This window comes from Teleopsis dalmanni, chromosome 1 (genome assembly GCF_002237135.1).
Source record: "Teleopsis dalmanni isolate 2A chromosome 1, ASM223713v2, whole genome shotgun sequence".
NCBI lineage: Eukaryota > Metazoa > Arthropoda > Insecta > Diptera > Diopsidae > Teleopsis > Teleopsis dalmanni.
The window spans coordinates 174,515,329-174,586,582 of NC_051846.1; the positions used below are offsets into that span (position 1 = coordinate 174,515,329).

General features: G+C 28.3%; 10 protein-coding genes across 12 annotated transcripts in view; 6 read left to right on the plus strand and 4 right to left on the minus strand.

The window, feature by feature from the left end:
• Positions 1–985: 985 nt before the first annotated feature.
• LOC119670277 (histone deacetylase 4) lies at positions 986–29,224 on the minus strand. Of its 2 annotated transcripts, XM_038080475.1 has the most exons (15): positions 28,521–29,224; positions 25,852–25,904; positions 15,099–15,208; positions 10,430–10,537; positions 7,615–7,776; positions 7,484–7,554; positions 7,284–7,414; positions 6,324–6,482; positions 5,032–5,759; positions 4,156–4,467; positions 3,229–4,089; positions 3,049–3,168; positions 2,551–2,985; positions 2,223–2,347; positions 986–1,225 (listed from the first exon to the last, which is right to left on the minus strand). In XM_038080475.1, the coding sequence occupies exons 2-15, from the start codon at positions 25,883–25,885 to the stop codon at positions 1,171–1,173; spliced, it is 3,411 nt and encodes a 1,136-aa protein (XP_037936403.1). In that variant the 5' UTR covers positions 25,886–25,904; positions 28,521–29,224; the 3' UTR covers positions 986–1,170. The 2 variants fall into 2 exon arrangements, with proteins under 2 accessions (XP_037936403.1, XP_037936405.1); XM_038080477.1 differs by lacking the exon at positions 6,324–6,482.
• Positions 29,225–30,509: 1,285 nt separating this feature from the next.
• On the plus strand, positions 30,510–32,050 carry LOC119670712 (protein ILRUN). The gene is made up of 4 exons (XM_038081098.1): positions 30,510–30,658; positions 30,765–31,143; positions 31,209–31,504; positions 31,563–32,050. The coding sequence occupies exons 2-4, from the start codon at positions 30,779–30,781 to the stop codon at positions 31,703–31,705; spliced, it is 804 nt and encodes a 267-aa protein (XP_037937026.1). The 5' UTR covers positions 30,510–30,658; positions 30,765–30,778; the 3' UTR covers positions 31,706–32,050.
• A 1,519-nt stretch (positions 32,051–33,569) lies between these two features.
• LOC119670278 (transmembrane protein 41 homolog) lies at positions 33,570–40,606 on the plus strand. Its single transcript, XM_038080478.1, has 4 exons — positions 33,570–33,958; positions 34,024–34,270; positions 37,196–37,324; positions 40,062–40,606. Exons 1-4 carry the CDS (start codon positions 33,916–33,918, stop codon positions 40,567–40,569), a joined length of 927 nt encoding a protein of 308 aa, XP_037936406.1. The 5' UTR covers positions 33,570–33,915; the 3' UTR covers positions 40,570–40,606.
• Positions 40,607–41,764: 1,158 nt separating this feature from the next.
• Positions 41,765–43,017, minus strand: LOC119670279 (platelet-activating factor acetylhydrolase IB subunit beta homolog). The gene is made up of 3 exons (XM_038080479.1): positions 42,617–43,017; positions 42,436–42,558; positions 41,765–42,309 (listed from the first exon to the last, which is right to left on the minus strand). Exons 1-3 carry the CDS (start codon positions 42,890–42,892, stop codon positions 42,028–42,030), a joined length of 681 nt encoding a protein of 226 aa, XP_037936407.1. The 5' UTR covers positions 42,893–43,017; the 3' UTR covers positions 41,765–42,027.
• Positions 43,018–45,348: 2,331 nt separating this feature from the next.
• LOC119666748 (zinc finger protein 836-like) lies at positions 45,349–47,015 on the minus strand. The gene is made up of 3 exons (XM_038076031.1): positions 46,757–47,015; positions 46,400–46,688; positions 45,349–46,338 (listed from the first exon to the last, which is right to left on the minus strand). The coding sequence occupies exons 2-3, from the start codon at positions 46,592–46,594 to the stop codon at positions 45,349–45,351; spliced, it is 1,185 nt and encodes a 394-aa protein (XP_037931959.1). The 5' UTR covers positions 46,595–46,688; positions 46,757–47,015.
• A 1,795-nt stretch (positions 47,016–48,810) lies between these two features.
• Positions 48,811–51,110, plus strand: LOC119670280 (zinc finger protein 484-like). The gene is made up of 3 exons (XM_038080480.1): positions 48,811–49,276; positions 49,339–49,804; positions 49,869–51,110. Exons 1-3 carry the CDS (start codon positions 48,884–48,886, stop codon positions 50,789–50,791), a joined length of 1,782 nt encoding a protein of 593 aa, XP_037936408.1. The 5' UTR covers positions 48,811–48,883; the 3' UTR covers positions 50,792–51,110.
• An 816-nt stretch (positions 51,111–51,926) lies between these two features.
• LOC119666749 (zinc finger protein 62-like) lies at positions 51,927–57,782 on the plus strand. The gene is made up of 6 exons (XM_038076032.1): positions 51,927–52,407; positions 52,470–53,214; positions 53,279–54,197; positions 55,421–55,817; positions 55,880–56,624; positions 56,689–57,782. Exons 1-6 carry the CDS (start codon positions 52,015–52,017, stop codon positions 57,597–57,599), a joined length of 4,110 nt encoding a protein of 1,369 aa, XP_037931960.1. The 5' UTR covers positions 51,927–52,014; the 3' UTR covers positions 57,600–57,782.
• A 1,430-nt stretch (positions 57,783–59,212) lies between these two features.
• LOC119670281 (zinc finger protein 425-like) lies at positions 59,213–61,095 on the plus strand. Its single transcript, XM_038080482.1, has 2 exons — positions 59,213–59,882; positions 59,941–61,095. The coding sequence occupies exons 1-2, from the start codon at positions 59,256–59,258 to the stop codon at positions 61,063–61,065; spliced, it is 1,752 nt and encodes a 583-aa protein (XP_037936410.1). The 5' UTR covers positions 59,213–59,255; the 3' UTR covers positions 61,066–61,095.
• Positions 61,096–65,309: 4,214 nt separating this feature from the next.
• LOC119670282 (zinc finger protein 572-like) lies at positions 65,310–67,644 on the minus strand. The gene is made up of 2 exons (XM_038080483.1): positions 67,411–67,644; positions 65,310–67,344 (listed from the first exon to the last, which is right to left on the minus strand). Exons 1-2 carry the CDS (start codon positions 67,507–67,509, stop codon positions 65,566–65,568), a joined length of 1,878 nt encoding a protein of 625 aa, XP_037936411.1. The 5' UTR covers positions 67,510–67,644; the 3' UTR covers positions 65,310–65,565.
• Positions 67,645–67,809: 165 nt separating this feature from the next.
• The window catches only part of LOC119670283 (nuclear pore complex protein Nup160 homolog), a 6,174-nt gene continuing 2,729 nt past the window's right edge, over positions 67,810–71,254 (plus strand). The window contains exons 1-12 of one of the 2 annotated variants that reach the window (XM_038080485.1): positions 67,810–68,051; positions 68,116–68,221; positions 68,277–68,278; positions 68,381–68,650; positions 68,712–68,901; positions 68,962–69,146; positions 69,212–69,624; positions 69,685–70,354; positions 70,418–70,523; positions 70,581–70,766; positions 70,832–71,056; positions 71,118–71,236. In XM_038080485.1, coding sequence (XP_037936413.1) covers positions 67,967–68,051; positions 68,116–68,221; positions 68,277–68,278; positions 68,381–68,650; positions 68,712–68,901; positions 68,962–69,146; positions 69,212–69,624; positions 69,685–70,354; positions 70,418–70,523; positions 70,581–70,766; positions 70,832–71,056; positions 71,118–71,236 — 2,557 coding nt within the window. In that variant the 5' untranslated portion in view covers positions 67,810–67,966. Of the gene's footprint in view, positions 68,052–68,115; positions 68,222–68,276; positions 68,651–68,711; positions 68,902–68,961; positions 69,147–69,211; positions 69,625–69,684; positions 70,355–70,417; positions 70,524–70,580; positions 70,767–70,831; positions 71,057–71,117; positions 71,237–71,254 lie in introns of both variants that reach the window. The other variant, XM_038080484.1, reaches the window with a different exon arrangement.

The window sequence follows — 71,254 nt, forward strand, 5'->3', positions numbered from 1 at the left end:
CATAGTATTGAAATGAAAACTATAATAAGAATAAGTAACAATATTTATTGTCTCAATGTGAACAGTGTTTGATTCTTTATTTGTGATATTTTAAGAATTGGTAGTAGTTTGTGCCATTATAATATTAGCAATATTTGCATAATAACAAAAAAAAAATGAAAATTTTTAATTTTCAAAAACAACAACAATGCATTTTCGACATCGATTTTGACTTAACTGTTCGAAGGAATATGTAAAAAATTAATAATCGTTGTGCTGGCAAATTTCGTTTCAAAACAAAATAAGTTACAAATTTAACGTATATATTAAATATTTAATAATCTCTTATATTTTATTTAATTTGCATACATAATATATATGTAATGACTAACAAATATAAACATTATACAATAGCAAACAATATTAGCTAATTTTAATTTTTTTATTTATTCTCTATATTCAATTAAATTGAATAATATAACAAAAACAATTAAAAATATATATTAAAATGCAGGTATAAATTGGTGGCACAGCCACATCATCTTTCATGATTACATTTATTGTTTCATGCTATTTCGATAACATAATGCATCCATCATTGTTAATTGCTGCAATTAATGGTGCATATGAAAATTTACAACATATTTTAAACATATATTTTTAAATTTAAATTTAATAGACATACATATATAGACAAAGTGATCAAATCATTGTTGACAAAAATATTTTATAATTATATTTTATAAATTATTTACATACAAATTTTCTTACAAAGATTTTAATTTTAAAAATGTTCACATTTACAGCTAAATAGTTTCACACAGATAATTGAGTTACTAAACACATAAATGCTATGTAAACAACTAAAACACAATGTATGTAGTTTTATTTAATTTAGTATGTGATATAGTAAAAATATAAAGTGAATCTTTGATTCACTACTAATCTACAAATTAAAATATAATTCAACTATAATTTTTATTTTTTATATATATATTTATGGGGTTATATACCAAATACAAAAAAATTTGCACTTTGCATTGCATTGCACATTGCATTTACAAAAAGTAATTATATATATATATATATTTATATAATATATATTTTTCACATATATATATTTTTTTATAATAAAAACTTATCAAGTTCCGAAGTTTTGAAACTGAGTTGTTTCCATGCTGGCATATCACATTACTTAACTTCATCCTGGTCCATAGGTTCTTCTGAGTTATCACGTGAGAGTGTTCTATAATAAATAAAAATTAGTAGTATTATTTAGTTAGTTCTTGTTACTACTCATAATTCTAAAATTTGTCATACATAACATAATATAAATGGTACATGAAAACTTAGGTTTATATATAGACATTTTTTAGAATACTTTTTGTCCTAATTAAGTTTTAGAATATATATATATGTCTGTTAATTCTAATTTTTTAATTGAATATTTAAATTTGTAAAGCACATATATTTTACAACACACACTAAAAATTAAGGTTGGAAACATAAATATAAAGATTGGACATAATGTCGCTAAAATCTACAATCCATATAAACTTTTTATATGTTTATATGTTTTTACTTTGAATGAGGGAGTCGTGCCTATTAGCGCTCTTCGTATGCTGACCATTGCGGTCCTTTTAAGGATCCTTCCGATCTGCGTATGGACACGGCAGTTCGTGCTATCACAACAGACTATTATTTAAGCTAAATTGGACTATAGTGAAAAGGCAATCACACAAACCTAACCTTGACTGTATTGGAGATTTCGTATTAGGGTTACTCAATTTATGATGTCTTCTTGATTAATAGTGTTTTTAAATTAGTTTTGCAATAATATCTATTGAATTTTTTAGTATTTATTATTGTAAAAAATCTCGATAATCTCACATTTAATGTTCAAAATCACAGTAGAATTAACTTAGAAAGCAGTGATTGTCTTTGCAATATTAGCTGTGATAAATCTGAAATTTTTAATAATGATATGAAAATATTTTAATTATATTCAAAAAAATTCATTGGGTGATCGTATTGTTGTCTCACATATTTTCTTCACATAAATCGATGGTTTATGTATTAATAAAATAAATAATAAATGGTCCTCAATACTTATTTTAGATCACAGAAAAAAATGAATGCAGTATCTAAATTATTATTCGTTTCAATCACAATTTGTTTCTGTTTGTGAAATTGAATTTGTATTTAATAAGTAAAAGGAAAAGTTTATTGAAAGCTTATTCTACCTATGCATTGAAAGTCCTGCCATTGCTGTTACCGTTGCTGACTCATCATGTTCGATCTTAAGCACCTCAATTGCAGACATACCAACAGTATCTGAGAGTCTGCGCACACAGGGCCAATGTTGTAGCTTTAAATAAATAGAAAAAAATTAATAGAATAGTAATTATCTATTACAAAATATTTTAAAGCTAACAAGAAGGTTGTAGAATTTTTCAAAACAAAATCATTTATATAATTCATATTCATATTGTTAAATGATCTAATATTTTTTTTACTCTAAGATAATATTATTTAACCTTCTGTTTGTATTGTTTAAGTTATAAATTTTACCTGTATTGCAATCGTTTTTTGTAGAGTATCGATGGCATTCTGGCATGGTCGTCTATTTAACTCACTTTCAACTATTGGAATGAGTGGATCACCCAGTAATGCACGTACACATTCCTGTGCCGAATCACAAATTGCAGGTAAATCATAACCACCTTCAAGTGCTAATACAACTTTTCCATTAGCCAATTGCATAAGTTCACGTGTCATAAAGCCAAAACATGCTGGTGATACTAAATAACCACCTAATGGTGCTGGATGACCCGCTGCAGCATCAAATCCTGCTGAGACAAGAACAATATCCGGATTGAAATATTTTGCTATTGGCATTACAACTGTGCGGAATGCAGCAATGTATTCGGCATCGCCTAAAGGTGGATTTAGTGCACCGGACCAAGATATGTTGACATTAAATCCCAAACCAGAGCCAGTACCACACTAAAAACAAAATAAAAAATATAATTAATATGTGTTCCATGTAATAAAAAAAAAAAAATATACTTCAGTGGGACCACCAGTTCCAGGAAAGAAATTTCCATCATCATGTCTATGAATAGATAGGTATAAAACGTCAGGGTTATCATAAAATGCTTGTTGTGTGCCATTGCCATGATGTACATCCTAAAAAATTAAATACATTTTAATTAATAATTTTTAAATTTATAAATTTAATTTTTTTACCCAATCAACTATTAAAATTCGTTTCATATCAGGCATTTTTTGTCGTAATAATTTCGCTGCAATCGCTATTGAATTAAAAAAACAAAATCCCATCGCCAAATTGGCTTCAGCATGATGCCCTGGTGGACGTACTACAGCAAAACCATTTTTAATATCACCCTTAGCTGTTTTGAAAACTAAATCAATCACACAACCAGCAGCCATTCGAGCAGCAGACGCTGTATTTTGTTCATTCCAAGTTGTGTCTAAATCAACACCAACACCACCACACGATAAACGTACAAAACTTACGGATGGAATACTTTCAAGTTTTTGTCGACTTAGTTGACATTGATTTGAACCAAAAAGCAGAGAATGTGCTTCGGTATGTACTGTTTGCAATTCTTCTTGCGTTGCTTTTCGTGATCGTAATCGATCACATCGTTTTGCTAAATCAGTTTCATTTAATCGGGCCCAAACGCTTTGTAAACGACCACTGTGCTCTGGATGTAATGAGTTATTGCCACATATGCAAGCATGCTTTAACATGAGATTATCATAGGCTAAACCCGTAGTAATTTTGTGCGAAGGCAGTCCATGTGGACTTTTTAAACTTAATGCGGTATTTGTGGATTGTGCTCCTATAGTAGGAATAGACATACACATACTTGATGTGTTGGAGTACTCAAGCATATGGCGTTTATGTGGTAAAGTGAGATTAACTGGAGGAATATGATCAGCAGAAGATGATGTTGCAATTGGTGTAGGATGCTGTCCGGTATCTGGAATTTGACTTAAACCGTGTGGACCTAAATGTACTAAAGGACTGGATAAGGTACGGGAAAGTGGACGTATGAGTCCTCTTGCCACAGCATCGTCAATCTAGAAATTAATTTCAAAATGATATATATTATTAGACATATATATATGTTAATATAATAATTATACCTGAAGATTTTGCTTATACAATAGTTCTCGTTGCTGTTGTAAATAGTCCTGATCTCTGATTTTACTGGGTTTATGGGGGGTGCATGCAATAATTGGCGCTGCAGTTGCTTCTGGTAAATTTTGTGAGGTACTCGTGACGACAGTACTTGTTAAAACTGTCTTTGGAGGTTTCTTTTTATCCGTCAAGTCAATTACTTCAGCAGAATCATCTTCTTCTTTAAGCAGAGGTTCGCGTACAGCGCCACTTCTAATCAAAACTGTTTGTCGTATCTTTTGATTAAGCAAGAGATGCTCATAAGCTTGGCGCTCAGCCTTAAGGAGACAGAAATATTTATTAAGTAATAATAAATAAATAAATAAAAAGTTACACATATAATTATACAATAAACTATTAAATAATTATATTTAAATAAAAAACAAATATTTTATTAAAAACCAATATAATTTTAAAAAACTGTCACGATTTCATCTGTCAGGTGACGCGATTTGGCAGCGGATTTTAAATATATTTCCTAATTTTTTCTACTACGTTATATGTCGATATAACTAAGTTCTGAAAGTAATGGAAAAATTTTCGCTATATGACATATGTAGTCTTATTGTCACTATATTCAATACATATGGCTTACTATTTTAAAGTCTAATATCTCAAAAACTAAGCTTCTTTAAATTTATCAAAATCCGTTCATAAATTCCATTATCCCCGGGTATCAAAGTTTTCGCAAATAATGCAATAAAAACTGAATCATATACGGGATATTAAAATATTTGACAAATAAATGTAATTGGTTCATTTATTTATTTCTTTACAAAAGCATACAAAATAAACTTAATACTTTTTATATATAAAATTTTTTCAATATTCATTTTACTTACATCACTGTTTTCGTAATGAGTTTGTGATATATTAATTTGGCCGGTACTTGTTAGCATTGGATGGCCTAGTGGAAGAGGTGCTGATTGAGTTCGCCCCAGTGGTCGATGGCCTTGTTTGTTCAAATGGGCTTGGGCAACTTGTGCATCAGTTATTGGTTGCCCGTAAATTTGTTGACTTACTCCTGTTGGAATAACATAACTACCGCCTACATTAGCCATTTGGATAAGTGAAGCATTTGAAGAAGCAGCATGAGCTTGTGGTGGTACGTCGCTTATAATTGAAGCTTGAGATGAAGATGTTGATGTAGCAGAAGCAGAGCGTACAACTGGTGATGATGGTAGTGGTACAACACTATTGCCAGCATTAGGTGGTACCATCGATGTAGGAGGCGGCGGCGGTGGAGGTTGACGTCCATATGTCACTGCTAAAGGATTATAATATGTTTGCATATTAGCATTTCGCAACGCTGCCAGCATAGCAAGATTAGCTGCATTCGCGGGAACATTCGGTAAATGTGGACGGCCAAGCGAAATATTTGGCATAGAAGGTGAACTAAAGAGTGATAAGTCATTGATACTACTTCTTTGACCTGGATGATAATGACTACCCTCTTCATTCTCTTCTTGTATAGGTGCACTTGTCGGCGAGCCTCTGCTTCCAACTACACTCGCTGATAAACTAGATGATGGTGGAGAATTAGGACCTGAATCAGGTGTACTATTGCAGTCTATATAAAAAAAAGTTTAAAAAAAACATTAAGTAAATTTCAACATTAACAAAAATTTATAGCAAGCAAGATATGAAGATGCCTTGGCGATGGACGTCTCCATTTTGAGTCGGGTTTAGTGAATTAATACAAAGAATGGCATTAAGCATTTCACATATCGTACACAATTGTGGAAATTATTTTAGTTAGTGCAACAATAAATAAAAAATGAAATACACATTTTTTTATGCCAAGCTTATACAAAGTTTCATATATAGCTCTAGTTAATATATATTATTTTTTATCTCTCTCAATCGTAGTTAATAGGGTCAATAAGAGGACAAAGGGTCAATTCCATTCTTCGTTGATTACTTTAAAATATTGAAAGGCTATTTTAAATAACAATAAATTTTATTTAATTTGAATAGTGTTTAATGCGTAATCTATTTGTATTAACTTGCTTCCGATCTCAAAGTATATTGTTTGCATACTGTTCATAACAATGGCGCTGATGAATACGCGATCAGTACGATAACGTTTGTATATATGTCAATCATTCAATGTGATAATGATACGTATACGTACTTGATAAAACAGAATTTTGCTTTTGTTGCCTCCGTTGTGCAGCTTGCAATATGCGCTCGTGGCGCTCTTGTCGTCGTACTCCAGCTGGACCACTAATTCTTGCCTTACGCTCGATGACACTCTGTTTTAACCGTATCTTCAGCAAATTTGGTTCGGATGCTGTGTGTGAATATTAGCAATGTTTATTGTCAATATTTATTTTTTTTTTCTTATGTGTAAAGTCGGTTCAAAATATCAAACTTTTTAGATAAAATAGATAAAATAAAATTTTTAATTGGGACTGCAAAGTTAACTTCTAACTTTGTTTTAAATTAAGATATAATTTGAATATATCGTAAAGTGGATTAAAAGAATTTTTTTTAAAATTATAACTTTAATTATTACAAATTACTATAGCTAAATATATATATATATTAAAACTATTTTCATTGAATTTACGCTAGATATCAAACATTTAAAATATTATTTCAATATTATACCGTAGCATGGTAATGCGTTTTTTCTAAATATGGTTTCATCGTTATTATATCGTATGTAGTATTATTAGTTTAAAAAAAAATAACATTTTAGTTAAGATAACAACATTAAACGACGTTCTTTATATCGTTAGCGTACTGCAAAAACACACTAAATCATTTTTACACTAAATTACGGTATCTTTTTTTTCTACGCTATTAACTGGTAAGACTGGTATAACCTAGCAAATTCCAAATGAAACTTAGAGTAAAAAAGCTACTTAGTGACGTGAACATGAGTTCTTGTTTGACTTAGAAGGTTCTTGCAGTAAACCGAACATGATATGTGTGTAAAGGGATTCTCGTGTTTGTTTAAAAAATTTATAAATAAAATATATTATTTTTACTAACATCATGCAAAAGCGCATAAACATTTTTCGATTTGTTACATTATGGTTAAGGAACAAACACGTGTAAAAACTCATAATTGATGGATGAAACTTACCTGTTTTACGCAATGGAAAATCTGATTCATATTTCAAAAGCGATGACGGAGGTTGAGGTATTTTGTATGGATGAGCACTTGCTACAGCACCTGCTGGTAAAGATTCGCCTGAAGAACTTTTAACAACACCCCTAAATATATAATAATATAATTAATTAATTTAATTTATATCGTTTTGTGTTTTTCAACTTATAACTTACCTATTCCTATATGGTGAAGTTGTTGACATGCCATTAGAAGAAACTCCTTGTTTACGATTCAAAATAAAACACTTTTATGGAAAAATAAATTAATGAATTGTATTGTAAAATTTTCTGTAATAATTTCTTACATTAAGTATTTGTTTCACTTCAGGACTGGCATTTGCACTACAGTTCTCCTTACGTTTTATAACTTCACGTTCCCGCCGCTCCCTTTGTTGTTGTTCTTCCACTGCAGTTGCAAGTCTCTGTTCTCGTAATTCATGGAAAGCGCCATGTGTATTCACCGCATACTAGATAAGGTAATTAAAATAATTTTGATCTATTATTTTGTAAGTTCAACCACAAAATTTTAATAGCTTATACTACGTTTCGGCGATTATTGAGTTATCATAATAAATTGAAATCTTACTATTGTTCGAAATATGAGTTCACGCTGATCGAATTATTATAATAAATGAAAACATAATTAAACGTTTGTTCCAAATTTTAATCTAATATATAATCCTATAAGATCTTTCACAAAGCGGTTTGGTCTACTTAGCTCAATAAACTCATTGAACACGTTCAATTTAAAATTTATTACAATAATTAATAACAACAATTAATAATACAATTAATTGTAATAAATTGAGTATTATGAATGGGTTGCAACAACAACAGCATTGTTTTGTCTATAATTTAAATTATAATAAAATGTTCATTTATTATAATAAAAGCTTTTGCTTGTAATGAAGGTGCCATTATTTATTAATATATATACATATATTTCAAACAGAATCAAAATATTAATCTTTATGAAAAATATTTATTTGATTATAATATATGCTGGTATATTGACTCACAAGTTTTAATTCGATAACAGACTTTATTAAGAACTATGTTAGAAATTATTAATTTAAATCTTTTCAAAAATAATACTACTTATTTTAGTATGAGATAAATTTTATATTGATTACAAGTGAGAGATATAACACTACATCTTTATAGGTCAGAACTTTATTTTGGACGTCAAGTAGAGATAGATATATTAAAAAACAGAGTAATTAAATCAATAGCAAATATTGTGCTAAGGAAGTCAATGCTTAGATAAAGTTTCTTGATCAAATCTAACAAATGTGGGGGGTATATATTTTTTAATATTATTTTAGAGTTCAAAAATTTATTTGAATTTTTGATCAGTTGCATTATAAACTATATTTTTATAATATTAGATGTGACGTTATAATGTTTTCTTTTCCAACTACACACACCTTCCTGATGCTAGAGCAAATAAGAAAACAACTAAATTGGCAATTAACTCTAACTATATTCTGTTATATTTTAGATTTCAGCTAACAAAAGCTGATTAAAAAATTTAAATTATGTAGTTTTAAATTTTCAATAACTATTATGAAAAGGATATCAGGGTTTCAATCTGGAACTTAACCGAAAAAAAGAAAACGATACTTTTGTCGGAGCGAAAACCGAAACTGAAATAAAAAAATAATCGATTTACCGATAAAGAAATAGTGCTTTATATCGGTTCAGCATAGTATAGTTGGTAACTACTTATTTAAATGTATTTCTCTTCAGTTGTTAAAACGGTCATGAATGACAGCTACAAACTCAAAAATAATTTTTATGTATAAACTATGTCCGTTTTTTTTGTTGAACAACTTTGTTCACTATGCTTTTTCGATAGAATAACAGAATTACTTCAATTATGACAAATAATTAATTTATAACACAAATACTTAATATTAACTCGGAACTTAACTGAAAATCGAAAACAGCGATACTTTTGTCGGAGCGAAAATCGTAACTGCATTGATATAGTGTTTTTCAATTTGTACTGCAATAATGTGGATTATAGTATACCGCAATCTATGATATAACGCGATATATAAATTATAGATATATATCTTATGACATCTCTGATTAGAGCTTCCTAAGTTAAAGTTTGCTAAAATAAAGTCCATTACTAAATAAAATAATAACCTCTGATTTAAGATTTCAGAGACCTTATTTGGTTTAATGAATCCAAAAAGAAGATAATAAAACTGTTTTCTAAAAACTACAGGATACCAGCGGATGAAAAGGATGAATTATAAAATATTTTATAATAACGTCTGCCAGTTCTGTAAACATTCATTACTCTTTAAACGTATTTAGAAAGTTGGAGTTAACAAAAATGTATGCAGTTAGTGAGCGCTTAACATGAGTTCAAATTAAATTGAATCCAGAAACTTGTTGGCATTTTTTTTATGGATCCGATTGAGTATCGGTGCTTAATTTTTTTTATCTATTTTTTTTCAATGTTTCTAATTACGGATGCAGTTTATTAAGTGAATATTCCATAGAAAAGCTAAGGTTCTAGAAAATGAGTTTAAGCATTCAGTTGTGCAAGCTTATCAATAATTTAATTAACGGGGAATATCTACTGAATAGATAGCCAAATATTATTATGTTCGTAATACTTATGAGATATGAGATTTTTGCAACTTCATAACAGCTTAAAATTAATACAAATTTACATAAAACATGAAACCAAAATTGATAGTCTATAATTATATGCAAAATTAAACTTTATCATTTGTTTATGGCTGTTAATTAAGCTAACGTACTTTTCTATTATGCTGTCACATAACATTTTTAGTAAATTAATAAGAACACATTCTGCTTTGATGGAAAATTAATTTTAAAAGTCTACTATACCTATAGGTCTATCTAATGGTCACCTAATTATGTGAGAAACAAGTCACAACACAAAACAATTCTGTGTACATACGAAACTAATTCTTTAAGTTTAATAAGCACTATATAAGCTTATTCCATCGGTTTATGAAGCAGCCGATATCCCGGGTCTATTGCCCCGGAACTATTCGTCTTTTCAGACGACCATTCGTTACAACTGGGTTACGATTATTCAATAGTTAAATTAAATAACTAGAATGAATCCTTTACCTGAAACTTATGTTCCAACTGGAGTTTATGCTGCAGCTCAAGTTGTTTTGTTTGTTCTTGAAATGTATGTAACAGCATTTGTTTTTGTAACTCTTGCTCCTTTTTTAACTGAAATTAATTTAAAAAAAAATAAGTAAAATTAGTTGGGTTTTTTTGCAGATTATGGTTTCTACAATTTCAAAAGAAATATTAATATAATATTCCGAAAAATTCAGAAAAAATTCAAATTTTTATCAATTCTAAATATAAATTTGCATAATATATATAATATATATGTATTTGTAGGTATGTACATTTCTAAAATACGTTTCCATGACCTTAAGTCTAATACACTGCTTTTTAGTGTTGTTTAAGACTTTTATGTAAACTTTTTTATTTATATATATATTTTTTTAAATATATACATATGTTTATAAAAAGAAACTTTTCTTTGATTTACACATCACACTTTCCTTACTTTTCTATTTCACTCAACCGACTGGCAAAAAATAAACACAATTTATAATATTTCTTTTGGAGAGCACTTTTTTAAGAGCTAAACAAAATAAAAAAGAACAAAAATAATCGAGTCAACACTTTTCACAATCTCACTCTCTGTGTATCTGAGATACAAAGATACAAACAGTTTGCGCGGGTTTTATCAGGCATCCTTTAACTAATAAGCTCAAGCATTGTTTATAGATAGTTGTGTAAGTTGTGTACCGTTAATTTGCATACGAGCATTTCCATAGATACATTTTTGTACAACTTCAAAATTCCAAAATAAAATTCTTCTTGGTGCGATATGTTATTTATACATTTTCATATATACACGTATAATATATATACTCATATGAATATATATATAGAATATAAGTATTTTTATGGCTTATCCAATAATAAACTTAAAAGAGCAACCACAACCAGGCGAAGCTATAACTTCACTTGTAAAGGCACGAATACTTTATAAAAACAAATACGAGAAGAAAAACAAAAACTGAATATGCTTTATAAATAAATTTACTTTATGCACTATGTAAGCCTTATATTATTACTACACATCTGAACTTTATTTTTAGCACAATCACCGTTTTATTTAGAAATGCGCAAAATACATATTTTCGTAGAGACAATAAATAGACTCATTAAGTTGTACACGTTTATATTTAGATATTCGGTGAGAAGAGCATTAGGATGTGTATAGGAGGAGAACTTATTGTGAGCTATAATAAGAATATACCATCAAATCAGCAGAGCAGCCGAACAACGAATAACTGAACAAGACCGCGATGCTTGATTTTCATCAATATTTCGCTATTTTAACTTCAATTTCACAATCATTAAACATAGTTGCTGAATGTCGATACTAAATACTTCTAGTGGGTCTTTCAAAATAGGTGTATAGATAATAATTATTAATTACAATCTAAAACTTTTTTTTTGTTTTCTTAAATAATTTTGTCTTGCGTTTAATCTATGGATGAACACTTCCATGAAAAATCTTGAAAATAATAAATTTAGGTTTCGTCTTTTCTTATCATAATTTAGACTTAAAGTATTGCTCTTCTCACTACAAAAGTGTCTTTTAAGCTATAGTATTTGTTGTCACAAGAGCGGAAATCTCTAATCAATCTCTTTTTAAAGAGAATATTTATGATTAATTGTAAGTTTGATATAGTGAGTGGTGACTGCGGAAATTATTGCAGTCTTAATAAAAAAAATAAGTTAATAATAATAAGTTAAAATACTATTGTAATAATTGTTACTTATCTATAATTAAAAAAAAAACTAATTTTAAGAATATATTTATAAATAGGAGATAATTATATATAGTTAAATAAATGTTCAATATATTGTTATAAATCATTAGGTGAAAAATTGATAGTATATATATATATATTTGTAATATTTTTCAGGTGAAAATGTTGGAAAAAAATTCAAAAAGATATTTGTAAATAGGAGAACCGATTACTCATAATACTGTTAATAAAATAATAAGTAATAATAATAAAACTAAATAAATTTCCAATATATTGTTATAAATCATTAAATGAAACATCGATAATTTTATAAAAAAAAACTAATGTCAAATTTATATTTGTAAATTTTTCGGGTAGAGATGTTGAACAAACTTTCAAAAAGATATTTGTAAATATAGAACCGAATATTCATAATACTGTTAATAAAATTATAGGTAGTAATAATAAAACTAAATAAATTTCCAATATATTAATATAAATCATTAAGTGAAATATCGATAAAAAAAAACTACTTTCAAGGATATATTTGCAATAGGTTTCGGGTAAAGATTTTGAACAAACTTTCAAAAAGATATTTGTAAATTGGAGAACCGAGTATTCATAATACTATTAATAAAATAATAAGTAATAATAATAAAATTAAATAAATTTCCAATATTTTGCTACAAAATATCGATACAAAAAAATCGGTATTAAAATGTTAGAAAAAATTTTAAAAAATTATATTTGTAAATGGGAGAACAATATAATGCTTTATAAATTTTGCTAACTAGGAAGTTTCCAAATATCCTAATATTCTGTGTATATATAATAGAATTTTGAATATGTTGTTCTTAATAATAATATGAAGGGTCGCTGGTAAAAAGGGTCAATTTAAAACATCTCTGACATATGGATTTTATTAGAAAAATCTTTAAATATTATTTTTAAAAAGAGATTATGAATATATTGCTACTAATCACTAGAACACGTAAAAAGAATGACACAAATGTGAATATTTTAAAACTATGTTTTAGAACTACATTATAGAAGTATAAATTAAAATTTATGTGAATTCAAATATATTCAAATAGTGCATATATCAAATAATTCGAATAACAAATAATTATCATCAACACTAAACCGATAACAAATTTTTCTGGGTATGATATTCTGATACGCATTGAACCTCACAGAAATTGTGAAACATACGATTCATAATATATATTTTTTTTAAATTTAAAATTTATCATAAAAAGTGATTTTAAAAAAAACATTAACATAATTCATTAAAGTAATTCTAATAAAACTAAATGATAGCTGTCAATTCATATAATTAAATCTGATATAAATTAAAACTAATTAATTAATGTGGATTTTTTGTACTATAAATTATAGAGTATAATGTGTATAGGTTGATTATTTTCATAACAGGATCAGTTATCAGCGCTGAGGTAGAAGTTTTAAAAACATAAAAACTTCTGCTATATAAATTAAATAATATATATTAAAAAGTTTTATATATTAATTATTTTAATAGTTTCTCCAATTCACATAAACCTTCACAAATTTTTTTTTTTGTACATAGTTTTTGCATTTGCATAATTGTTTCTTGTTTTCTAAAATCTCCATCAAATCGCCTTTAGATCTAAATATTTTTGAAAAAAAAACTTCTAACATCATATATTGTCTTTTAAGTTTGTAATACGAAAAGCTATTTATTTCTTAATATTTTTAGAAAATTTGTAAAATGAAACAATGCAAAGATCTTCACATAAACAACTCAAATCTATAATGTTGGGATATGTAGGAACATTTATTATCCTACATTACTAAAGCACATAATATATTAATTAAATATATGAATATATATATATTTTATAACATCGTCGATTTTGATTACCAGCATACTAAATTTAAAATTAGCAGAAGTTATATTTTAAATATAGTTCTCAAATATAGATCAAAACGAGAACAAGAGGAGATTCTTGATGGATACATTATTATCTGCTAAAATTTAAGGTTGAATAATAATGTTTGAAGTAAGTTGCAGGTGCTGGAATAAGTTAAGATATTTTCAAAACGTCAATAACCGCATTATGTTTTATATCTACAATATAACTCAAGTTATTCCAGAATATTTGAAATTTATATGAAATGTATAATATAAATGTATATTATATAAGATATAAATTTTAAGTCGATTTTTATCTTTGTTACTAAAATATAATATTATTATTGGATAAGATTAATGTGATATTTGTAATAAAAATAATGAAGAATAATATATTTGTAGATATAAATAATAATATTTCCTTTCAGCGTTGTATAAACGCGGTTGGTGGTAAAACAAGCAAAGACTCTAAAAATAATAATATTTTTATTATCTTTTTAATTTCCTTACATAAGAACTAATGCTAAGGTGCATTAAAAATATTTGGAAATACTTGGTTTTAAAATCGCTCTTCAGATAATAAGATATTTATTAGGAAAAATCTAACAAATATTTGTAAGTATAAATTCATTATCAGATACTATCATACATTTCTCAGCTTGAACTCACATCAAGCTTCTACTTTAATAACATTAAGAAGAGAAGAGATAGAAACATTCCTAAGTCATTTCTTCTTGTTATACTGATAAGTAATAAAGGTGTATATGGTATATTTACAATATTGTAAAGGGTGTAAACTATAACAGTTGGATTAATTTAAGAAAAAAATAACAGAAAAACCACATTTTTTGTTTTTCAAATATTTTAATTAATATTGAAAATGAAATAATTTTCTACCATTACTGTTTTTGTATTCTCATTGAACTGGTCATTTTTGAATAGATGGAATTTTAAAAGGAAATAGTTATTAATAATATATCTATTTATATAGCTATATTTAAATTTACTTAATTCATATTTAAATAATTTATATAATAAAAATTTTGAAATAACATACCTCAAGTATTTGTTGATTAATATCACTCGTAGGTACTGGTTTAAAATCTAATGTAAGTGAACCCGGTGTTATATGTAATCTTTCGTCTGGACCAACTTCTCGCACAATATCTAAAATTTATTTATAAATAGTTTACAAATTAATTGCTTGTTTTATAATGACAAATAATTTAAATATATAAAGATTTTTTTTTATTTTTAATAAAATATTATATGATATATATAATCATTGATAACCATAATCATATTATATGACAAATATGGTATAATATACCTTTATAAAATAATGTAAAAATGATATAAAATGATGACTCTTGGTTAACTAAGGACCAAATAAATTAAACTGATAATCGAACACAATACAACATTATTATAATAAACTATAATATAATGTAATACATATATAATATAATATAATATGCTTTTAGGTGCATTACGATAAATTAAATTAGCAACTGAGATGGTAAATTAGTTTTATTGTGTTTGTAGTTTAGACGTTTTAATTTGGTGTGACACTTAAAGACATCTTTAATCTTTAAATTAATTATTTATAAAGATATTGATACCAACATCTAAAAATATTATTAATAAATACGTTTCTTTTGTAGTATTTACATGTTTACATTTGCTGAACTTCACAAAAACCAGTTAAACTTTATGTCGAGTAAAAACAACAGAAAGAAATATTTTAATATATTTTTTTATTAAATTTTTCTTAATTTTCGTTATTTTAATGCAGTTATCAAGCACTTTATGTACTTTTTTATTTTTTCCTACTTTTTTATTTTAGTGCCTTTTCCTGACAATTTTTTACTGAATACTTGTTTCTGTTTGCATTTGTTAAAATGTATACATTTGGGTTGAGTGGAGCATATATTCTACTGCTGTATGCGTTGAGTGGAGTAAAGATGTTTATTTTCTAGTTTGTGTAGTTGTAGTCATTATTTTTAAGTTAATGATACGGATTAGCGAAACAATAGTCGATGCGAACTACAAGGGATAGAGTGCAAATTTTAAGTTTTCTGATTTTCCAAATTAAGAGGAAATCAGATCACTAGAGATGTGCTGTTTATATGAACTTACTTGATGATTAAATACCTGCGTGAATGATCCTAGCTTTGCAGGATGACAGATAGTTCTGTTAGTTTGATAAGAAACAAGGTCTCTACGATTTTAAATCTTTTCCAAGTTAATGATGGACACTGACACATGAGGTGGAGTAAAGTTTTTTTCTCATCTACAGAGCCACAAACCCGACAGAAGTCATTAAAGGATAGACATAGTCTCATTGTACGTCTTTCTAGTACGCAGTGACATTTCAGCACTGATATAGTAATGCTGAGCAGGCTACGCCCTAGTTGATGCAGCTGACTAGTACATTTCTTGTCCAATCTGTACCAGGTCGAACTTGAAATAGCTATGTTTAAACATTTTTGTTTGCTTGCTTGGTCATTGCAAGTGGGATACCAATATCTGAGAAATTTTTTGTCAAGGAGTAGACTGCCTACCTTGCTAAACACTTCATAACTACCTGTCTTGTTAAGAGAAGTCCGGCATTTTCGAATTGTTAAGGGTGTGACTACCAGACATTTGATGTTGTCTAGACCTCATTTTGCTGCGTAGTGAATTACTTTTGTCTGAAAGACATTGCAAATGATAAGACCCAGTATAACATTATCAAAGTATGACTTAATTAGTTTAGAAAATGATGTTAAGAATTTTTGTATTGAATTACATGGAAATATACAAATATCTACAAATATATTATTATTATTATTTCCATACTCCATTAGGAGCTTAAGGAGTCTACAAAAGTTCTCGACTGGTTTCTGTTTTGTGCTTTTGCTTTCAACTCGTTAAACGATTTGACCGTTTTCTTGCTGAACTGTCCTACACTAGGTCATTGCTGGTTTGCCTCTGCGCATAGTTTTCTGGGGGTATGTTCCCTGGCGATATCTTCATAAGGCTTACGCAGTTTGTGTCTAATCCAACCATACTTCTTTCTTCTTATCTCACTGTTTACGTTTGTTTGGTGCGTTATTCTCCATAACTCTTCATTTGAAATCGTTCTAGGTCACTATATGCCTAATATGTTGCGCAGGCATTGATTGATAAATGATTGCAATCTTCTTTGGATTTAGGAGTTAGCATATATATACATAGATTTAACTTGTTTTGGTGATATACTTCAGTACATGCGTATGAAATTTTTAAATGGACGTCTACAGGATGACATACGACAATAAAAGGACTAAGGATAATCAGATATTTAATATATAAACTTAATGATTCCCTTCATAAATGATAAATGATTTTTAGGCTTTTTATACATTTTTATGGAGTTCAAAAGTCTAATTTCTATTCTATTCGGCTATTTAAAATATATACGAGTATAAACTTAATACTTCCATTAATATAAGTTTTTGAAGTAACTATATTATAATGTATCCAATTATCACTTATGGATGGATTGGTATTTCTTTGCATTTCGCAGAATAAATGCCAATCAATGATGTAAACAAAAACGTTTGCAATATATGAAATAATAAATTAAGAAACAAACATTATAGAAAATAAAACACAACAAATACCGTATTTTCTGTCTAAAAACAATACAAAGAAATGTTAGCATAGAACAGAAAATAGAACGAAGGTCGTATAAACGTTAACTTTGCAAGGTATTAAGGCACTTTTGTTATTGTTGCTTTTATTTATACTTCCACATTACATTATTTCTATAAATACACATTTGAAATGCTCCTTCATTTTCTGTTTTGTACTTTACTTTGCCGTTTTTAGCTTTTATATTGAATTCCTTTTACTTCCTTTGCCTGTTATAGAACAGAACAACATTACAATAACAAATTACACTAACTTATACACCACTCAGAGATTTTCAGTATTATACGAAATGCTGAACGTAAATTGAATTAAATTGAATAAATGTGAAATAACCATATTCACTGTGTGCTTGAATAGGCCGTGACCTGCTGTTCTATTTTTAGACACATTTATAAATCGTGCATAGCTATAGTATATTTAGAAACAACAAAACTAATTAAAATGAAATTCGTACATATTCTACTTTACAACAAAATAAAAACTATAAAAAAAAATACAACACAACAACAAAAAACTATAACATCAACATAAATCCTTAGTACACGAGTAAAGTAATTTAATGTCAGTCCGTTTGATTTGTATTAAAATTTTATATTAAGTCATTTCTGCTGTTAATATATTATGTTATGTTAAAACGTAAAATTAGCAGAATAGCCATCAGAAACTGGTAATTGTCAAAGAGGCGAAAGCTCACCCCGAACTGTGATGTTAAAAAGCGAAAAAGAGAAAGAATATTAAAGGTACAGCAGCAAGTAACTTTTATATTTACAAATTTAAGTCTAAAAAAAGAATGAAGGAGATTATACACAACAAATACGTAGGAAGCGTGAACAGAGAGGGAGGATGTTACAAATAATCTCATCTCCACATTCATTACATTCATAAATAAAAGGTTCTTGTAGTTTAATGTAATTATATTAACATAGGCAAAGATAATGATGTAATTTTTTAAAAAAATATAAGCAATGCTTATAAAATACTATAGAGCATGGCTTCAAAACAATTGAACTAATGGATAATGGTTTTGAAAAAAATTAAAGATTTTTAAATTATAAATAATTTTATAGCAATTTTAAAGACGCTCCGGTATGGACGTATGCAATCCAGTTATGAGGATGTACACCAAAATCGTCTATTCACAAATCATCCAAAATTTCCAAAACAAAGTTTTAAGAAATTTAGTCAACGCTCCGTGATTCATTAGAAATACTGACCTACATTGGGACTTGAAGATCGAATCTGTGGATGCAGTAATACAAAAGTTTGCGGTGAAGTACCAAAAACGGCCTAATACTACATCTGGCCTGCTGAGGAGACTTAAACGACTTAAGTCTTCAGATCTACGCTCGAATTATTAGTCTAATAATAATTTAGATTATTACTCTATTAGCACTAAGTCTTTGACAACTTGACAATTGTAAAACGTATTGTAAAATACAACAAAATTGCTTGATAGTTCTCTGTACTTGAATTAGTCAAGTGAATGAAATATGTATGTGTTTATATTATTGTACGTATTGTTTTAAATAAAAACAAATTTTTAAAGATTGGTATTATATATTTAAAAGATAATTTGACAATTTAACCAACATTTAGAAATCAAGCTTAGGTTTGATGCAAATTAGATGATTACCTAGACAAGATGAAATAGGATAGTCAAATAATACTAAATAAATGATTAAATTAAACCCTATTTATTCCAATAACTTGTGAAAAAAGTAATAAATCTGTAGACACAGTTGTTTAAAGTTTCATATCCTTTCTAATTACATTCGCGAACATTTCTTTATGGATAAGTTGAATAAACTATACAAACAGGTTCTATTATAAAACCCAAAATAAATGAAAAAGTTTGTTGTCGATGTGATCTTAAAAAAAAAATCCGACAATTGCCAGACAAGTTTAGAAAAAGTTGCTTTAGTAAATTTTAGATGGCTACTTTTTCTTAAGATAATTTTGTTATAGGTTTTAAAACAAATAACATCATCAACACTATAGTTTCAATTATATATGTAAAAAAGGTAATTTAATATTCATGGACTAATTTGACGAAAGAAAAAGTAACAATGGCGAATGGTAACGGGTTATCCATTTCATGATTCTGATTTGGTAGCTATGGTTCAGTGAAATGAACTATTTAGAACTGTTTGAACAACAAAACTTAAAACTTGTTGCAATAGTGGTGACTATTTTTGCATAGTTTTTTTCAGTGTCTCGCCTCATTTTGGTGGATAAGTTAAGTGAGGTTGGAGTAGACCCTTGTAAATCAAAACCGTTATGATACCAAGACTAAAGACATGGGCGTACCCAGAGGCTGGGGCACTGTTTTGCTGAAACCAGTGTACACCCATGGCTAAAGACGTTCCACGATAGTAAGAGAACCACCAAAACATAGACTTAAGTCGCTATATAGAAAGCGTCGTAGAGAACTATCACAACTCCACCATTGAGTATTATTGAAAATTATTTGCGATATATAATATAATGTATTTATATATCTGGCAATACTAATCCGATTATCGTGTCAATCGTATATATGTGACATTTTTTAGGCCATATTTTTTTGTGAAAATGGTTGTATAATTTATCGCTCGTGTAAAAAGTTAAATTGGTTTGGAAATAAGTATACTGTGCGAAAAAATATGCTAAAGAAACAAAGCTATGTCCTTTGTTACTATGAAAAAGGTGAAACGGTTGCAAACGTATGGATGGACATTGTCTATTACGAGCTCCTTAGCCTGGTGCTGGTCTCTACTGTTAAAAATTCTATTGCTAGAACGAAAAAATCAAGGAAAAACCTGACTAGAATTAATTAACAGAAGAGGGATTGTAATTCATCATGGCAATAACATGCTACACACATCTACACACATCATGGTTTGAAACAAATGATTGATGGAACTTGTTTGGAAGGTTCTGTTTTATATATACCGTATGACTGTCATATGTTTTGGTCTCTACAAAACTCTCTTATTGATAACGCTGATGGAATTATGAAGGTACCCGAAAAATGGGTCATAAATAATATTGTCCAATATATACTTGAATAAAATTCAATTTAAATAAATAAAGCTTTTGTTTAAAAATGTACCAAAACACCGCGATATATACTAAAAATGCACCCAAAACGACTAATATGTACTAAACAATTTCTCAAACAGTTCAGATTTGGATCACGTGTCGCAATATATTAGTTAATCTATATATTTAAGAATGATTTTGAAAAAAGATTTTAATTTGTATCAAAACAAAACTACTTTTGTAGTCTTCTATTTTATTAAAAATTATTTTAAAATAATATGATACAAGCGATAAGAGTGAGCTATATGTTCTCTTACACTTTTAGATACTCGAAGATTCTGAATAATTATGAACAAAATCAAGAAACATGCAAACAAATTTCACATGTTCATTGTAACATTGTTGTTAAACCAAATTATATTAAATGTGGGAGTCAAGGTCATATCTGCAAAAGCCAGCTACTTTCGAACAAACCACACATCTGCTTTTTTATGGCAGAATAGTATAACACCTGATAATCTTAATTGTAGATACTTATACTCTTTGATTTGTTTGAAATATATAACGAAACTATATATAAACAGTAAAAGTATTCTATCAAAACATCAAACAAAGCAATTATGCACATTTAAATTACGTATATGTAAGCTCAATATATAATATTTATATGTACTACGTATAAATATAGTATATATATATATATATATAAATGATTTTTATCCTGCCCCACACAGCTTATACCAACCGAAATAAATTATTTCTATTTATTTTGTAAACGCTACAGTTTGACATTTCACTAAGTGGGGAAAACCGACGAGTTAACTAAATATATAATTGTATCTTTTTTTATATTAGAATTATTGGTTTCATGTGCATAGTTTGTCATACTCGTATAATGAAAATAGTGCAAATATAATATATTTCTTTAAAGTAAGTCTATAGTCTATAATCTGTACGGTACATTATTATTTCAGTATACATATGTTTCATTCACAATTTAATATAAATATTAATAGAAATTATCTGAATTAATTGCTTAAAGGTTTATATTAAGATTATGACTGATGTACAAGGGATGCTCTAAAAATTTTCAAAGTGACATCTTTTGTAAAGACAAAATTTTATAACTTAATATAATAGTTATTATATCGGATAAGACTTATTATATTTGTATTTTATATTATATTTTTATTTTTTACAACCTATAGAATAGAAAAGTTTAATTCAGTAAAAAGTGTCTGCCCATATTTATTTATTGTTAGAGGCTTCACCGCGACTTTTGAGATCTATTCATACAGAGAGCATGTCTTACGCTAATCTGATAACATAAGGAAATTAATAAACCTTACAATATCACTTGGTTTAAAACTTCACACCTCATTTGATTCAATGAGAGCTATGTTAGATGGAGATATTGTATCTGTTTTTGACGATAACAGCAATATTCAAGAAAATAAGCTAAATTGATATAATGGATCTGTTTGTCAACTATCGCAATATACGAACAGATAAGATGCGATAAGGAATTACTTTCCATTTCACAGAATCTGTAAGTATAATTATCATGCAATCTTACCTGTAATAAGAAATACAATATTATTCATTTTTCTGAACCTTGAAAATTAATTTACCAATATTTAGAAAAATTGAAACATTATTTCGAATAAAATTTATATTGATAAATAAATTAAACTGTGATATAAAATATACTATACTTTAATACAGTTAGTCAAATGAATAGTGAATCTGACAGAAACATAATACTCTTATTTTAATCTTAATGACATTCTTTCCATACCCATTCCAGATAATATAGAAAAAATATTTTAATGCCAAACCAACGTGATCAGTTCTTTTTAACGAGTACTACATTAAAAAGGATTCCCATTGTATATTCTGCTAACGCTTATATATTAAATAAAGCAATAGGTACACTCTATTATTGTATTTAAAAATAATAAAAATAAAATATATTTCTATATAAAGCAATCTTGAGGTGTTTTTTTGTAGTCTCGATAATTTTCTCGTCTTTGGTTCACCTTTTTTACGAATGATAAAACTGAATTGTGGTCACTATTTACACGTGACTGGCGTTATCGACGTATCTAGTAGTAAAAAAACGGTTAAAATATATGTATATACCTGAAGATGACCACGATAAAGGATTAAGTTAAACGAAAAGAAAAATAAAAATTGGTTTTTCTTCATATTCTGAATTCCTTTTTCAACTGATAATAAGGATTATCGAGCAAAAATTTTTAAATAATTCTTGCTCACTTGAATTAGTTGCTTATTTTTAAATTCAAATTAGTTGTTCTGTTAGCAATCAGCTGACTTTCTGCTGCTCCATCAGTGTATCTATTCGATAGTAAAAAAGCTCGATATGCCGAAAGGGCATATAATATTTCAAAGGGCTTTAATCAAAAACTACATAAACTGCTATATTAGCTCTAAAAATTTATTACGACTATGCGCCTTAAATGTAAATTTAATCCTCTGTTGGAAGAAAACGAAATTACTTTTTAAACAACCCAATAGATCAACCATTCCATTAATAAATAGCTTTTAGAAAAATAAAACAAGTGATTTGTATAAGCATAGAGTCATATATAAAGAAACGAACATTTTATTAAATGACAAAAAGATATTATTCATACTACTGGGAATAACGCGGTGGAGAAGTCGAAGACCATAAAAAGCTATCAGCATAACAAAACGAATCGATTTAGTGTTGCCAATTCCTTTGTCTGTCTGTTTGCCGGCAAATTAATAGTATTCAAGTTAATCGAATAAAAATATTAACTTTTGACTATATTATTCAGTGTGTTTACAAAATAACTGGCGGAAATTTGATTATATTTAGTACGTGTATGCACACTGAAGCTTAAAAATATTACCAAAAAAACGAAAAAAAAAGTTTATTATATATAAATATATACATATTACATTGGACACATCCCCTTTGCAAAGCGGGCTTTCAAATGGATATTAATAGAATTAAAGAAAAACAAATTGTCTTATCATCTTAATTAAAATATATATATAAAAATAAGCAACAGTCAAAGTGTTAGCTACTTTCTTTTAATCTCTATTAACTGCGAGGTTTCTTCATAACCTCTCTCTACGTCTTGACTGAATTATGGTTTATCACTTTATCAGACTAAGCAATAACTGACCTCAGATCTGCACACCTCCTCGAGGAGCCTGTAACCATTCTGCGATTCGATAACGCGGTGTTGGTAGGGTCCTTTATGTATTTTTTTATCGGATCAATCTTAAGGTCCCTGAGGACCTTCTCCGAGCCTGACTTTGTGCAATTTCTAGCTGGCGAATAGTAATGTTTGAGGCCTTGCTGAACGTTACACACCCATATAGAAGTGACGGTCGAAGTTTTATGTAAAGGGTTTCTAAGTTTCAGTATCATCTTATATGTTTAAGGAACAATTTTATTGAAGAGTTACTTTTAATATGGCTAGCTTTATGGTTCATTTAACACGTGGAAAAGAACATAAATTGCTATAATAAATAAATATAACACAATAAAATCGGTATTTTATTCCTAAATGATATACACATATATTAAATAAACAAAAATATATATAGAATATTTACGTGTTCCTTGACACTACTTTAGGAGAAGATTTAATTCGAAACGATTTTGTAAATTGTAAATTAGTGGTGTAAGTCCATTATAAATATTAAGCCAAATACAGGATTACAAAAAAATCTGGTTGATTAGTTATAGTGGCGACAGAGCTTTTTCTATTCTCCAAGTAGCGCCTAGGTACTAGTTTGATAGACCCAATCATAAAAATCGAAGTTACATTGGGTAAGAAAAAAAAAAATTACAAAAAAAAATATGTTTTGTTTCTTTACCCAGGGATTACCTCTTGAATTAAAGATACTCAATGTGTTTTCAACAGTGTATATATTTTATATACATATGTTGTTTACTTTATAGAAACTATTTAAATATATTACTACTCATTATCTGATATATGCATTCTGTGTAAATTTCATTTCTGAAACCAACAGGTTCACATACAATCTTTCATACTAGTTTCACAATTTTTTTTCTTATAATTTGGAAATATTCTTTACTTATATATATATATATATATATATATATGTATAGATACCATACTACATATCAAGGCGTGTGTTTTACTACTTCCCTACTTTCCTTTTCGTAAACAATGAAATTGAAAATAAAAAAAAAAAACAAAAAAAAAAGCACAGAAAAGATAATATAATATTGAAGAGAAGGAGAAGTGGTAGTGGTTCTGTTTACCTACAAAATATACGCAAAAGCACAGCTGTAAGATTATTTTCATATGCTCTTCAAATTGTGTTACAGGATACAAGAGTGGGTGCATTGGAGATGTGTAAATATGTATGTAGTATGTATGAGAAATGGAAAACTTCTTGTGGCAACCTAATGTTGCCCTTGTCATTCGTGGTCCCTATTTTTCTTTTCTTGCTTTCTTACATCCTACTTTTGCTTTGAATATTAAATGTTAGTTACTTTGGTCGACTGTTGTGTGCCGGATTGGTAGATGCAAACACATAAATACATATATGTATAATATAATCATAATAACAACAAGAAGAAATAAGTTCATAAAGTTGTGGAATATTTATTTCATGGCAAAAGTGCTTTGAAGGCAAGTTAATTCTAAAAATAGCTAAAATCGATAAACGAATGTTTTCTTCAGTCATCGTCGTCGTAGTAGTCGTAATTCTTTGTCCTTCTCTTGTATGCTTCCAATTTTATCAAAATGGGATGGATGGATGGATGGATAAATGGTTGCGTTAATATATGGACAAGCATTTGTGTGGAATGAGTTATGTTGTCACCACAACTTGATTTAATTTGGGTAAGGCGATAAATTATCAATTTTATTTATAACATATATTTATGTATATCCATATATACATAAATACACACATATATATATATATACTTATTAGTAGCAAATATCTTAATTGTTTTGATTAAAATAAATAGTGTTTGTGCATATATACATATATTATTACATATTTAATTGATAATAAATAAAATTAAAATTTTTTATTTCAATTTAATTTTTTAAAAAAATATTTTAACTTACCATGAGGTGAAATTCTTTTGTCTGGACTTGTCATATTTAAAATAATCTGCAGGCTGAAATGGGGAATATGAACGTTTAAGTATGTACCTTTTACACTAATTCAAGTGAGTCTCAGTAAATTTTATTATATTATATGTATAATATTATTTAAAATATTTTTATGTATTATTGATAAAAATTGAATATCATTTTAAAAAATCTATTGGTATACATAAAAATAAACAAAAATTATAATTGCATTTTTGTTTCTCTTAACTTCATTCAATAAGCAAAATAAGATGATCTGACACAAACCAGTTAGGTTAGATATAAACCAATTAGGCCTGACACAAAATAATTAGGTCTAATAAAAATCAATTAGATCTACTAAATTATCTCATTTAATATATATGCAAAATACAAATACAACTCTGTGTTTTAATTGTAATAAATGTGGTATTATAATTTGAATTCAAGAACAATAATAACTCAAATGCTAGTTATTATGTTACAATAACTTTTATTACAATAATACAAACTTCTGTTTAACTGTACTTTTTATATAAAAGTAAGTATTTATAATTTGTATAGACTTGTGAAGACTGAATAAAAAAATAAATTGAGATAAAAAGTTATATTTTTAATATAATTTATTTTATCAATTTTTTTTTTTTGGCTTCTTATTCGATAGGGGTTCTTTTAATAATTTAATAACGTATTTATAGAACAAATTAAATATTATCTAAGCTAGTAGTCACTATAATAGGACAGTTTAGCTTAAGAGGAACCTAATTTTTGATATCGCCAACTTATTTATTTGTTATTTTTAGATGTAAACTGTATTTATCATATAAACTAAAAATTAGTTTTGCTAAAAATCAACATAAAAAATCATTTGATCTTTGTGCATCCTGAGTATTGGGATAGATATTCTGTTCTTTTTTTGTTTTCAAATGTAAATTTAATTTTTAATGTATATAATAAAGTAAATATTTTTTTGCATATTAGAAAAAGAAAGTTATATTCTTATAAAACATAAAGTCAATATTATAAAGCGTCCGTGTAACGTATTGCAACCACGCTTTTTGAAAGTTGTTCTAAAGTTCTTAGAGTAGTACATTGAAAGACAGTTTTATTACTACTAATGATTATAGCTTTCGTGTATCAATTTGCAAAAAATATGTCAGCTTTAAAAACTAACTTTACTTTTACTTTTCAAACTTTACTTTAACTTTTACTAACATTTTTAACTTTTACTAACTTTACCTTAACTTTAAGTTTTACTAACTTTAATTACTTTATCTTGAAAGTAATATCATACAATAAATCTTTTAAGTAATTTTAAACCGTACTTCGAATTAGGTTTCAGTTAATCCATTTAGTTTAAATGGTTCTATAAAAACACATTAGGAAAGAAGGATTGAACATATAAAGAAGCATTGCGTGAGCATTTAACTTGGAAAATGACAGCACGATTCTTGTCAAAGTTATCTCCAAAGATACACAGCCTCAACGTGGCCCCCCTTTAAATAGCTACAATCATCCGTTTTGAACTCATGTGTGCAGCGAAGCTTTCCTTATAAATATACATGGTTAAGTATCAGGCTTGGAATCTGATCATATAAAACAACACTACAATGAAAATGAAGAAGAATTCTGTATAAGGATACCGCATAGTGTTAACGACCCTGAGAAATGTTTCAAGGAACACGAGTTAAGAATATACGCCTGGAATGTTCAAACTCTTTGCAGAGAAGGTGCTGGTTAATGCCCTCAAGGCTGACATTGTATTCAGCTCTCCAGGAAATGCGATGGACGGGACACAGATGCTCTAAAAGAGCGCATTGTAAGTAAATAAGTATGCATTTTAATCGTTATTAGTATATGCAAGAAATATGTTAAGAATAAGTTGGTAGACAATTGCAGTTTATAAACTAATGAAGCTATTTGAATAGTAGGGAAATTAGCAAGACTTTTAGTGATCAATCTTTTTGCTTCAATTACCCAAGACTTCCAAATGGTTGATAAAAATCAAAACAAAAACAACTAATATAAAAAGTGATATTATTAATATTGAACTGCATTCGAGATATGTTTTCTATTAATATAAATTATCATTTCTTATCATTCCTATATAATGTATTTTTAACTGAAACTTTACGCATTTTTATATGGAAACTTTTTCTATATGTAAATTTATGATACTGATTAAAAACCTGATAGCTATGAGTCTACTTCTTCAGTTTTTACAATTTTGTTACCTTTAATATACCTATTGAACTTAATATTGATAATTAAAAATTAATATATTCTATTTAAAAATTTTTTTTAAATATATTAAATTAAGTAACTAGGAAATATGAAAAGCAAAAATATTTAATGCAAAAAGAAATTTAATTTTAAAAGAATTGATCTATAATCTAACATATCATATTTTTTCATTGACTTTTCATCAATTCTTGAGAGTAACTAATTTAATATCAATTAAATTATAAATTGTAAACTTATAAAAACAACAACAAAATAATTATTTAGTTCTAATCACTCTATTCTATGCTAACAACATTTAAGCAATATAAACTTATCTATTTATTTAACCTTTCACACTACAAACTGATCTTTTAAATTTTTTTTTTAAATACATTAATTTATATATATTATAATTAAATAAAATATTTTTTAAAAAATACCTTCTTTCAAATTAATTGATGACCAAATATTTCATGGAAATTTATATCCAAAGTCTAGATTGGAATTTCTAAAGAGGAAATGAAAACATCAACAGTGACTAGCTTAGCTTATCTCAATAATTCGTCTCATTCATAAAATGCCACAGAACAACCAACTGATGATTCCCGAATCATATATAATTTCCCAGAAAACAGTATGCAAAACATACATATTTGCGCTTTAATATTTGTTGGTTTAGTTACTGAGACTTTCACGATGGAGAATTTTCACAATATTTTTTGTTGTTTTCTCTTTCTTATTTTTGAAGTAAGTTCTTTTTGTTTTTCTTTGTGCTATTATTATTATATTTTATTTTATTTTTTTTTCTGCTTTTCTACTTGCTACTCAACACATAAAATCAGCAATATACACACTTGTTACATAAATATCCAAAAGTGTTTCGTTTAAAATGGGATGCGAAGTGGGGTCGGGGATTTATTTATTGAGGGCGAAGTGAAGTACGACGGTGGTATCTCCGCGCGTGTTATGATTGAATCCAACGGAAGTGGACGCAGAAGAACGCAGAGCTGGCAACATAAAAAACACTCACAACACACCCGCCCACCAAATATGTGGTGGTTCAATTAGCAGTAAACGTATTATTCCAATTAGAAAATATACAATATTATTTTTATTAAATTTAACATTATTTTTTTATTATATTAAAATGTATAAAACTTCATTTTCATAGTTTATTATAGAAAAACACTCTGTTTCACACATTCATTTATTTTCCATTATTTTTACACTTTTCCTACAATTTCGACTATTATTCAAAGAAGACTGAGTCGACTGTTTTTTTCCACTTTGCTTCTACTCTGATGTAAAACTTTTGAGTAAAGTTTAATATAGTTCTCTCATTTTCGCAAATATTTTTGATACTTTTAAACTTTACACAAAAAAGGCTATTTTTGTGTACATTTTGAGTTGCTGCGGTAAAGGTAAACGAATTCTTATATAGGATATATTATTATTAATTATACATTCGTTGTTAAAAGTTGATAGTATTTGTTTCATGATAAAGAAAATAATTGAGTTATTGTTTCTGTACTTTTCATATGTTTTCAATTTAATTATAATACATTGAGGTAGCGCTGATGTATAAAAGAATTATTCGGAGCCAGACTTATGATTGTGTCAAAATAAATTTTTGTGATGTTGGCAATCATACATACAGTCTTAACAGTATTTCATTTGTAAGTACTTTATTTGCATAAGGTATTGTATTGTTTTATTATTAAATTTTAATTTTATGTTTCGAACTATCGTTTAAATGATATGATTTGTAAAATACTTTTAAATGTTTCAAAATCGTTTATGTTTATTTTTCATGAAACAGAATAATAATGAAATAAAATCAATTAATTCATATATAATTCATTTATTGTATATATAAAATAAAAACGAATACAGCTTTTATAACGCATTTAAATTGTTTTCTATTATTTTTGCAAATGTTCTGAAATGGTTATTTTATTATATATTTTATTAAATATTATGTAAGTTATTTTCATATATTAATATTATTAACAATTATCTTAATTTAATTCAAAAATTTTGGAAAAACTATATTTTGATTGCTAATATTCTAATCTTTTCATTATATTCATATTATATCGTTTATAAAAATCATTTTTTTCCAATTCGCAGCAAATTCCTTTATCTTTTTGTATTTTCCAGCATATAAAGCAAATGATTTCTAAATTTTAATAAATATTCATTTATAAGATTAAATTGAATTTATAAATTATTATTCTTTAATATTAATTTGGTTTCAAAAAACGTAAAATTAAAAATATTAATGCTTTGTATAAAATTTATTAACAAAATGAGTGTTAGTTTTGTTACGGCGATGCAACTATTACACGGCGTTGAAATTTTTGAGTGTTTTTGTTTTTATTTTGACATTGGGAGGATATTCGTTTTCTTTGTCTTATTTTTGTTGATTGCGTTTATCAGCACTTTTAGAAATTGCCATATAATTTCTTTTGTTTTTACATCTTGCAAACAGTTACTTAAATAAGATATAATAATTTTAAAATTGATCTGATTCAAAATATTTAAAGTGAAACATTTGACTGAATATTGAAGTAGAAAAGTAAGTTATTAGATACATATGTAATAAAATAAGCGCTTATAAGATTTTATTAAGATGTTTAAAAGTTTAAATATATGACATGATTTTAATGATGTTAACTGTTTAGTTTAATCAATTATAATGGATGTTAACGGGGATAACTTTGATTCTCAACAACAGCAACAAAATGATCAACAAATGCAATGCGATTCTTCATATACGTCCATGAACACATTCGAAACTACGCATTACGGTCCGCACATGCCGCTTGAATTACCAATGCAAACAGCAATTCCACTTCCTGCTCCTCCAGCGCCATTGGCAATAACTAAAGCGCATCAAGCACCTACAGCAAATAATTCAACAGATATTGACTCACTGTTATTACAACAGTTTAGTTGTCTCGGCACAACAGATCATGAAGAACTTATAAGACAATTTCAAAGTTTAATGAATAATCAAATGAACGAAGACTCTGCTAGATTTTTCCTTGAAATGAGTAATTGGTAAGATATATATAGGCACGCATTTATTATATTTTTATTATAAATGACCAACATATTTCATAAAGGAATTTGCAAACAGCAGTAGGTTGTTACTTAGACTTCTGCAATTTTCAAATAATTCCATCGGTAAAAATTCTTCAAAAAGGTAATCCTTACTATGTGCAGCAGACCTGGCAAATACAAAATGATGGTACGGAAGCTTGGCCTAAAGGTTGCTATATCATGTCTGCTAGTCAATCAAAGCGTTTTGAACTGCCAATCATTAAGCCAGGTGAAACATGTAATTTAATTGCAGAATTTAATGCATCACATCCACCAATCATGTGGCGTTTTTGTACACCAAATGGATGGTATTTTGGAGGTACACAATTGTAATTATATGTTAAACTATGAATTTCTTTGATTTTCATATTTCGTAGATGCTATCTGGATGATTGGCCCAGGTAGTTGTGCACCAGAAGAACTAGCTGAACGCTTATCGCAATTAAGCACTTCCCCAAGCTCAATGACTCCTGAAAACTTTCCACAAATAAATATTGTGATATCTGTTAATATGGATTGAGGCTAAATAGTGTCGGTTTCACAGATTTTCATGTTTATACTTAAAATAATACGAACGTTATTTTAATTTTTGTAATGTCTGTTTTACATTATAATCTATACATTAGTTATTTGAAATTTTTTCTTTGGTTAAGTTAAAAAGTTTAACAAATAATTATTTTAAGTACATATATAAACTATATATACATGTATATGTCTATTAGGTGTAAGCGAAATTCTGTAGATTTTACGGCTTATTAAAAATTTTAACCAAATTGTTAAAGAGAAAAATATAAGTGCTTTTAATTGTTACATAAATAAAAACTTTTGAATAATTATTATTTGGAAATAAAAATTAAATATATGTAAATGTAAATGAGTATGCTGTATTTTATTGTATTTTATAAAAAATTTTATTAATGTTTATAAATATATTTCAATTCTTCAACAACGTAATAGTTTAATAGAATGGAATTATTTAATTAAATCTCAAAGTTGTCATCTTCCAAATAAGTTTGGAAATTAGTTTTCCTTGTTATTTACAGAGATATTTATTGGGTATATGTCCCATGAGTAATACGGTACACGATTTGTTTTTAACTGATTTACAAATCTATTATGTTAGCAGCTCTTGTAAATATTATATGTTGGATATCTGAACTAAAAGTTTTGATAATACGAAGAGATAGAGAGTTTTTTAGACTATCAGGAACACTACGATTTTTAATGTTTTTAATAAATTTTGAGCATATATATTTTAATATATATATATGTATATTAAGAGGCGATTTCACAGTAGAATCTAAAGCTTTCAAACTGACAAGTTTGCGTTAATTCAGCGAAGTGGATGATTTAAGCATGCCTTAAGCGTGTATTACACATGTAAAATTTTTTTCAAATTTTTTTATGAAATGCGAAATTTGTGCAAAATTTAATGTGTAATAGAAACATTTGAAGTTTGACAAAAAATTTTGATTTTTCCTCAAACTTGCTGGTGTTTTTTTGTATACAACCGGAACGATAACAGTGTTTAAATGCATGAATAATTTTATTTTGTAATATATTTGTTTTTTTTTTTTTTAAATAATGTGGACTGTTTTGATGTGTAATAGCCAACGACGACAAAAAAGTTTGACAAAAAATTCTCATGTGTAATATGCGCTTTAATAAGATTAAAATCATACCTGTGAATTGGGGTCTAAATATTGTATACTTTTAGTGCCGTTTGAATAGTGCAAACAAGAGATTCACTTGCCTCTGCCCCTTCTTAATAAATCAATGTATTACATAATTTTAAATAAATTTGTTATTAAAATATATCTGCCTGTATAGGTAAATTTATATTAATATAGAACCAAATAAATTCTTTTTATTTCCGATTTATAACTTAATTTAAATTAAACTATTTCGGGCGTTTGCATTTAGTTAAGAATCCCTTAATTTATTCTTAACTAAGTGAGAAATCACAAAAGCTCTGTGAGGTTAATCAACGATTTATGATTTACAACCTAAATCAAATAAACTGCTTTAATGAAGGCAATGGAAACATACTTTTATATATATTTATATTTTTTAGAAATTGTATAAATATTAATAAAAATAATATGCAAAAAGAATTTTGTTTTAATATTATAAGTTCTTCATAATTATATATAAAAATTTTATGATGAAATGTTAATTATAATAATAATAATGTTAAGCAAATATTTTTAAATCCTTGTTTAAATATATTGCTACATAAAATAATTAAATAATTTTTTAATAGCGTGTATTACAATTAAAATTGTTAGCATGCAAATATTTGTTTTATTTTTGTAGATAAAATAATGCAAAATATTATATATTTTACTAATTTAAAATATGTGGCAACGCTCAGCAAAAAACATACTTATAAGTATTTTTCTGTTTGACAATATATTAATTTAGTTGATAATTGCGTGCGTCGGGAGGTTGGTGGTGTGTTATTTGTTTTTTAAATAAATTGTTGCATTACCTAGAAATTTGTAATTGATGTTAACAATTTTTTTGTAATTAAATGAATAATTGACACTTTACATTTGTCTAAATTTAATTATTGTTAAAGAATATTAAGGCATTACAATTGATTTTTCTTTAATTAAATAAGTACATCAAGTTATTTAACATTAGAAAAAAATTGTATCAATCACACACGGAAGTGTTTGCGTTTGTAAGAAAAAAAAAACCCAACGTAGTAACAAAGAAATTCTGAACATGGAATTTCAAAACGCAAATTTAATTACTAAAACTGAGACAGGTACAAGTCACCACTACTCATACAAAGCAGAGCTTCGCCTTATTTACATTTTTACTTATTTACAGAATTAAATGATAAACAATCTAATCATTATAATAATAATACACAAAATGCGTCGTTGATCAGTCCCGCTGCTACAACAATATCCACTGATACGTCACAGAAACAAAAACCACCGAAATTACAAAAACAAGCAATGTCCGCTGCTGAACGAAAAGCAACAGAAAAATCTCTAGTCATATTGGCTGCAATATTTTTAACAAGCTTAATAGCAATGTGCTACGTTTGCATGATATTTCCTAAGTTAGATGAGTAAGTATCATAATGTATTATGAAATATTAATATAAATGTAGCACCCATGTTGATTAAGAATCGGACGTAATAATAAATTAATATATTTTTCTTACATGATTAATATTCGTATGTAGTAATACCGAATTATATAAACAATTAAAGACCAAAACGTGACTCTGTACAAATATTTATATGAGCACATAGTATGCATAATGGGAGATTGTCAGAGTACAGCTATCAGTTCTTTCACTCGTGAAGTTTAATCGTTAAATAGTTTAATCATTTATTAACTGATCTTGAATTGGTTGCTGACGGGCATATGTACATATATGAAGAGCTTAAATATATAATAATAGTTCCACATTTATCAACTGAGCAAAAGTTAATTCTAAATAAAGGCCGACATACTAAATTTTTTCGATTATTTGAAGGCAAATGCACATAAACTAAAACTTATGGCTGAAAATAACCTTCAGGTTATATATGTAAATGAAAAGGTTTTATTAAATACATACATATATATATATATTTAAGATGTTCTTCAAAATTAACACTACTAATTTTTGGTACACTGAATTATAACTGTATTAGCAAATAAAATTAATTTAGTTACCTTAAATTATGTTTAGTTTAGGTAATTTGTGGAATCGTACATATTATATTTTTTCATTTACGAATAGTGTTATCTGCACAAATAAAAACGAACACTATTAGAACTAGAATATAAAAGGGATATAGCCTCCCAATAGAGCAGAACACTGCCAGCATGGTAGATCTTTTGTGCTAAAATTAGCAAAATTAACACTAAAAAAAAATATATGATGTATTTACAATATATAGTATTTATTTATCTACTAAACTTTTTAACGAGCTGTTTACTTTTAATTATAATTTCATTACCAAATTCAGAATATAGTATTTCAATCGAAGTCATTATTCGTGATACGGTTAACCACGTATGTATTTCTTAAATTCTTTCAGTTATAATTAATCGCTGAAATGAGTTGATTTTGTTTGTTTTAAGTTAAATTAAAAAATAAAATAAAATAAATGTAAAATAGTAGAATATTTAATCAGTTATTCTGGAGTTCATTGAAAAAGAATGGAGTTCATTTATGTTTAAACGTATCAGCTGTTGTTTTATCGAATAGCAAAAAATATTATCAAAGCTATTGACTGATAACTTTATCTCCGTTATTTCGGTAATGTAATAATTTCACATAAATATATTTTACGTAAAAATTTATAAAGGACTTAGTTAAGGACTATTCCATATAGCTTCATTTTTTATGCTAATCATTTTAACATCACTATATTCAGAACCATAATCATCGTAATCTTAGTCTATTGGATTACTTATTTTACTTATATTTTGTTATGCATTATTATTATTAATAGTACTCGTAAAGTTTATAAAGATTAAAGATTAATAAAGTCAATTAGGGTTCTCTACTATTTATGTCCTTTTTAAAGTGTACCACATTTTATATTTCATAAATAAATATCAATTGATGTCATTTAGAAATATAGGGATAAGATTTATTCTATTGTAGATATAGGTATTAGACCATTTTTTGTGTAACAAACTCTGACGAGAGTTGTGACCGGCATTTCGTATATATATAAGTATGTAGACTCTACCATTCTTTGATTATAAATTAATCGCAAATTTTGCTAAAAGCTAGGCCTTTGCAGTTTTCAAATGAAAATCAATACGATTTCTCCAAAGATTTTTACAAAACTTTCAATTGAGTTAAAAGAAATAACATCATGTGAAGACTAATATAAAAGTAAGAATCCAAGTTTGTTATGCTCAAACTTTAAATGTAAATACTTCTCAATTTTAAATCCTAGTTTTATAAAGTGTTCACACTCACACTTATTAAATCTCATTAGCATATTTTTTTATAGATGTTGTAAAAAAATATCAGTTATTTGTCCTGTTAATTGCGAAAGTGTAAACGTTCTGTAATTAACATTTTACTATTGTAACCAACTTGTAGTTCGAACGTACTGTTTAATTTGACAAAGGACTCCTTTTAAATTGTGAGACTTTAACCTATCGTTTATGTTGTAGGTGTGGGCAAGTTACTATAAAATACAGTCTTGAACGCTCTTAGAATTAATTTAATAAAGCTGTTATATTTTGAAATTTATAAAAATATAATAGTAGCTTGCAGCCAAGATAGTAGTGTAAATAAAGTTATACGTATTTAATAATCAAACACTTAATATTTCCCATCGACATAGATAGTACAGACAGTACTTACATCTTAGTATGGAGTACATATTAACTTAAGTAGATCTCTTTATCTAATCAAATATTTTAATAGAATTTATATATAAGAATTGATATATGAAAAATTTATATCTTTGTGTAAAGTATAGAACTACTACTATATGACAACCTAGAAAACAGTTTAAGATTTGATCTATTTAACTTTATATCAGTTTAATATTATTAATCTAAACTCTCTTTGCGTTCATTACTTGAAGAGATCTGTTGCTAACACCCCATGTTGGATGCTATGATTACTCATTCATTGTTGCACTGATTACATTAAATATATACATATGTATTCGCTACTAATATGCGATTATATTAGTTAAATGACATACAATTTGAAACAAAGAACTTAAAATTGGCTTCATTGAAATATGAACTTTTTACAACAAATTGTATAGAGTGAATTTAATACAGTAATTGTTTATTAAATCCCATAAAACAGAAGGCATTCAATAAACTTCACGCGAATATAAAAAAAAACTTGTATGTCTGAAATTTCATTGCACCATTGAATGATGTGTTTGCATTTTATTCGCTTTCGTAAGCGATTTTGCTTAGTTGTGTTAGTGACACAAATAAGCAACATCAAGTCACAACATCACCACAAGTACACATGAGCAATTGAATTTTAAATTGGGTTTGTTTTTCTTTTTAGGTCAGAAAAGGCGCATATTAAAATACCACGTGATATACAAGATGCTAAAATGCTGGCAAAAGTACTGGATCGCTACAAGGACATGTATTATTTCGAAGTTATGTTTGGAGTGGTCGTCGCCTACATATTGTATCCTTTTCAAATATGAACTTTTTACAAAGTTGTTAAATCGGTATCAAATGATCAAGTCATAAAAGGCTAAAATTTATAAATTTTATATGAATGAAAACGACATCGAAAGTAGATCCTATGATGTATGTATATAAGTTCTTGTTCTGCTCAATGAGATTAATTGATTTATCTTTATATATATCCGTTTTTTTAACTTTTTATGTGCGTATATCTCATAACAGTCCCTTACTTTTGGAGTTTAACGAATTTAATTTTTGGAAACAGATCTTGTGTATGCGTCTGTCCAAAATCAATGTACTACAACTCATAATAGGTATATGGATCTAACAATTAAAACTAGTTTCAAGAACCACCAAATATACGTCTCACAGTCACTCGTCAATTTCAACGACCAACTGCCATTCAACACATCCAAACGGGACGACATAAGCAGATTCTTGCGAGCTCCAACAATAATTGAAATTGAAAAATTTGTCGTATTGTGTTTACAGGCATTGGTTTAATAGTTATATAAAAGCTATTATACTCTTGTTATTTTGAAAGCAGAATTGTTATGTTTCTGTTATTTTGAAAGTCTGTGTTTTGAAACAGAAGGTATCTAAAAATTGTTATGCTTCTGGTATCTTAAAAGTCTGCATTCCTATTAATTATTATTTTCTTTATACCACTCAGTTTTTTTAATGTTACCGCTCTTGATGAGATATAGTATAAAGTCCCAAAAACAAAATTGAAAACTTTGTTTAAGATCTGTTTTAAAATGACTTTGCTCATGAAATTTGAAAGAAAAACGGTCCATATTAAATACTTTTTTAATGTAAAAATGTAAAAACCATATATAATATAATCCATAAATGCGACTTGGTAGTCTAGACGCCTAAGGAGCCATAATTATCTGCTTTATTTGCTCAATTTCATTTAACAAGCACAAACCTGCTTTAAAGACTTTATTTGGAAGGTACTAGGTCATATGCTTAGATAGGTAATAATAATAGGACTTAGGTAATCAAAGTTGAGAATTTCGTATACGCACTGCGTAGCGAATGACACGTGGTAGTATGAGTCGATCAGTGCCACCGGTATATAGATCCGCTTGCTTTTAGAATCAATATATCTTTTTTCCATACTTAATATTTTCTGCTAACTTATAATGGGATACTGTACACCACTTGTGTAATTGTATATTACTTCAAAAAATTATAACGATCATACAACTGATATTTTAAGATGATTTAGTTATTTATTTTAAAGCTTTATATTTGTCAATATATTTGCTAACCGAATTGTTTTAATGGCTTCGGATCAATGTCGGTACATATAATTATCTCTCCGCCAGCACAACTCTCTTTTTATTTTTGTCTTGATTTTGAAAATTCTTGATGGTTCTTAATAATTTCTTTAAGAATTTTGTCAACTTATTCATTGAGTTATTATTACAAACTGGTTGCTTATGTGCGAATAATATTTACAGATAACTCTGTGAAGGCAAGAGCTCTGGTTCTTGCACCTACCACAAAAGTCAAGAGCTTTATGGCATACGCTCCAATAAAATAATGCGCTAAAAATACTTAATTGAGCACGTCATATGTTGCGTTTTAGCAGTTTTTCTTTTGCGTATACATGAACTATACAAACATCTATGGTTTAGTGAGATATTTGGAGAAAATTCAATACGAAATTGTATATGTGTGCTTGTTTTCCTCAAGCATGTGCTTTATTCATAGCATGCTTTCGATGAGGTAAAATCATACGCGTGTCGCACAGTCTGGTATATTTAGGGTCAATGTTTTAATATTACTCCCACCAATGTTGTGATACAAATTATTATTTTGTATAATTTATTGGTGATTTTTTGATTCTAACTGGGTCAGATCCGTCTGACATATTAACTCATAAAGTCCTGTTTTCTAGTTTTGGTGAATTTTTTAATTATACGTTCTAGTAACGATGCTAAAGATATAATTGTACATTTTCCATGAAGAATACGTTTAGTCAAACTTGATTCCATTAGTTCGTCAGCATAGCTAAGTTACTACGTCCTGTTGTTATTGTGATAGCTTATTAATAGATTGATAAAAGTTTAGAATTGAAATTCTACGCATTTGTTTTGCAGTTTATTCTGAAGTACAACAATATTATATCGATTGTAGACGTATTGCGATATATGTTTTGTCAAAATTACGGCATTAAATATGCTAAGTGAAAAGATCTCAAACCCTGTTTTAAAGACCGGTGGCCAGATTTTTACTTTAAAGGGGGTTCTCGAATAAAATGCTGGATCGACTATATTTTTATTTACCATTCAGTCATGTCATGGTGCATAAATAATAAATAGATATATGTATACATATAAATCTTCGATTTATTTTAGAAGGGAGGCATCAGACACTCAAGCACACCTTGGTTACGTAGCTGCCTCTTTACCATTTAGCTATAATCTTTCTGTAAAGATTTTTGTGTGATGTTTAGACAGCATTTTACCATTTGTCCGTACTAAATCGGTTGAATTCATTACATAGATCAACTGTTTATATACATACATATATTAAAAAGGATCTTTAAATTTAAATCATTAATAAAAATCAATATAGCAATTATTAAATCATGAAAGCCGAACACATATATAAACAATGTTTATTAAATATGATACTCGAATATTGCTACTCGAAAGAGCTGCTATGTCTCTCAGCTACAACAATTCTAAACTACATTTTCCTTAACTTTTATTTTATTTTAGCCTTCAAACGTTTGCCATTCCAGGTTCATTATTTCTTTCAATTTTACTTGGATTCTTATACCAGTTCCCGATTGCGCTGTTACTAATTTGTTTCTGCTCTTCGTTGGGTGCGACACTGTGCTATTGTCTTTCGAATCTTGTTGGACGCCGTTTAATACGACACTTTTGGCCAAAAAAAACTAGTGAATGGTCAAAACACGTAGAAAAACATCGTGATAGCCTTTTTAATTATATGCTCTTTCTACGTATGACACCAATTCTTCCAAATTGGTTTATTAATTTGGCATCTCCAGTAATTGGTGTACCACTTTATACATTTGCTTTTGGTACTTTTTGTGGTGTTGCTCCTCCATCTGTAATCGCTATACAGGCAGGCAAAACTTTGCAAAAGATGACAAGTTCAAGTGAGGCTTTCTCCTGGACATCTATGGGTATATTGACATTTTGTGCTTGCTTATCGCTGCTACCAGGACTACTCAAGAATAAATTAAAAAAAAAATTGGAATAAATTTACATTTAAGATTGCCATTTTAAATTTTGAAAATGTGGAAAATTAAGCATTTCGTAATTATTTTTTGTTTTAAGTTTTCTTTTTTTTTTTTGTTTTTGCAACAAGCTGTTCCCAAAAATGTATATTTTATTTAAATATGTATTGTGTGTTGCGTGTGTCACTTATATATTATGTAAGATTCATATAGAATTACAATTACACAGTATTTTTAAAATTAAAACTAAATTGTTTAAATATATTAATTATTTTTCGCTATGCTATGATATATTGTATTATATTAATTTGCCAATTCTGCATATATTACTTTTAAGTCACTTTAAAATGATATTTTAGTAACAATACAAATTCCATTTTTAATATTGTATATGTGTGTAAAAAAAACTGAAAAAATGAAATAAATATTGAAACAGTTAAAATTCATATAAATTGACTCTTTAAATTAAACTGATTATCTAAAATCAGAAGATTAATAATTATTTCAAGTGCGGTGGAGTTTAAGTTGCGGACTAACTCTAATGTAAAGACGATCCTATCAAAAATGCAAAATGAAGTTTCCTGTCTGGGCAGCAGCAACTATCAATTGTATTAAATCGCTGATAAATAATGCCAACTAAGCGTGATATATTCTCTCCTGGTTTGATTTATTGAAATATAGAATGAGACTGGAATATTTAAACCAGTTCAACTTGAGTTAGATAACTCATATACAATATTATCTTATTATGAATATTGTTAAGGCAGTGTTTATAGTACTATAACACTATGTTAGCCTTGTGCAGTTTTTTTTTCCATTTGCACTCTAACGGGGATTAGGAATATATTATGTTATGGATATTCATATATTTATCAATTTTACTGGTCTAGCAACCGCTCCCTAAGCGGTCAAATAATTTTTCCACTCGAGATTAAGCGAACATCTCTCATAATATAAATGTACAACTAATATGAACGCGTACTTTGGTTTCCTTACTTGATTTGGAGAGATGAGCGCCACTCGGCCGTCTATGAAAACGGCTATTTCAAGGACGTAATAAGATTGCGTTTCGAATCCATTCTATGTCTTTGGCTCTAATTTACCACAGTAAGTAAACTCCTTAAAATAATTTTTTTGTTATTTATAATTGTAAATTTCTTTTCACGTTTAAAAAAAAATCCTATTTTATTATCCATATAAAATATATTTATTTTTAACCGTTTTCTTTTTAAATTAAATTACATGTATTCAATATATGATATTCATGATTCGAGTTAAAAAAATTCATTGGAATGATTGATTTATGTTTTAAATCCTAGAGGCAATACGTTTATGTTATTTAAAGCAGACTTAAATTCTTTGGAAATGATTAAAATAATAAACATAGGTAATAAACATAATATAAGCAATATCAAAATATGAGAAGCCAAAAAAAATCTAAGATTTCGTAGTCATTAGAGTTTACTTCATGATCACTTAAGCTATTCCGATGGGGTTAAGTCCTTTTCTTGTTCATTTTCGTTTAAGATTTGTGATAGCAAATCATGTACAGGCTCAAATACTTTTTTTGCTCCAGTATTCGTTAGATTTTTATAATCAAACATATCATGATGACTTATTGTGCCATCAATTTGTATTAAGTCCTTGCCTATGCAAACAGTTTGTATTCTATTGAGCGCAACCACCTTTTCTTTAACGATACTATTTACTTCAGAAAATTTTTCGCGTAACTTATTAGGATGTTGACCGCGTGGTAAAATTGTCTGTTAAAGAAAATTTATATTATATTAACACAAAAAAAAAAGAGTTAAATGAAATTTAGTTTTCAATATTTTACCACACTAATTATATGAAAATATAAAAAAAGCACTCAAAATTTTTTCTCTCACCGGTAAGACAATATATACATCTGGTAATTTTGTTCTTATTTTATTAACTATTTCAAGAATGCCATCAGCTATTTCTGCTGCACTGTTATCCACATTATTTGTGCCAACATGTAAAACTACTATCTGTAAAAGAAGAAAACATTAATATAACATTAAAAGTAATTTATTTAGCCACACCCACCTTCGGCTTAACATTATCCAGTTCTCCATTTTCAATACGCCACAGCACATGTTCTATACGATCATTTCGTATGCTAAAATTTAAACAATGCATTGGAGCAAAATATTGATTCCAGGTGTCTGTATCATACAATGTTGCAAATATGCAATCTCCCAAAAATATGACGTCTGGGTCCTTTTCTCTGCATTCACTTAGGTAGCGTTTATGAATACTGGCCCAACGGTCATCGCCATCTATATCCGGGCGTTGCGTAGCCACAGCGCAAGGATTCATCATCTACTCTAAAATGCTACTAATGTCCAGCAACTGATTCGTAATAAATATAATCTATTTAATATTTTGTAAACTGTTTTACCTAAAAAATATATGAACGAAGAATGACAATTGACATTTACTTTATTGCATTAAATTGACATGATTGCCATGCTTCCACAAAAACTTTTGTTATCGCTTTTAATATCGATAAAAAATTTTTGTATATGGATAATTATAAATATATTTGGTTGGTTGGTTGGTTGCAGTGGCAGGTCATAAGATAACTTCAAATGTACCTCAATTAGCGATTTTTCGCCGTTTTGTTACCACATTCCTCGCAAGAACCCTAGTATAGAAGAGTAGAGACTAAATCCATCCCACCGAATTTAGGTAATTTAACAGGTCTTTCATCCTTACCATTGAGCAGTCTGATAAACTATCACAAAAGTATTTTCCTAAAAACCTATATCTTCTGGATGCTAGAGCTGGGCATTCACAGAGAAAATGTATTATTGTTTCTTTCTCCCGCGGGTTTCCACAACTTCTGCAGTGAGAGTTATGGGGAATACGCAGTTTCTCTGCGTGAGTTCCTAACCACCAATGACCAGTAAGAACCGCGATAAGCCTTGCAGTGTTTACGCGATCTTTTTTGATGAGTTCCAGAGATTTATTTTTATTATAAGTGGGCCACGTTAACCTGGAAGTTGCACATGACCTTAGTGCTTTCCATCTGTTATTGGCGAGTTGCAGAAAGTAAAGAAAGGTACTTCTTTTGATGGTCTCCAGGGTAATATAGACTGATACCGCCAGTGACGCATCTAGGGAGGCACCAGAGCGGGCTAAACTATCAGCTTTCTCATTCCCTACGATGTTCCTATGCCCAGGAACCCAGATGAGTGTGATATCGGCCAACCGGTTTAGCTCGTCGATTGCTTCTCTACATTCTTTAACTATTTTTGATTTTGTTATAAAGGATTCAAGAGCTTTAATTGCTGCCTGGCTGTCAATAAAAATAGCAACACTACATCTGTTCTCGATGTGGCTTGCAATTTGCCGACAGGCTTCTTTTATTGCTAGGATTTCAGCCTGAAAAACCGTAGCTTCATTAGGTATCCTAAGAGAGATATTTATATTTTTAGATGGTGCGAAGATTCCTGCTCCTGCCCCACCGCTCATTTTCGAGCCATCTGTATATATTGAGATATCGTAATTTGCTTCGAAATTTTTCCTTTTCCACTCATTTCTTGAAGGGAATATTGTCTGGAAGTTCCTTTCGAAGTCTATACACGGATTCAGATAATCCGATGTCATCCTATACAGACAATTTGGCACTGTACCTAGAATCCGACTATGTCCATATGTTCGTTCTAACCATACGCCTGTTACTTTCAGTCTTACAGCGCTATTACAAACCATGTTTTTAATGTGAAGATCAATAGGTAGCAAATGCAGCATCACATTTAGGGCGTCCGAAGGAGTCGTCCTAAAAGCTCCTGTGATGCCTACACATGCCGTCCTCTGAATTCTGTTAAGTTTGTCGATAAATATATTTATTAAGCATAATATATTAAAACACTAATCATATTTAAATTAAATTTATATATAAAAATATACTTAAATCCTTGTAACGCAAAAACTTTTCATATTACAAGTGTTAAATACAGGATTCTTCTGCAACTGTTAACGCGATGGCCGCCAAGCACATAACCACACATAAACACATGACTTATTTTTCTCTGTTGACGTGAAAATAGAACTCGGGATCTTAAGATTTACTTTATTAGAAGAACAGCTCAGATAAGATCAAGAAGAGAATCGAATACTATTAAGGATGCCATTAAAAATGCTTAGCTATAGAAATACTACTTTTCCTTTTATTATGATAAATAAGTTACTTTTATATTTTATAGTTTAAATTCAGTTAAGCAACAAAAATGATTTTCGTAAAAATAAAAGAATTAAGGACCCAATGTGTCAACCCGCATAAAAATAAATTTTCGTAAAATATACATTTTTTTTAATCATAAAACATGTTTATTTCATATATCTTTCATATATTTTGTTATAAAAATAAAAACATATAATTTGTTCATTAGTTTTATCAGTACATAAAAACTGTTGGTATGGTTTTGTTGCATTTATATTTTATACATTTCCGATTTAAAAATGTTTGCTTATGTTACGTAGTTTTTTCACTTCCTCTTGGCAGGTTTTTATAAAAATTAGTTGTACAACCTTTGAATAGGTACTATTTATAGTGAAGCAATAATATAATAATAATTTGACTTAAAAATAATTAACGAGAAGGAGGCATTTATATAAATTAAACAAACAAACAAATAAATAAATAAGTTAATAAATAGATTTTACATTAACGTTAATTACGAATTAATATAAACTATAAAGAATAGTTTATAACTATTTTCAAAAAATATTCGTTCTTAAATTTAATTAATTGTTTTAAGTTTTATTTATTTTCATTTTAAATGTATTCTTTTTATGTGTGCCAGCATATTCGATTTTTTATTAAACAGTTTGCCACATTTTGTGCATAAATGTCTCATTTTTTTCTGATGTTCTTCTAAGTGTATTTTTAAATCCTCCAAACTTTTTCTTGCTCGTTTACATATAGGACAAAGCAGTTCCGGACTTGTTATATGTTGCTCTATATGATACTTTAGAAGAGTTGCTTGTCGAAATGTTTTATTACAAAATTTACATGAAAATTGTTTTTGATCTGAATGGGTTAATTCATGTACTTTTAATGTTTTACGTGCACTAAATGTTTTATCACATTGTGGGCATTTATAAGGACGCAGTCCTTGATGTATAGCCATAATATGATCATTTAAATTGTATATTCTCTTAAATATCTTTGCACATAGTTCGCATATGTAATCTTTTTCATTTGGTCGTTTTCTAGAATCTGCGTGAGTATGTATATTTTTTGTGTGTCGAATTAAACTATTATATAAACTGTATGAATTTTGACAATATTCACACATATACGGTTTATTTGCACTTTTATGTTCAAAATTTATATGTGCTTCATACTTTAAATTGCTTCGAAATATTTTAGCACATTCTTCGCATTTGAAGGATTTTTTAGTTTTTTGACTAGTCTTTTCCAGTCTCAATTTCTTGTCATTTTCATCACAAATATTGTTTTTGTGTACATTTTTGGTTAAACAATTTATATCAAGTGCATTTTTATGTTTATTTATTTGTTTAGTTAAGAATTTTTCATTCAGATGTTTTTTATCTAAACCTTTTTCAAGATTTTCGTAGTTTGTTTTGTCGTTTTGTTCAATAGATGCAACTGATAAATATTTTTCCACAGGCATAATTCCTTCGTCAGTGCAGTTACTATTTTCATTTTGGTAACTATCGACTTGGTTTGAATTAGATTCTTTACTTGGTAATGATGGTAATTGCTCCGCAAAAATTCCCAGAAACAGTTGTGAAACCTTTATTGAATTTGAAAATTAAAATCATTTTTAAATATTTATGTAAATGAACGCAATATACCTTTGATAAGTTTTTATCCCGATGTAATTTATTATTATCACTCGCAGTTTCCACAATGTTTTCTAGATAATTTAAAGACTCACATGCTATATTCTTAAACTCAGCAAAATTTTGCAATTTTGCTTTACAGCGCAAACAAATATTTTTTGGATATATACAACTATCATAATATGTTCCTTTTACAACTTTTTCCATTTTAATACCAACGCAGTCATCGATTGTATTAGGGTATACAGTTTCACCACTTCCAATTTTAGGCTTTTTAAATCTAAACTTTTTGAGACAAATTCTACAAAACAATTGTAAGTTATGAATCATTTTATCAGAAAGTCTTTCTGAAAGAATCTCTTTTAATACCATGCTGCTACATAAGGACCTTTGTTGAAATTCATAAAATATTTGCACTCTTACAGCACAGCTGTTACAGATCTTATTTGGATAAGCACTGTGTGTTTTAAAATTGCATATTTTCCGAAATATTCGCAGATGATTGGTTTCTTGATTGATATCTAATAAATCACATTTTCTTTTACTATCCTGCATACAAACATGACAAAATGTATCTAAAGTTGCGCTTGTAATAGGTAACATTTTAAAACTTAATAAAAATTCTTATGTATTGAATTGTTAAATATTGATGTTTACAATTTATGTGAGCTGTCAAAATTTAATTCACAATAACGAATGCACTGTGGGCTCATCAACAGCATTCAAATAAAAAAAATAATGCCATATGCATACTAAAACTTATGAAACCTCTTTTGCATATTTATATACATATATACATTGTATGAAAAATTATATAATATAATAATCAAAACATTTTATAAGAGTAAACGGGTTATATAAAATAGATTAAGCGAAAATGATAATATTGTTTTAGTTGTTACCTTTATTCGATGCAAAATAATTTTATATAGAAAAATTTGAAGGCTCAAGTAGGTATCTGAGCATGCAGTGTTCCCATTCAACAAAAAGTAAAAATCATTGATTATTGTGACTCACAAAATATATAAACGAACGAACTTTTGCAAGTACGATTACCTGCGAATATTCGTTCGTTCGCTTTGGTGAGGATGCACCTTAATAGTAACTAAATAGATCAGCTGAATTCATTTTTTTGAATTCTTAATTCAGATATCTATCTACCAAGTTTTAAGATTCGACTGCATAAACAATATAATGGTTTGTTTACAATTGAAATCATAATAAATGTTATTTATTATAATAAATATTATGATTCAAGCTGCAACCTAAACGCAATACATATAAAAGTATCACTAAATAAATGTGTAAAAATTTAAGTCTTCGTTTTTTCAATAATGCAAAAGCAATAATTTAAAAAAACATTCCAGTTGCGAACTATGACAAAAAAATTTTATACATTATAGCCTATTTACCCAGGTAAAGTATTTGTACTTTTGGCCATTTGGCTGGTTTTGGTAAAAACATACCAAATTATAATTTTATACAATATAAGAAAAAAATACAATAAAAGACTGACAGAACATGTTAACCCCTTAGCAGGGAATCCAAGCTTTATCTAATCTGATAAAGCTTGTCACATAATAAATCACCTAACACTCACTGCAATGAAATTTAACCCATTAATTTAAGTAAGGTCTGTGATATAAGGTTTTCTTATTTTATTTTATATTATACAATATATAGTTAAAATGAAAAATTGTAATATTATGTAATTAGTGATAAGATTTTAAAACTTATTATTAGTCTTATTATAAAAGAAGATGCGATAAATAAATTTATAATGGATGATATAGACTAGGGCTGTCCAAAGCATGGCCCGCTGCTAATGTTTGTGCGGCCCGCAATATTTTGATCTGCAATTATCCAAATTTTCTTTTGGTGTACTGGTAAAACTACATTATTTTATTTTATTTATTTTATAAATTAATTTAAATTGATGAATTAAAAAAAATATAAAATTAACATTATAACCATATTTTTATTTTTGCCGAAAACAATTATGAACGTATGTATTTGTTTCTGCGGCCCTCCAATCTGCATAGTGATTTGTATTGGCCCGCGATCTCATCTGATCTGGCCAGCCCTGATATAGCAGATGCTACATGTATGCACACCAAGTATTACGTGCTACCAAAAAGCACTGTGTATATTCAAGTAAGTACAAAAAAAAATATTTATTTTACATTAATATACATTAATATTTACGTTAATATATAAAACTTTTATATGAGTTTTTGTAGTGGCGTTTGTAAACGAAAATGCCAACCGTTGCAGCAATTATAACTTGAGTTGAATGACTTTTAACAAACTTCCTATACTACTTTAGACGAGTGTTTTACAGTTTGATTAATTCGATATTTTCATGTAACAACTCTGTTTTTTTTATGACATTTTGTTAGGCCAGTTTTATATATAAAGTTATGAGACAATCCATATTGATAAAAACAAACTATAAATCGTAATCTGAGGCATTAATACAAATCTAAAGTGTGAAATATGAGCATATTAAATAATAAAAATCTGCAAGAGCTTTGTAGGACTTGTTTGAGTAGCCTTGATTCTCAAATAACAGAGAAGAAAATTAGCTATAATGTTTACGTTGTACCCAACCTAAGCAAATTATTAATATTATTTACATCAGTTGACTTGAATAACGAGAATGAAGATTACCCGAATAGTCTTTGCCAGCTATGTTACGATAAACTATTAGATTTCCAGTCTTTTCGGGATTTAGCATTGAAATCAGCGGAGTTGCTCTATGGCTTTTTAAAAGAAACTTCTAAATGTGACTCACTATTTGAAAGAGAACCGAGTAAAACAAATCAGAAAAATGATAAATCTGAAAAGAAGTCTATAAAAATGGACCATGATAATTATGATAATCAATTAGTAAGTTTATATATGATATATATTTTCCTATAAATATTCAGTTTTATTGTATTGTCTTAAAGCTGCTTCCTGAATTGCTCATCAAATCCGAGCCAATTGATGAGGAGCTGCAACTAAGTGATTCCAGAAATGTCTCCGGAATTTATGATTCATTCGTTGAGAATTATAAAACAAAAATGGAAATTAATAATGTACCTGAAAATAATGGTTTCGATACCACATATGATTCTATCGTACATGTCAACAAAGATGAAGTACAAAACTGCAAATTAGATGTAAATGTATTAGGTAATAATATTCCAACCAATGAATGTAGCGTCGAAAGCTATAAAATTAAATCTGAAATTGATTCAGAATATGAAGAGGATATCACTTTTTATGAAAATAACGCACTGGGTACTTCGTATGATTCAATCGGTGATGACGCAGATGACGAAGAACATGCTCTTCGTAATGGAGATGCAAATTCCTCTAGTATTTTGTTGAATGCATCTTCATCACCAAATAAATATAACACATCTCACGAACGTAAGTATCATGTAGTATTTCATTACTCAATCAATCACGAAATCTTTTCTCTGTAAAAAATTAGCCGATGCACCTTCTTTGGAAGATAGTCTGCAAGAGGTTCTAGAAATGCATCAAGCACAATTAAACAAAGAAATTGAAACGGATCACATATGTAAAGAATGTTCCAGAAAATTTAGTTCAAAATGGGCACTTACGCAACATTTAAAACGGCATGCTCAAATAAAGGAACATATATGTAAAGTATGTGGTGTTGCCAAAGTTACTAGGAGTGAACTACAAACTCATATGCGTACTCATGAACCGAACTTGGAAAAATTTAAATGTACTATTTGTCCGAAGGAATTTAAACACAAAAATGCGATTTCGCGTCATGTTCGCGTTGTGCACGAAGGTCAGCGCAGGTTTCAATGTGGCTTCTGTTCGAAAAGGTTTGGAACTCGTCGATCACAAATTTATCATGAACGTCTTCATACGGGTGAAAAACCTTACATTTGTGATTTATGCAGTAAGTGTTTTGCTCAAATGGAAGGATTAAAATCACATATGAAAAATCATGATAAAAATCTACGAAAACATGTTTGCTCCTTTTGCTCACAACGTTTTATTACTCGACAAAAACTTTTCGACCATGAAAATCGTCATCGAGGTGATAAACCACACATTTGCAATATATGTAGTAAGGGTTTTAATAAGAGCGATGATTTATTTTTGCATCGAAATCTACATTCAACTGATGATAACACACCAAATATCGATATTGATGTCGTAGACAATAATCTAAATCAAAGTAATATGTTTCATAATGAAAGTTCACAAGATAGTGAAATCCAAAGCGAAGAGAAAGCATTAAAAGAAAGAAACGCGAAAAACGATAGCAAACATATAGAAACCGAGTATGATAGAAAATTTGTTAAAAATCAAAATCAGTTTTCCTACCAAAGAACAGTAAACAACTCAGAAATGAAGAATCGCTGTAATCTGTGACAAAATGAGCATTATAGTCATGAAAGCTCAAATTTTAAAAAATATTGATGGTTTCTGTTATATATGATGTTTGTTTATTTGTGCTTAAGTAATATATGAATATGCTTAAGTTTACTCTAACTCTTACTCTCTAATATAAGGTGAAAAATATTTATTATTAAATTTTCGTAATCCAAATTATTTTGTAATGCAATAAGAATAATCACAATGGAAAAAATGTGGATTTCAAACAAGGAAACGATTAAGCTTCGTTTATATCTTTTATTTAAAGTACGTTATGAATAAATACATAGAAACATAGAAGTATGTTATAAATAAATAAATGAAAGTAGAATTAAAAAAATATTACAATTAATGGGCCGATTTACACTATCATGAACGTAACATGAACATGAAATTGAAATCCGGTTACTTATAGATGAGAGAGGAAAGAGAGTGTAATGTGAGTTATTAAATGAAAGTTTGAAGTGTCCTCTTTCGATTAAGCTAATTTGCAGAAAAATGGTACCTCTGCTTTTAAAGATATACTTAATTTTGTAAAGTGACTTATTTTTGCAAAATTTTATTTTTCTTATTTTGAAGAAAATTTTTTTATATTATGTAAAAAGCGATTATATTGAGAAAAACAAACATATTTTTTATTGTTATATGCTTTTTAGTTCATAATTTTTGGTTAAGTAGCAAAGTTTTAATTAAATAATGTTTGAAAATGACATCTCTATCGTCATCGCAGCACTGCTCCTAAGTTAATCGAACAATCTATATGAGCCAAAAAAAGAAAAAAATGGTACCTCTAGTTTAAAAGTTATTAATAAATTAGTGACCCCATCTTTTGGGGCTGATTTTTATTTTTCATTTTTCATACAAATTACATCATTTACACATAAAAGTTGAATGTAGATAGTAAATTAATTCAATTTTCTACTTAATAATGCCTTTTGCTGCATTAAATTTAATAAAATAATAAATTTTTCCTTAATTAAAGTATACTGCATTTTTCATGCGGCGAAAAATGTTCCAATTCCATTTTGGACTTATCGTTGACGCTATCTTCACGCACATTTTACAGTTTGATTAATTCGATGTTTTCATGTAACAACTCTGTTTTTTTATGACATTTTGTTAGGCCAGTTTTATATTTAAAGTTATGAGACAATCCATATTGATAAAAACAAACTATAAATCGTAATCTGAGGCATTAATACAAATCTAAAGTGTGAAATATGAGCATATTAAATAATAAAAATCTGCAAGAGCTTTGTAGGACTTGTTTGAGTAGCCTTAATTCTCAAATAACAGAGAAGAAAATTAGCTATAATGTTTACGTTGTACCCAACCTAAGCAAATTATTAATATTATTTACATCAGTTGACTTGAATAACGAGAATGAAGATTACCCGAATAGTCTTTGCCAGCTATGTTACGATAAACTATTAGATTTCCAGTCTTTTCGGGATTTAGCATTGAAATCAGCGGAGTTGCTCTATGGCTTTTTAAAAGAAACTTCTAAATGTGACTCACTATTTGAAAGAGAACCGAGTAAAACAAATCAGAAAAATGATAAATCTGAAAAGAAGTCTATAAAAATGGACCATGATAATTATGATAATCAATTAGTAAGTTTATATATGATATATATTTTCCTATAAATATTCAGTTTTATTATATTGTCTTAAAGCTGCTTCCTGAATTGCTCATCAAATCCGAGCCAATTGATGAGGAGCTGCAACTAAGTGATTCCAGAAATGTCTCCGGAATTTATGATTCATTCGTTGAGAATTATAAAACAAAAATGGAAATTAATAATGTACCTGAAAATAATGGTTTCGATACCACATATGATTCTATCGTACATTTCAACAAAGATGAAGTACAAAACTGCAAATTAGATGTAAATGTTTTAGGTAATAATATTCCAACCAATGAATATAGCGTCGAAAACTATAAAATTAAATCTGAAATTGATTCAGAATATGAAGAGGATATCACTTTTTATGAAAATAACGCACTGGGTACTTCGTATGATTCAATCGGTGATGACGCAGATGACGAAGAACATGCTCTTCGTAATGGAGATGCAAATTCCTCTAGTATTTTGTTGAATGCATCTTCATCACCAAATAAATATAACACATCTCGCAAACGTGACCGAAATAAAAAATCGTTAAAATGTCCAAGATGTGATAAGCAAGTTTACAAACAGGTATATCTAGATGCACACATACGCGGTGTACATGAAGGTCATGAAAAACCATTCTTGTGTTCAGAGTGCCAAAAAGCCTTTACGCGTTATAATCAATTGCATATACATATTCAGTCGAATCATATACTGCAACAAAAATTCATATGTGGATTTGATGGTTGTGAAGCTACATTTAAAATGATTACCACTTTGGAAACTCATAAAAAAGTTGTCCATCTACGTAAGTACCATGTAGTATTTCATTACTCAATCAATCACGAAATCTTTTCTCTGTAAAAAATTAGCCGATGCACCTTCTTTGGAAGATAGTCTGCAAGAGGTTCTAGAAATGCATCAAGCACAATTAAACAAAGAAATTGAAATGGATCACATATGTAAAGAATGTTTCAGAAAATATAGTTCGAAACGGGCACTTACGCAGCATTTAAAACGGCATGCTCAAATAAAGGAACATATATGTAAAGTATGTGGTGTTGCCAAAGTTACTAGGACTGAACTACAAACTCATATGCGTACTCATGAACCGAACTTGGAAAAATTTAAATGTACTATTTGTCCGCAAGAATTTAATCACAAAAATGCGATTTCGCGTCATGTTCGCGTTGTGCACGAAGGTCAGCGCAGGTTTCAATGTGGCTTCTGTTCGAAAAGGTTTGGAACTCGTCGATCACAAATTTGTCATGAACGTCTTCACACGGGTGAAAAACCTTACATTTGTGATTTATGCAGTAAGTGTTTTGCTCAAATGGAAGGATTAAAATCACATATGAAAAATCATGATAAAAATCTACGAAAACATGTTTGCTCCTTTTGCTCACAACGTTTTATTACTCGACAAAATCTTTTCGACCATGAAAATCGTCATCGAGGTGATAAACCACACATTTGCAATATATGTAGTAAGGGTTTTTATAAGAGCGATGATTTATTTTTGCATCGAAATCTACATTCAACTGATGATAACACACCAAATATCGATATTGATGTCGTAGACAATAATCTAAATCAAAGTAATATGTTTCATAATGAAAGTTCACAAGATAGTGAAATCCAAAGCGAAGAGGAATCATTAAAAGAAAGAAACGCGAAAAACGATAACGAACATATAGAAACCGAGTATGATAGAAAATTTGTTAAAAATCAAAATCAGTTTTCCTACCAAAGAACAGTAAACAACTCAGAAATGAAGAATCGCTGTAATCTGTGACAAAATGAGCATTATAGTCATGAAAGCTCAAATTTTAAAAAATATTGATGGTTTCTGTTATATATGATGTTTGTTTATTTGTGCTTAAGTAATATATGAATATGCTTAAGTTTACTCTAACTCTTACTCTCTAATATAAGGTGAAAAATATTTATTATTAAATTTTCGTAATCCAAATTATTTTGTAATGCAATAAGAATAATCACAATGGAAAAAATGTGGATTTCAAACAAGGAAACGATTAAGCTTCGTTTATATCTTTTATTTAAAGTACGTTATGAATAAATACATAGAAACATAGAAGTATGTTATAAATAAATAAATGAAAGTAGAATTAAAAAAATATTACAATTAATGGGCCGATTTACACTATCATGAACGTAACATGAACATGAAATTGAAATCCGGTTACTTATAGATGAGAGAGGAAAGAGAGTGTAATGTGAGTTATTAAATGAAAGTTTGAAGTGTCCTCTTTCGATTAAGCTAATTTGCAGAAAAATGGTACCTCTGCTTTTAAAGATATACTTAATTTTGTAAAGTGACTTATTTTTGCAAAATTTTATTTTTCTTATTTTGAAGAAAATTTTTTTATATTATGTAAAAAGCGATTATATTGAGAAAAACAAACATATTTTTTATTGTTATATGCTTTTTAGTTCATAATTTTTGGTTAAGTAGCAAAGTTTTAATTAAATAATGTTTGAAAATGACATCTCTATCGTCATCGCAGCACTGCTCCTAAGTTAATCGAACAATCTATATGAGCCAAAAAAAGAAAAAAATGGTACCTCTAGTTTAAAAGTTATTAATAAATTAGTGACCCCATCTTTTGGGGCTGATTTTTATTTTTCATTTTTCATACAAATTACATCATTTACACATAAAAGTTGAATGTAGATAGTAAATTAATTCAATTTTCTACTTAATAATGCCTTTTGCTGCATTAAATTTAATAAAATAATAAATTTTTCCTTAATTAAAGTATACTGCATTTTTCATGCGGCGAAAAATGTTCCAATTCCATTTTGGACTTATCGTTGACGCTATCTTCACGCACATTTTACAGTTTGATTAATTCGATGTTTTCATGTAACAACTCTGTTTTTTCATGACATTTTGTTAGGCCAGTTTTATATATAAAGTTATGAGACAATCCATATTGATAAAAACAAACTATAAATCGTAATCTGAGGCATTAATACAAAGCTAAAGTGTGAAATATGAGCATATTAAATAATAAAAATCTGCAAGAGCTTTGTAGGACTTGTTTGAGTAGCCTTGATTCTCAAATAACAGAGGAGAAAATTAGCTATAATGTTTACGTTGTACCCAACCTAAGCAAATTGTTAATATTATTTACATCAGTTGACGTGAATAACGAGAATGAAGAATACCCGAATAGTCTTTGCCAGCTATGTTACGATAAACTATTAGATTTCCAGTCTTTTCGGGATTTAGCATTGAAATCAGCGGAGTTGCTCTATGGCTTTTTAAAAGAAACTTCTAAATGTGACTCACTATTTGAAAGAGAACCGAGTAAAACAAATCAGAAAAATGATAAATCTGAAAAGAAGTCTATAAAAATGGACCATGATAATTATGATAATCAATTAGTAAGTTTATATATGATATATATTTTCCTATAAATATTCAGTTTTATTATATTGTCTTAAAGCTGCTTCCTGAATTGCTCATCAAATCCGAGCCAATTGATGAGGAGCTGCAACTAAGTGATTCCAGAAATGTCTCCGGAATTTATGATTCATTCGTTGAGAATTATAAAACAAAAATGGAAATTAATAATGTACCTGAAAATAATGGTTTCGATACCACATATGATTCTATCGTACATTTCAACAAAGATGAAGTACAAAACTGCAAATTAGATGTAAATGTTTTAGGTAATAATATTCCAACCAATGAATATAGCGTCGAAAACTATAAAATTAAATCTGAAATTGATTCAGAATATGAAGAGGATATCACTTTTTATGAAAATAACGCACTGGGTACTTCGTATGATTCAATCGGTGATGACGCAGATGACGAAGAACATGCTCTTCGTAATGGAGATGCAAATTCCTCTAGTATTTTGTTGAATGCATCTTCATCACCAAATAAATATAACACATCTCGCAAACGTGACCGAAATAAAAAATCGTTAAAATGTCCAAGATGTGATAAGCAAGTTTACAAACAGGTATATCTAGATGCACACATACGCGGTGTACATGAAGGTCATGAAAAACCATTCTTGTGTTCAGAGTGCCAAAAAGCCTTTACGCGTTATAATCAATTGCATATACATATTCAGTCGAATCATATACTGCAACAAAAATTCATATGTGGATTTGATGGTTGTGAAGCTACATTTAAAATGATTACCACTTTGGAAACTCATAAAAAAGTTGTCCATCTACGTAAGTACCATGTAGTATTTCATTACTCAATCAATCACGAAATCTTTTCTCTGTAAAAAATTAGCCGATGCACCTTCTTTGGAAGATAGTCTGCAAGAGGTTCTAGAAATGCATCAAGCACAATTAAACAAAGAAATTGAAATGGATCACATATGTAAAGAATGTTTCAGAAAATATAGTTCGAAACGGGCACTTACGCAGCATTTAAAACGGCATGCTCAAATAAAGGAACATATATGTAAAGTATGTGGTGTTGCCAAAGTTACTAGGACTGAACTACAAACTCATATGCGTACTCATGAACCGAACTTGGAAAAATTTAAATGTACTATTTGTCCGCAAGAATTTAATCACAAAAATGCGATTTCGCGTCATGTTCGCGTTGTGCACGAAGGTCAGCGCAGGTTTCAATGTGGCTTCTGTTCGAAAAGGTTTGGAACTCGTCGATCACAAATTTGTCATGAACGTCTTCACACGGGTGAAAAACCTTACATTTGTGATTTATGCAGTAAGTGTTTTGCTCAAATGGAAGGATTAAAATCACATATGAAAAATCATGATAAAAATCTACGAAAACATGTTTGCTCCTTTTGCTCACAACGTTTTATTACTCGACAAAATCTTTTCGACCATGAAAATCGTCATCGAGGTGATAAACCACACATTTGCAATATATGTAGTAAGGGTTTTTATAAGAGCGATGATTTATTTTTGCATCGAAATCTACATTCAACTGATGATAACACACCAAATATCGATATTGATGTCGTAGACAATAATCTAAATCAAAGTAATATGTTTCATAATGAAAGTTCACAAGATAGTGAAATCCAAAGCGAAGAGGAATCATTAAAAGAAAGAAACGCGAAAAACGATAACGAACATATAGAAACTGAGTATGATAGAAAATTTGTTAAAAATCAAAATCAATTTTCCTACCAAAGAACAATAAACAACGATGCAACTCAGAAATGAAGAATCGCTGTAATCTGGTGACAAAATGAGCATTATAGTCATGAAAGCTCATTGAGCTGTTATAAGTTTAAAAAAATATTTTATATATGTTGCATTTACATCAGTCTGACTGATGTAGTCTAACCGTTTTTTAGACAGATTGTTAAATTAAATTTGTGTAATAAAAGTTGAAATTTTAAAAGATATTGATGGTTTCTGTTATATATGATGTTTGTTTCTTTGTGCTTAAGTAATATATGAATATGCTTAAGTTTACTCTAACGCTTGTTTAATAAGTTAATGAAATATTCATCAAAATTAATAAAATATTCATATTATTAAATTTTCGTAATCCAAATTATTTTGTAATGCAATAAAAATAATCACAATGGAAAAAATGTAAATTTCAAACAAGAAAACGAAGCTTAAATTTATATCGTTTATTAAAAGTACGTTTTGAATAAATACATAGAAACATAGAAATATGCTATAAATAAATAAATGGAAGTAGAATTAAAAAGATATCACAATCAACGTATGCTAGAGAGGTCTTGTTATTATTAAAAACAAAAATAAAAAAGAAAGTTCCAGTGACAGCAGTTCTAGAATGTGAAATCCTCATTTCAGCAATATTTATTATCTTTATAACTGATATAGAACTTGAATTTATAAACGACAACTTCGAAGAAGTTAATATAGATGAAATTTATTTATTGGTAAAGTGCTGGTTAATCTGAAGCTTATCTTTAATACCATTTTAACAGGATTAATCAGTCTACATTAAATATTTCAATAGAGATAAGAGTTCAAGACCTTTCTTTTCTTTTCTTTTCTTTTCTTTTCCTTTCTGAAAGAGGATACTACGATTTTAACTATGAGTCCCGTCTGAAAGTAGAACCTTCATACGAAAAGATTTTGTGGTATTATTTGTAAAAACTGAATGTGTAATATTTGAAGATAGTCAATACTACTAAAAACGATTTTCTATGGTCACAACGCTCTATTCCAGAAATGGATGTTGGAATCGCAGTAGATAAAAAATTCTTTATATTTACTAATGAATTTAATAATATATTATATTAATAATTATTTTGATAATTTGTCGTGATTGTAATTCTGAAGAGAACTACACTACTTCAACTTAACCTAGTCTTTTAATAAAATAATTCTTCAAAAAATTACACAGTTTTAATAAAGATTAAACAAATTTTTATTATATTATATACAAATTTTTTATTATATATATTATAGGATATATATATCCTGCAGTTTAAATTTGTTTACATTCTTTGTAGTGGCAAGGCTCTTGACAGTAGTGGTTTATGTTTTTCATTTAAAAATTTGCAATCGAACTATATCAATATTTGCACAACGTAGTGAAAAATCTTGTTTAGTATGACAAGGCTTATAAATTTCAGCGTCTAGGAAATAGTAATCATGCCTGCTAGTCACCAAAATCTAATAATTTTTGTTTTGGCAGGTCTAGAGTAAATTAAGAGTAAATCTAGATTTACCAATAGGAATTTAATTATACAATAACAATAATAACATTTATTATTTTGAATAGCAAGTTTTATTGTGAATTTTTCAGTTTTTGACAACCTGTATAAATAGTAAACAAAGTATACCTTGGCACTTTAACAAACAGTGAAAATTATAAGTTAATGGATTCTCAAGATGTTGCCTATAACTTGTGCAACAATAAACTCCTTTTGCCATGTTTGCATGCTGGATCATGGAAACTCTAGGCAAAATATATATGAAATAAAATCGGAGCAAAATCTACCACAGCTTTTTAAGACAGTTTGTGATATAAATGAACATAACTTTGGAGTCTCCCCAACCCATCTATGCCGTGGATGCTATGTAAAAGTTCACATTTTTAACGAATTTCGGCAAAAATCGATTTGCAGTTCAATGGTGTTGAATGAATTGTTGTCAGAAAATCTTTCAGTTAACATGGTGCGTAACTTAAAATTGTTTTGTCGGACGTGTCTGAAAAAGGTCAAAACAATTGCGAATTTGCCTAATATAGACAATAATATTGATATCCGTAACTGGATGCTGAATTGTACAGGCATTAAACTTGATGAAGTGATGACGGGAGAATACAACGATCAGCAAATATTTCCAAGTAATATGTGTATCCGCTGTTTTACAAAATTGCGTAATTTTATTGAGTTCAGAAGAGTTGCAAAGCAGTCGTTTGAATATCTTAAAAGTGTATTAGGAAAAGATGAAGATGATTTAGCTAATGATGTTAAAACCGAAGTACCAAAATCTGATATCAAAACGGAGCAAGAGGTTTGTAATACCAAATCTTCAACGAACTCTAAGTTACAAATAAAGTTTGTGTTTATAGTTCATTTTTGCAGAACAACTGCCAGTCATACCGGATGAAAAGACTACTGATAGTGAAAGTGAATACGACCATGCAAATGATGATAACATGTACAATGAAAACAATGACAGTAATGATGCAACAAATTCCGCTTTTAACTATTTAACTGTACTTATTAATGAAACCAACGATAGAGAAACAAAAAAATGGGCATCGGAATCAGAAGAAGAGGCTGCCATTAATATAGAATGCAAAACGTCTCCATCGGATTTAGAAGAGGAATTACCTTATAAAGGCAGACCGAAAAGAAAATGTCGAATGGATACATTTATACCAGAACTTACAACAGACGAAGTAAGGAAACGAAAAGTTAAATGTGCAAAAGAAAAAAAGGAACGTAAACGTAAAGAATCAAAAATTAACCAAAATTTAACCAAAGATGAAATTGAGGAAAATAACATTTTAGATGAGAAAGATAGTGAATTAATACAAGATGGTATGCGAAAAAAGAAGACATTTAAATGCGAAAAATGTGAGAAAATTTTTCGTAATAAAGAAAAATATGAGGCACATATTAATTTTGAACATAAAGATGTCGAAAAACCATATCCATGTGAGTTTTGTGAAAATTCCTATCGATTGTACAGCAGTTTAAGACGACATACCCTTAAGGTACATATAAATTCAAATCTTTCAAAATCTTCAGAAGATGAAAAATTATTTATGTGTGAAATATGTTGTAAAGCTTTTAAACGTACAGATCACTTAAGAGATCATATTAATGCAGTTCATTACGGATTGCGACCATTTAAATGTAAATACTGTGATAAATCATTTGCAGCACGTAAAACTTGCCGAGTACATGAAATGAGCCATACTGGTGATCGCCCATTTTCTTGTGATTTATGCGATAGAAGCTTCCGCCAAAAAACATTATTAAAAATACATATGGAAATACATACTACAAGTACAGATCTACTCTGCCCTATATGTAAACGTGCTAGACCAAGTGTAGAGGAGCTTAGGGAGCATGTAATACAACATGAAATGACAATGCAACATCAATGCTCAAAATGTGGTAAAATTTTTAGGAAAAAGTCAAATATGTATGCACACGACAAAAGAATGCATTCAAGAGTAGATTAAACATAAAAAATTTTCTGTTAAGAAATAAAAAATATAGCCTGTAAATTTAATTATTAAGTATTTTGATTTTATATAACACAAGAAGTTTGGATAAATATCTACGTAATTGCGATTTCAAATTATACATGCTCTGTTTTTGAGTAATGAAATGGTTTCACAGTTAAAATCGTTGACAATAAATTTATCTTTATAGTATAAAAGATATTAGTCGATGAATAGGAGAGATTTGTGAATTACGAAAAATACACATATGTAGCATTATATTTGGGTAATAAAATGGTACTCCTGTAAAAATAATTGCCGACGTAATTCAAGAAATGAAGCGCGTGCCTAAAGTCCTTAACACAAATTAATAGTTCAAAAAATTAATAGTACAAACAACTCTTACACTCTGCTTTTTATTTTAAAACATAGAGATGTAGTTGAGCTTTTTGTTTTTGTACACACAAAAAAAAAATCAAACGTAACTCTTTACGTGGGACCAACCTTTAAATACATTTTGTATGCAATAACAAAAGCACCTACCTTACATACAAAATTCACATTATTTTTTTGTTTATAAAAATATTCGACAGGATTTTTATATTTTTAAGGCAGAAATAATAGTTATTTGTGTATTTTAAAATAAAAAACAGAGTGTAAGAGTTATTTGTGAGTGAAAAAATAAAAGGCACATGATAATAATTATTTTGGATAAATATAATATAAAGCCAATTTAATTAATATTAAATTAATGATAACAGTTAGGTGATTTTTCTTTAATGATAACTATTACAGTCCCTGATATAGACATTGAAGAGAGACAGACGGTGATGGCACACTACCCTTATTTTCATTTCTTGGCGTTCCACAATTGTCTACTGATATTATTGGAAGAATTACTCTCCACTTATAGTTACAGAATCATCTCATCGAGCTCACTTATGGAAGACTGTATCCAACGCCATTTCGAAATCATAACCCGCATTGGGTTATTATTATATAGCATTGCAAACTTTCTTAATTAATTTGTTTAACTTAATCAAATCTTAGTTTATTATCGGCTGTTAAGTACTCACCCAAATGTATCTTCTGTGTGGTAGATAGTACGTTGATAGACCATGTGTTTTGCAATTTCCTCCATTATAATTATTGTGCAACAAACTAGACAAGTCAGTCTTTAAATGAACACGAACAGTTTTGATGGTTTTGTTTTTATGCTCCCTTCTTCGTCTCTGTAATACCTAAATCTTAATTAGTCCTATTAGTTTATAAGATGACTTTTGGTATAACAGTTCTAGTATCATTAATAATTCTTCCGCTTTTTGTACGTATCCAGTAATATGAAAAATTCTTCCAAAGCTTGCTGCAGATGATATTTCTTATTAATTTCTGCTTTTTCAACAAAAACCATGGGATACTGCTGAAATTTATACTTTATTATTGCAGCGTAATATAAAGTTTACATAAAAACTATAAAAGCATTCACGATCTTGAACAGTGGGTAATCAAGTAGCATAATACGTAACCACCAACAACAAAATACCTTTATTCGAAATGTGTTTTGTTGTCGATTTGCACTGTTACCGAATTACCGCACTTGTTACTCATGATCGTGAATACCCATTACGTCAATATTATATTTTATAATTTTTTATGTGTAATATGTGTAACATTATAATTTATTAGTAATAAAAGAATATATATTTAAATTTGCGTCAACTACAACTTTATTTAAAATAAAATATATGTTTTTTTTAATTACAATCAAAGATTACCCTTTTCGTGATTTTAAAAATATTTGTATACATAAAAATTTTTTTAATTTTGTAAATAACACTTGTTTCAACATTACATAGAAGTTTAAAATGATATAAAAATTATTAAATGAACGATTTTGTTTAATAATTATACTTTTAAGATTTCGATATATTTAACAGAAAAATCACATTTATTACTTTTAAATTAAATTAATTAGTCAGGGTTTAATTAGTAGCTTGACATTTACAATATAACAATAATATATATAATTATAAAACAAAAAAATAAATGGAGCCAGCATTATTTATTATATAAAATATATTAAAATATAGTCACTACATTAATTAAGTTTCGATGAAAAATAGTTATTTAATTTTTTTTAGACAATTGCTTAAATCAAATATATAAGCTTTTTACATATGTCATATACATGGAAAGTATAGGATTTTAAAACGTTTTTTTTTCAACAATTAATAGTAGTAAAAGATTGGAGTTCTTATAAGTGACGTCTGTTTTAAATATTGGCGCATTTTGGTTTTTATATCTTGATTAGGTTGTAGTGGCAGCTACGTGCTCCAAAGCTTATTTGAAAACACAAAACAAGATCTGTTGTGATACTATGGATAAAACACTGTCAGTATGGCAGACCTATAGGACCGCCTTAAAGGTAGTAACTCGAAGTATTTAGCACACGAATAGTGTTCTTTAAATAGCGATTGATATTAAAAAATATATATATTCTTTTTCTAAATTTTTTTATTTCTTGCGTCATATAATTACCTTGTGATATTATGGTAAGCAGAAATATTTTGAATAAATATTAACATTTGTAGGATTAATTTAGTGTCATTTCTGTATATAGTAAATATCTTAAATTATAAAATAAGTTTTTGTGAACTGTAAATATTTATGTATACATGAAACGTAAATCAATGAGTAGTTAATGATTAATGGCAGTGAGATGTAAAAACTTTATGCTTATGTATAAGTCCAAAAGTGTTATATACTTAGGACGTGTGCGAGTAAAGCTAAGCTGATGCTAAACTAAATGGAAAATTTTTTGGGATTTTTCGGACGGCACACATTTAGCCATTTATCAACACGTATCGACACAACTTAGAATTTCCGTCATTTAGAACGCAACTTAGCCTAACTCGCACACGTCCTTAGTATACAAAAGACTTAGAATAAACAAATTAAATCGTTTTTTTTTTTGTTATTATATGTAATATTTAGTTACATTAGTTATTTAAATAACAAAAATTTATCAGAAAAATAACCAGTCTTTTATTTTTTGTTTAATTGCCAAGCGTTCACAAATATTTATTATTGTCTTTTCAGATAAAGATTTTAAATTTGCATTAATTAGTTGTAGTGTTTAAGAACTTAACATTATTGAAATAAATATTACATATAAAACAATTATGTTATAAGTATGTTGAGCCTTTTCCGAGTTAGTGCATCTGAGCAGAGTCCCACCCATCTCACTGACTAATTTGTGTATTCCTCATAAGCTTCGTGATTATTTAATGACTGATCTAAAATCTGCGTACCCGCCCTGTGCGATTAGTGTTTTCTCTGAGATTAGATAGTGCTAAGTAGGGCAGCCTGTCGGTTTTCGCATATAGCGGCGTCAGGGCTTTATTATTATGTATTATGTTATGTGAACACAATTTAAATAAAGAAAACTAATTGCATTAGAAGTTATTAGACTTAATAATTTTTTATAGTTTTAATTTTCAATCACTAGCAGAATATGTGACATACCTCACCACTAAAATTTTTTCATTCTTACAATATTTTCGTACAAAGATATCCTAATTAGATACATTAGCTCATTTGTAATTTATTTTGTGCTTATATGATTTGTTTTTTTTTTTTTCAATTGTACATTTACATATATTGAATAACCCCAAAGAAACTGTATGATTCAAAATTAAAATAAGATGTTAGAAAGATTCTACTGATTACTACATTCTGCGTGTTATCGAGGATTAATCAAAATTTATATTTACCTATTATAATAGAAAATATGTTAAAAAATATTATTCTTGACAATTATTAAATATCATTTTTAATAAAACTGAGGTATTTAATAAGAAAAAAATATATTCTACATGAAGGCATTGTTTTTTGCCTACTAGTGTTAAGTAATATGAAATGTAGGCTTATTATAAGAGTATTTTAACTGAACGATATACAGAGCAGCAGTACTGATAGAATAGATCTTACCAATCGTTAGAGTAAAAACATTAAATATAATTTTTAAATATAAAAAAAATTTTAATTATTATTCTAATAATTTAATCAATTCAAATTTGGTTTTATAGTTTTAATAACATTTAAAAATAAAAAGTATTCTGTACAATTTTTAATATAATTCCTAAGATTTTTTTAACGTAAAATAACAATATCATATATATTTTATTTATTCACTAACATCTATACTATATATAAATATTATTGTTAACATTGACTTCCCCTTTAATTAAGGCCACATATGTATTAAAACTAAGTTACTTTACTTATTGTTCGAATAATTAAAAAACGTCTTACAAAAACGCTATGCACATAAATTGAGATATAAAATATTATAATGGAAAGTACTTCTTTTCATAAATGAGTTTTACAACTTTTATAATAATAAAAATATAATGAATTAATTGACTATAATTAAAAAATAACCTAAATATACATAAATAACATAAATTAAGAATAGATGAGAAATACAATGAAATTTCTATTGCGTTTATTCTTATTTCATAAGATTTTTTTGTGTTGGCAGTCTGTGTTATAATTCTCATCCACTGAGTTACATTTTTTAGATGATTTACGAGAACGCTTTGGCGATCCTTGATGTTCCTTTAAATGTTGTAGCAATGAACGTTTCTGTGTAAGCCTTTTATCATAATCTGAACAATGATTAAACTCATCATTGCTATGTTTTCGCATTTTATGAAAGTTCATATCAATATATTGATTAAAATCCATGTCGCAATGTGAACACTTAAATCTTGCTGCAATATGCTTTATTTTCCCTTTTGATAAAGTACGTTTTCTAACTTTATTAGCAATTTCAGTTGATGAATTTTTTGTTACATAATTATTTTTTGGCATTTTTTGTTTGATTGGCTTTTGAGAAATCATTTGTGCGTTCGGCTGTTCAACTTTATTTTGTCCTTGTCCTTTAAGTTGTTTTAATTTCAACTTGGTAGTTTTGGTTTGTGTTTTCTCTTTATGACAGTTCATATGAAGCTTATGATTCAAATAACCACCGCTGATAGTTTTACAAGTTTTGCATTCAAAAAAATATTTGTTTTTAAAATTAACAAATTGATATACATTAGCCGAATTGTAAGCGTTTGCTTCTCGTCGTGCCGAATTTTTAACTAATTTTAGATGTGCTTGATATTCATCTGAAGTGTGTTGTTTAAGTATGTGTTTGCACAGGCTTAAATAATTTTTATTAGTTCGTTCTTTGCAGATTGGGCACTTAATTTGTCGCATCATGGGATCTTTTAGTGATTTTGATTCGGATGGATGTTCTCGTAGGATATGACTTAAATGCTCTTGGAAGACAGTTTCTATACGACCACATAGTTGGCATTCATAATACATTGTTTTACGATCGTACAGTAGTCTTATAGTCATTGCACTATCTCTCGGACCGCGTGACTTTTCAACAAGCATTTCACCGTCATATAAACGATGTTTCCGCCGCATGTGTTGGACAAGATTAATGCTGGATGTGTAATTTTTTTCACACTCTGGGCATTTGAATGAGCAAGGCGTGCTGTTGTGTATTCTTAGGCTTTTCAAATCAGGCACAATCTTTTCACATGTATCACATTTTGGTGTATGTGTGCATTTCGCTTTATTTGGAGATTTTTTTTTATAGTATTTATTTTTTGCTACATGATCAATCAATGATTCTTTTATTTTTCTGGGTAATTTTTCCGGTGACGAAGTTACCTTTTCTGTAGAAGCCTCTGAACTTTTACATGTCATGGACATGTCTTCCTGATCAAAACCATTATCCATATTATGCAAAACATTTGTTTCAGCTTTGCAAGTTTTATCATCTTGTTCTGAATCACTTGATATTAATATAACATTTTCATTAGGTAAATTTTCAATAATTTTCGCTTTGTATTTCTTATCCTTTTTTTCATCTTTTTCGTAATTACAATTTTTAAACATACTTGAATTGCCTGAATCTGTTGAACTTAAAGTACTATTTGAGCCACTTACCAAACAACAAGAGGGTGTACTTTCGCGCGATGATTGAATTTCAATAACTTCTCCATCACTTCCAAGAGAGCTTCGAGTTAAGTTATTTTCAAATTCAGATTTATTTTTTATACATCCGTTTTTTTTGGATTTTAATTTTTTATCAAATTCATTGAACATATTACTAAGCAAAGCATCGTCATCTTCTACAATTATTTCACCGTTTAGACTAAATAAATCTTCATCATCGAAATGAATTAAATGAACTTCACATGTTTTGCAAATATTGCCTTTTGTAATTGGATGTATCTGAATAAAATTAATATAAATGTAATAATATTTATACGAAAAATAAAATCTTGCAGAAAATTTTACCGTATCTTTCTTGCTTTTTTCCCGCCTCAATGTTTTTCGTATTTCTTGTGGTGTGTACTTAAGATTACTTTTAACACCACAAATACGACAAATGTCCATTGTAAAACAGAAAGAAAAAAAATTAACTAACCAACATATACAAATTAAAAATAATGAAATAAAAATTAAGCGCGCATTCCACACACTCACTGTTTATCAACCACTAATGACGTTAAACGCGCCGAAAATGTTGACTGATCTTAATATCGATAGTTCACAATAGTAACATTAATTTAATATATATTTTTGATTATAAATACGTAAGACAAATGCATTTTATAAAATAATTAGTAGTTTTCAAATCACAATTACAAAATAAATACTATTTTATTTATTTTATTTATATATTCTATATCATATTTAATATATTATAAGTGTAAAAAACTATTGAGAACAGTCCTCACAGCATAAAAAAGCAAACAGAAAAGACAAATAAGCCTCTTCGAAGAGGTTATGTACAATTGAATCTTTCAAAAGCCGCAATCGTATTTTGTTTTTATGCATTTAAGGTTTAACAATGTCGAACTATAATTTAAGCTATCGAGAAGTTGTACCAGATAACTTAAATCAAGAAGAATGGATTGAAATAACGTTGAATACAGGTAAGTTAAATAATGTAATATCTTTATTAAATATTTCTTTATTCTAAAATATTAAATCTCATAGGAGGGACTCAAAGCACTCTACAAGATATAAAAGTATCCGACAAAGCTGGCGGGTATTGCTTTAAAAATGTGGCACTAAATCATAATAGAAATCGTTACATATACTGGTAAGCTGAAATCACTGTATAACTTTGAAAGATACTATAAAATATATGTTTGCAGGCGTACTTATCAGGATGTATTAGAATTATCAGAAGTCGGTTTAGATTTTAATTTATATCAAAATAATTTACGTTATAAATTTACTGATTCACCAGTGATTGCAGTGTCAATAACAGAGACTGATCGTTTTGTAACTTTGCTTGTTACTACAGTCAGCAGTTTACATCGCATTAATTTTCCCCATCCCGATACATTAGCTGATGGCAGTAGCATAGGTTCATCAAGTAGTGGGTCAGTGAGTACAAGTGGTACTAGCGTTGGTGCCTCTGTTGATTTTAATGATTCACAATCATTTTCAATATTTCGAGATGCTAATTCTTCTGTCATACGTAACTTATCCACGTGTTATGTATTAGACGCACAAACTACTTCGCGTAAGTTTCAAAAGTTTCAATTCAAACACATGATTTTCTTTAATTTTAAATGTTTTTGCAGAAAATGCAGTACCACATGCAGCAAATAGTTTTCTATCTCCCAACGGTGATCAGGCTTACTTTGCCTTAGCCTGTCAAACACAAGTAATGTTTTACATTATGAATGCCACTAACGGTGAAACTACAGTACACCAGTTAAGGCAACATAATATCATGCCACGATTATTTTCTAATATAAAAGGTGCTCTAATGTGAGTTAATTTTAGTTTTTCTTTTAATGAGCCTTTGATACATGTATTTTTTTTTTGTAGTGGCCGCAATGATTCAACTGATGCTGAATATGCTACTTCTTTTGTTTTTATTTGCGTTAATAATGAAATTTATTTAGTAACTTTATATAGAAACGACAATATACGTGTTTGGTCAACAAGTACTTTACAAATTGTCTGCTCTATAAGTTGTTTGCGTGAAAGCAATGAGCAGCGTATACAAGGGCGTAAGTGTATTAATTATGAAATGAACTAAGTCAAGTTAAATTCAAATTAAATTTAAATTTTTTAGCTCAAAGTAATTTACTTAGAAAAATCAGTGATTCAAGTGTTTGTGCCTTCCTTTCTCATGCTAGCGGCTCTGAGTTTGTTTGCATTGATATAAACACAGATGTTGGTAATTCATCTGGTTTAAGTTTAGTACGTCGCAGAGTTATATCTGCTCCTCAACTTGATTTAACGGATTTTGATATAACAGATTTGAATATTTGGGCACTATGGAGCAATGCAGAGGGAGAATTTAGTGTATCAAATTTTTGTTTAGAACGTGGATCAAGTTTAAATTGGATATCAGCGGCAATGGAACCACCTCCAGATCGATATTGTGTCGGTATAGAGCAAGGCATTAATCCAAGAGAAGCTTATTGCTCATACATATTCCATCCAGGCAAATTTGAACAAAATGTTTTATCGAAAGCATTATCTGTAAGAAAAAGAATAAGATTTACTTGTATTTTAATGCTAAAAAATAATTTTTTCGTTTAGATGTTCCGACGGTCAAATGTACTCATTGAAACTTCCAATATGTCTGTACTAAAAGATCATGTTTGTCATGCAATTGAAGAAGAAATTCAAAATGAAATTAAAGACTTTGATATTAGCGATGAAGAATATATAGAAGTTGCATTACGTTTCTGGGAACGTTTCTACTCCTGTTGTGAACAATATCACATGAAAGCATGTCAACCAGTTGGTTTAGCAATTTTGGAATCAATTGATGCCATTGCTGTCGTAAAGAAGAGTACTTTTTCAATGTTGCGTCCTTGTGAGACACTTGAGCATTTAATGTTAACTGGTGAAGAAGTAGATATTCAACGAGTTTTAAATTTGCATTTTAAGGGCAGAGAAAAAGATGGTACTGATTTGATTAATTTGGTTACAATTATTGCACGAATTGAGAAATGGCTGTCAGAAGATGTTAAAATTGAATTAGATAAAAAACTTTATCAATTAGAAATGCCGAATATTGTTATTTCAAAACTGGCAGATGAAATTCTTGCTGGAGATCCAGCTAAGCAAATATTACCAAGAAATTTTCTTGTCGTATTACGTCAAAAATTACAAAATATAAATGATATACGTGCTGCAATGGTTTTGTTATTAGAAAGTTTAAGAATGGATAATGGAAATCCAGAAGCAATGCAGACTCATTTAAGTAATGCAAAAACAAAATTATAATTATAATTATTATATTAATTATATGTAATTTTTTTTATAGATGAAGCTCATTCTACACGATTTTTGTTGTCAATTGGAACTCTGTTTGGTAGTCATTTGGGACTTTCCATACTTTCAGAAACAGTACGTCAAATTGCTATGATAAGGTAAAAATGTACGAAAAACCTAACAACATAAAAATTTAATTAATATTTTAAATACAGATTTGCGATATGTCGCAATTTGCTTATCTTACAACAAGTTCTAATTGATACCTATATACTACCTGTGGATATTTTGGAGACATTGCGTTCACAATATATGCCTGATACAATCATTTTCTTACAGTCATACTATGTTATGGTTTGGATATCAGAGACTCCTGTTAATATGAATTCAATATCCTTTTTGTAAGTAGTTGAACATATAAATGTATAAATTTTTATTAGTTATATATTATTTCTACAAAATTTAGGGAAACATCTGTTCAACGATTAAATCTACTGCAGTTGTCTAATGGCTCTGGTCGTATTTACACAAGTGGTGGCAAAAGTTATGCAGCGCCCCTTTTGCGTGTTTTTCTTAACGCTAAGGGTTTATACACATCGTTGGCGCTATATGCAGATAATTTTAAGACTTTAGCAAATCCCACTTGGCAGAATACATTACTTCCACTCACAACAATTGTTAGTCAATTAATGTATGCAACAATTTAATTGTAAATTTGGATTTCCGAAATTATTCAATAATTTATTTTTCAGATGGGCAGTATCATTTAACTTTGTATTTGGCGAGTGGCTATTTGGAACAAGTCAACACATCATTTTAGAGGACTATGTGCGTTTACTCAACAGTTGGTGCGAATGGAATTCATGTTCAAGTAATTACCTGAAAGTTT

Excerpts from the sequence above, each read along its gene's own strand:
- LOC119670281 (XM_038080482.1), top strand. The coding sequence starts at position 59,256 with ATGTTGCCTATAACTTGTGCAACAATAAACTCCTTTTGCCATGTTTGC. Across the intron at positions 59,883-59,940 it reads ATATCAAAACGGAGCAAGAG|TTCATTTTTGCAGAACAACT; the intron begins GTTTGTAATACC and ends TTGTGTTTATAG.
- LOC119670282 (XM_038080483.1), bottom strand. The coding sequence starts at position 67,509 with ATGGACATTTGTCGTATTTGTGGTGTTAAAAGTAATCTTAAGTACACA. Across the intron at positions 67,345-67,410 it reads AAAAAAGCAAGAAAGATACG|ATACATCCAATTACAAAAGG; the intron begins GTAAAATTTTCT and ends AATTTTATTCAG.
- LOC119670278 (XM_038080478.1), top strand. The coding sequence starts at position 33,916 with ATGGAATTTCAAAACGCAAATTTAATTACTAAAACTGAGACAG. Across the intron at positions 34,271-37,195 it reads ATATTTCCTAAGTTAGATGA|GTCAGAAAAGGCGCATATTA; the intron begins GTAAGTATCATA and ends TTTTCTTTTTAG. Across the intron at positions 37,325-40,061 it reads GTGGTCGTCGCCTACATATT|CCTTCAAACGTTTGCCATTC; the intron begins GTATCCTTTTCA and ends ATTTTATTTTAG.
- LOC119670277 (XM_038080475.1), bottom strand. The coding sequence starts at position 25,885 with ATGACAAGTCCAGACAAAAGAATTTCACCTCATG. Across the intron at positions 7,555-7,614 it reads AAGTGAAACAAATACTTAAT|TGTTTTATTTTGAATCGTAA; the intron begins GTAAGAAATTAT and ends TTTCCATAAAAG. Across the intron at positions 2,348-2,550 it reads AAAAAACGATTGCAATACAG|CTACAACATTGGCCCTGTGT; the intron begins GTAAAATTTATA and ends ATTTATTTAAAG.
- LOC119670279 (XM_038080479.1), bottom strand. The coding sequence starts at position 42,892 with ATGATGAATCCTTGCGCTGTGGCTACGCAACGCCCGGATATAGATGGC. Across the intron at positions 42,559-42,616 it reads TGGATAATGTTAAGCCGAAG|ATAGTAGTTTTACATGTTGG; the intron begins GTGGGTGTGGCT and ends CTTCTTTTACAG. Across the intron at positions 42,310-42,435 it reads ATGTATATATTGTCTTACCG|ACAATTTTACCACGCGGTCA; the intron begins GTGAGAGAAAAA and ends TTTCTTTAACAG.
- LOC119666749 (XM_038076032.1), top strand. The coding sequence starts at position 52,015 with ATGAGCATATTAAATAATAAAAATCTGCAAGAGCTTTGTAGGACTTGT. Across the intron at positions 52,408-52,469 it reads ATAATTATGATAATCAATTA|CTGCTTCCTGAATTGCTCAT; the intron begins GTAAGTTTATAT and ends ATTGTCTTAAAG. Across the intron at positions 56,625-56,688 it reads TAAAAAAGTTGTCCATCTAC|CCGATGCACCTTCTTTGGAA; the intron begins GTAAGTACCATG and ends GTAAAAAATTAG.
- LOC119670712 (XM_038081098.1), top strand. The coding sequence starts at position 30,779 with ATGGATGTTAACGGGGATAACTTTGATTCTCAACAACAGCAACAAAAT. Across the intron at positions 31,144-31,208 it reads TTCCTTGAAATGAGTAATTG|GAATTTGCAAACAGCAGTAG; the intron begins GTAAGATATATA and ends TATTTCATAAAG. Across the intron at positions 31,505-31,562 it reads AAATGGATGGTATTTTGGAG|ATGCTATCTGGATGATTGGC; the intron begins GTACACAATTGT and ends CATATTTCGTAG.
- LOC119670280 (XM_038080480.1), top strand. The coding sequence starts at position 48,884 with ATGAGCATATTAAATAATAAAAATCTGCAAGAGCTTTGTAGGACTTGT. Across the intron at positions 49,277-49,338 it reads ATAATTATGATAATCAATTA|CTGCTTCCTGAATTGCTCAT; the intron begins GTAAGTTTATAT and ends ATTGTCTTAAAG. Across the intron at positions 49,805-49,868 it reads ATATAACACATCTCACGAAC|CCGATGCACCTTCTTTGGAA; the intron begins GTAAGTATCATG and ends GTAAAAAATTAG.
- LOC119666748 (XM_038076031.1), bottom strand. The coding sequence starts at position 46,594 with ATGGAAAAAGTTGTAAAAGGAACATATTATGATAGTTGTATATATCCA. Across the intron at positions 46,339-46,399 it reads GGGATAAAAACTTATCAAAG|GTTTCACAACTGTTTCTGGG; the intron begins GTATATTGCGTT and ends AATTCAATAAAG.